This window comes from Habropoda laboriosa, unplaced genomic scaffold, assembly GCF_001263275.1.
Source record: "Habropoda laboriosa isolate 0110345459 unplaced genomic scaffold, ASM126327v1 scaffold33, whole genome shotgun sequence".
Lineage (NCBI taxonomy): Eukaryota > Metazoa > Arthropoda > Insecta > Hymenoptera > Apidae > Habropoda > Habropoda laboriosa.
In genome coordinates, this window is record NW_017100187.1 from 1,166,206 (window position 1) to 1,236,026 (window position 69,821).

The 69,821-nt window shown below is 41.8% G+C and overlaps 5 protein-coding genes across 5 annotated transcripts in view; 2 read left to right on the plus strand and 3 right to left on the minus strand.

Moving 5' to 3' along the window:
- Positions 1–2,261: 2,261 nt before the first annotated feature.
- LOC108579553 (brefeldin A-inhibited guanine nucleotide-exchange protein 3) lies at positions 2,262–14,431 on the minus strand. Its single transcript, XM_017943117.1, has 22 exons — positions 14,347–14,431; positions 13,986–14,119; positions 13,520–13,654; positions 13,285–13,450; positions 12,987–13,116; positions 12,652–12,921; positions 12,315–12,548; positions 12,018–12,245; positions 11,543–11,919; positions 11,283–11,467; positions 11,061–11,223; positions 10,679–10,987; positions 10,388–10,610; positions 10,143–10,316; positions 9,655–10,063; positions 9,372–9,584; positions 8,434–9,304; positions 8,226–8,358; positions 7,034–7,262; positions 4,325–4,551; positions 2,716–4,243; positions 2,262–2,660 (listed from the first exon to the last, which is right to left on the minus strand). Exons 1-22 carry the CDS (start codon positions 14,429–14,431, stop codon positions 2,517–2,519), a joined length of 6,567 nt encoding a protein of 2,188 aa, XP_017798606.1. The 3' UTR covers positions 2,262–2,516.
- A 759-nt stretch (positions 14,432–15,190) lies between these two features.
- On the plus strand, positions 15,191–17,986 carry LOC108579648 (probable C-mannosyltransferase DPY19L1). Its single transcript, XM_017943233.1, has 9 exons — positions 15,191–15,281; positions 15,371–15,483; positions 15,566–15,703; positions 15,786–15,854; positions 16,022–16,357; positions 16,432–17,239; positions 17,322–17,484; positions 17,567–17,695; positions 17,773–17,986. The coding sequence occupies exons 1-9, from the start codon at positions 15,191–15,193 to the stop codon at positions 17,984–17,986; spliced, it is 2,061 nt and encodes a 686-aa protein (XP_017798722.1).
- A 1,117-nt stretch (positions 17,987–19,103) lies between these two features.
- Positions 19,104–38,930, plus strand: LOC108579609. Its single transcript, XM_017943185.1, has 8 exons — positions 19,104–19,356; positions 26,826–27,050; positions 27,132–27,709; positions 33,481–33,661; positions 35,385–35,519; positions 37,248–37,731; positions 37,840–38,095; positions 38,577–38,930. The coding sequence occupies exons 2-8, from the start codon at positions 26,828–26,830 to the stop codon at positions 38,928–38,930; spliced, it is 2,211 nt and encodes a 736-aa protein (XP_017798674.1). The 5' UTR covers positions 19,104–19,356; positions 26,826–26,827.
- Positions 38,931–42,218: 3,288 nt separating this feature from the next.
- Positions 42,219–42,522, minus strand: LOC108579688. Its single transcript, XM_017943275.1, has one exon. The coding sequence runs from the start codon at positions 42,520–42,522 to the stop codon at positions 42,292–42,294; it is 231 nt and encodes a 76-aa protein (XP_017798764.1). The 3' UTR covers positions 42,219–42,291.
- A 20,797-nt stretch (positions 42,523–63,319) lies between these two features.
- Positions 63,320–69,821, minus strand: part of LOC108579625 — a 26,080-nt gene continuing 19,578 nt past the window's right edge. The window contains exon 3 of the mRNA XM_017943207.1: positions 63,320–64,178. Within this exon, the coding sequence (XP_017798696.1) occupies positions 63,550–64,178 (629 nt within the window). The 3' untranslated portion in view covers positions 63,320–63,549. The remainder of the gene's footprint in view (positions 64,179–69,821) is intronic.

Consider the following 69,821-nt stretch of genomic DNA (forward strand, 5'->3'; position numbering starts at 1 on the left):
TTTTTGCCAATGTTTCATTAGTTTCTCTGTTACTTTTAAGAATACATGGAAATATCGACTTCTTTTTCTGCGGAGATGCTATAAAATTGAAGTAAAAATATGGAACGACTTGGAAGACGACTGTGAGACTGTGCGTGGAGTTTGTTAAAAGAAACGCGCGGTGTTCCAGCGTTCGTCATGTTCCATAGGAGACAGCACGCTTTCCAGCGACTTCCTCTTCGCTGATGTTTACAACCTCGGCGAATGGGAGAGGAATAAAAGCATGGAATAAGCCGAGGCGACCGTCGCTCGTAAGCTTCCCTCTTTACGAGGATGACTCGACCGCAGACAAGACTCTCCCGCCCTTTCCTGTGCCCGTTAAAACGAACCAAAATGCGCGACGTCTCGCTGCAAATCGTCCACACCTTCGATACTTCTCGAAATCTTGGCTTAAAGCCTTCTCTCGAGGAATCGACGTTGAACGCATCTCCAGGCTCTTTGGAAGCTTGCAATTATTGAAAATTCAAACGTTTTGCAACTTTGGACATTTTTCTTTTTAAGTTTTGATAAGAATTTGTCGGAATTTTGTTTAGCGAAAAGTGTCGATCTTTTCATTTTGAAATTTGAAATTTTTTAAAATTTAGGTGGAGATGTGATCTTGTTTTCAATTTAATGCAAAAGCGTTTCACATAGGGATGGGAAGGAGTTTTATCAAATACAAGAGAAACTGGATGCAGCGTCACTTTAATTTTCTATAAGAAATATTCTGCGTCCAACATGCTCGGTCTCGCTATCGTCAATTCGCTCGTACAACTTTTATTAACTGGGTATAATCGAACGTCTCACGCTCGTTACATCTCTTACCTATCTACCGTGCTCGATTTGCACAGCTTTCGATTAAAAATACTGTCCGTTAATCGTCCTGTGTCTCTAACATAAGGGAATCGTTCAATTACTTTATTTTCTTTCTTTGGAATAAATTTCTCGTTTTCTTCTATGGCTTCAAAAGAGAAACGAAAAAGAGGACAAAACAAGACAGGGTCTACGTAGGCACGTTTTATTATCAATTAGTAATCCCTCCATATTTTCTTTTTTTTTTCTTCATTTGTTTTTGGTTTTTTGTTCACTTTAAACGACCTTTTTGACGCTTAACAGCACTTTACAACACACAGTGGAATATTATTTGAGGACAGAATGGAAAATTGCGGGAGGACTCGCGGGACAATGGCTGGGTTTTGTTTCTTCGTTTATACAACAGTCGTTAATTGTTCCTTTCTCACTCTCGTCACCTAACTTACAAACGATTATTACAAAATATATGTATAATATATATCGAAGCGACAAACGAAACTGAAGAACCATTTGACGACTAGTCGTTGGCTAAACATCGCAACGTAGAAATTAACAGTAAAATTATCTCTAACCACGTTTTGGGCCAGCTGCTGACGAGCAACTATTTACAATAAAATATTTCACTCTCCTTCTTCGTTTTCACGCCAAAAATCAGAAAGCTCTCTAACTCTTCGTAAATTCTCTTATTTCTCTTCTTTCGCTCTAGGCAAGTTTCATCTAAGTTCCAAATTCAACGTCGATAATTCTTTAACTCTTAATCACCTAACGCAAGTCTCCTTTTTTCTTGCCGTCTCCGATATCTGACTAAAAGTGACAAAAAAATTCATTGATCAACCTAAGTACGTACTTCAGAGAGTAAATCCAAGGTGAAACAGGATTCTAACGAGGAATATATCTAGATCTACTTTCTGAAGTAATTTCCAACAAGTTCCCTAGTGCGTTCTTCTCTTTTTTCTCTTTTCTACGAAAGAAACAGAAGTTTACTACGATTCCGTCGAAAATATCGAGAAATCGCTAGGCAATCTTGTGGCAGCTGACGAAAGTTCGTGACGCGTGTGCTCTGTTCGCGACGCTGGCAGGCAGAACCCATTCGACTCTGCGACTGGACCGCAAACTACAGTTAAGCGCAAAGAGCATAAAATGAGAATCGAGAGATGTGCGTGCAGAGTGGATCGTAAATAAAATCCTTGTCTCTCCGTGTCAACGCGACGGTAAACTAGGGATAGGCGAGGCCTCCTCTGTGAAAACGGGACACCGTTTCTTTCCTGTCGTTAGAAAACCGAGATTTAGACTATTGCCTGTCGTCGGCATATTTCCATCATTCTCGATCAGTCAGGAATCCTCTTGGTAAAGTTGGACAGACGATAGACGGTCCTTAATGTTCTCGATACTCTTCGATCGAAGAGCATTCGCTTGGTGAAATTGTCGTAATTCATCAGCAGTCCTGTGAAATTTCATAGTTTTCCTGGAAGCAATCTCCAGATGACAACGATCGTAGAAGCTCGTCTTTAAGATAGATTAGTGTAAAATTCGTCGTTCATTGACCCTGATCAACAGTCTGTCTTATTGAAAACGCGTGTATAGAAACATTGAAACTTCTCAGTGTCCCCGAGAAAAGAAAGGATCACAGGACTTCAGAAAGATTTGTGAAGATACATCTGTTCCCAGATGTATTGAAGCTGTTCCTAATTGCTCGTCAACCCGTACAACACCGCGATTCGATGGAAAAGAGCCGACAATCGTTGCTTGAGGACCTGGTCGACCGCATGCCTGGTGAGCATCCTGACGCCACTCACGAAAACAGGAAGCAGCGGCGTCAGTTGATCATCCTGTGAACAGTTTTCGATAAGATAAAGAATATCCTGAAAAATATTTACCACTTACCGACAGGGCCAGTGTCCAGTCCAAAACGGTGCTCAACATCTCTGCCCAAGCTTTCCTATGAGCTTCGCTGTCCTTGCACACGTTAGCCTTCCTCTGATAAGCAGATTCCTGGCTCGGTATCTCTCGAGACGCGACAAAAGACTCGTCCTCGACTTTCTTTAAAAACGGATTCGTCCTGAATCCCCTCTTGCTTCTCTCGTAATCACGCAACAATTCGTCGATATTGTCGAAAACCTTCGACGAGTCGCTCTCCTCTTTCTCCTCGATCTTCGACGAGATCCGCGGAGACAGATCGAGATCGTTCGAGGAGCTGGACGCAGTGGAAGCAGTCTTTCTCATCTCCATCACGGATCGACATCTGAAGCTGTTCGAGCTGAATCTCACGAATCTCTCGGAATCGTCGTTCTCGGTCGACTCGACGAATCTCAGGGAATTCTTTCTCATTAGCAAACAAGCGTCGCTTCTTCGTCGTTGCAGCTTCAATCTTTGGAAAGTGTTCAGCTCGTCGTAGCTGCTGTTCGTTCCCTTCATCTCCAACACGGAAGTACCGAACGAGTCGACAGACTCTGTTCTCCGGAGAGAATTAAGATTGTAGTACAGGTTATCGTGATCATTGATTATTCGAAAAGGAGCCGGAGTGATGGTGTACTTTTCGTCGATGTATCCTTCGCTGGAGGTTCCACCAGATCTGTCAGGGTACACACACTTCTCTGTGACCGATCCAATCCTGGAAGCAGGCCTGGAGTCGTCTGTTTCTGGTTCAGATTGGGGGCCAGAGTCAGTAGAATATTCCACCGCCAGGTCAGACAGTCTGAAAAGCCTTGGATCGTCTTCACACTCTACTCCAAGCTCGTCGAGTCCGCAATCGTCGTCCAAATTAGGATTGTAGTCCTCTATATCCCCTATATCTTGATTCTCCAGATCCTCGGAATCCTCGGACAGTTCCATCGGAGCTGGAGTAGCTATAGCTCTGTCGTTAATCACTTCTTTGCTCGTGATCTCTGGAAAATCGTCCGGCTGAGCTACCAGTAAGAATATCTTCCTCTCAGAGAAACTGTCCACTTTAGTGTGCCTTCCATCTTCGTCCAAAACCACGTCTACGTAGCTCTCGCAGAGTTCTTCGAACGTGGATCTCAACTGTCTGAGATATCTCGATAATTTTTGAAATTCGGGACTCTTCAGGCTCTCTCTGCCTCCGAGATTCGACGTTAAAATCATCTTCACGGTGTCCAGAGTAGCCTCCGTCTCTGCTATCTCGTGCAAACAGAGCTCGAACAGAGTGACTATCTTTATGGTCCAAGCTACTCCAGCCTGGCGATAGAGGTTCGCCGGTTGAGGAAGATTCGCCACTTTCTGAAGGATGAACTTCAGTCCAGGACGGCAGTCGAATTTCAGAGCTGTCGCGTAGGAGAGATCCAACGCTGAGAGGAAGATGTCCACGTGTTGGCTGTTCAGGTAGGACAGGTAACCAGGTGCGATGGTTTTCGGCGAAGATGGTGCAGCTGATTGTGGTATGAGATTGGACAAACTGTAATTGAAACGAGAACGACGATAGAATTTCAGTGGAATCCGTGGAACGATCGTTCACTCGCGTCGAGGAGATACCTACCTAGGGAACGACGAATCGGAGCCTTGCAAGAGAACACTGGCGATACAATGAAGAAGCATTTGGTGGACCAAGAGGCCGACCACCAGTGCTCTGAGTTGTACTCTAACGATATAAAAATCAGGATTGAGGGTGGATGCCACCGCCGGTGGATAGAGAAGGAAAACGTAGGACCTGTCGTCCGATCTTCTCAGGATATCTTCGACTCGTTGTTCCTCCAGGAGGAACACCTGAAGGCACAAGAATCTCTTCAGTCTGTTTGATAGATCGAAAATGGTGAATTGTCATCGCACGATTCTTCGTAGATCCTCGACACGTCTTGCCTTTACTATTTTCATCTGACATTTCTAATCTCGAGACTTGTTTCTTACACGTACATCTAATTCGTTTCTATGATGTGTATTCGAGAAGCTACAAAAGCAATCGTGCGTGATGGATACGAGATTCGGTGATGTCGTGACTAAAACGATGAACTGGCGCTCTCCGTTTATCTCAGTTTCTTTCTTTCTTACGATGAAAAACAAAGGTATTACGTTAAGAGAGAGAGCGGTGGTTCTAGCTCGATTCCTAACGTGATTCCGTTAATTCAGTCAGTCAGTAAACATGTGTGCATTCTACGAAAGCTGCAGCTTCTAGAATAGGTGTCGTATATCTCATCACGTACATATTATGTGACAGTGAAATTCTAGCCATGGACTCAAGCCATGGATTTTAATGGTGATACGCAAGACCGTGCCAAGTTAAGTTTAAATGATATCTCGGCCGACGACGGGGTCCTTCCTTGATCGACTTACAGATATTACTTTATTGTCGCGTGAAAAGATAACGGTGCAATTTCGCGAATATCCCGAGAAACTTTCACGAGTAAACTAATTTCCGTTCTTTATCCAACGTTCCGTAATGGAAAAAAGGACCTCGTCGAAGAGGTTCTGCAGCCTGACCTGTGCCTTCTACCAGCGAGTGCAAACATCTAAACGAGGTGATCGTTTTACCAATCGTGTCGTTCGCTCAGCTTCGACAGGCTCACTTCGATTCTTCCTTGTCCTTCGTCTCATCTTTTTTCTCGATTCTCTCGTGATCAAGGAGTTTGTTAGGGGTGCAATACACAAGAACGAACCAGCGAATGATAAAAGCATCTGTATTTGACACATTCTGCATCGAACACATATTTGGAGCGGTACAAAAATACATTAAAAACACGAGCGTGTTTGTGTGTGTGTGTGTGTGTGTGTGTGTGTGTTTGTTGACAATACGCAAATCTCGTACAAAGATTATTTCGTTGTCCTCTTTGCTCTTTTTTTTTTCCTCCATTGCAGTATCGCGCAGTGGCATAGAATTATTTTTCTTATCGTATTAAAAAAATTTTAAAACACTCTCGTTTAAAAACAACCATTCGGAGGTGAGTCCGATATGGTGGAAGGAAGTGAATTCTACGCCACCGTGTCAGCCATCAATCATCCAGATGCAAGCTCAAACACAGGTAAAGCGCACGAATCACGAGGCACGCCGATGCAAAAAAATAGAAAATCTGTGTGTATATATATATGTATATGTATAAAGAGAGAGAGAGAGAGAGAGAAGAGAGAGAGTAAAATCTATCACATTTCGCGTGAGCAAATATTCTTTGATCGAGGAACAACGTTTTAGAGGCTCCGTAAAAGGCAGAAAAGCTGCGGTTGCATTGTGTTATCCTGAGTTAATCATTTTTCCTTAGTTTTTTTATTTTTTCTCGTCTCGCGAAGAACGCGGGCTCGAAAGCAGGCCTGTCGACAACGACCACGTAACGACAGTTTTATATTCTTCGTTTCGATTACCACCATTCTGCTTCGACGATGGGACACGGGCCGCCATTCTGCGTCGACGATGGCACACGGGGCGCCATTCTGCGTCGACAATGCTTCGACGATGGGACACGGGCCACCATTCTGCTTCGACGATGGGACACGGGCCGCCATTCTGCGTCGACGATGGCACACGGGGCGCCATTCTGCGTCGACAATGCTTCGACGATGGGACACGGGCCACCATTCTGCTTCGACGATGGGACACGGGCCGCCATTCTGCGTCGACGATGGCACACAGGGCGCCATTCTGCGTCGACAATGCTTCGACGATGGGACACGGGCCGCCATTCTGCGTCGACGATGGCACACGGGGCGCCATTCTGCGTCGACAATGCTTCGACGACGGCACACGAGACAAGTCTCTGTGTCGATAATGCTTCGACGGTGGCAGCGAACGCGTTAATGCTTTAATTTACGACCTCGCTAAATCTGTTCCACCGACTATACCTGTAAATCCACGGAGAACTCACACGGTGGTCCAGTCGGTATCGTTAAGAAAGCTCGGTTTTCATGCTCGGTATGGGAAAAGAAAATCGATGTAACCAAATTGAAAGGGGGGGAGTGGGGTGTATGGCCGGGGAATAGGCGCGAATATATCGAGGCAGCCCGGAATCGTCTGGAAAAAGAGGTCCGGGTAAATATCCAGAGTGCTTGCGAGCTGCACCTACGCTCGGTCGATACTCTAAATGGGAAAACAGGAAGATACTCCCTTTTTATTTAAAACCAGAGAGACAGACACACGTGTATATACATACGTACGTGTATGCATTTATATAAGCGTATAGAAAGAGAGAGAGAGAGAGAGAGAGAGAGAGAGAGAGAGAGAGAGAAGTGTTTAGGGGGATAGAAGCGTGACGAAGGCACCTACCTGAGCGGCGAGCTGTCGTAGTCGTTCGGACTCTTCGATGGTCGCATCCCGTCGCGCGGCAACCTTGACCTGCGCGACGTCACCGTAAAAGGACTCGGATCTCGGCGAGAAAGCCATGGTCAGCTGGTGCAACTCTTGCAGGGAGTTGGAACAAGCGCGGTAACAGGCGACGCCGCAGACCTTCCATTGTTCTGGGGTGAGGAGCGGCCCGCTGCTCACCAGGACGTGCCTGTGCAGAGACATCATCGCTTCGATCAGGAGAAAATACTAGCTGCCTCCCTAGGATCTTCCTACGCAAGCCTGGACAACTCTAGGAAGCTGAGACGTACCACGAAGACAAGTGCTCCGTGATCTCTAACGAAGAGAAGCAATCAACCCTAAACTCTAGACTTCTAAACGCTCCTCTAATTTACTCCTTCAGGATCTCCTCGAGGAAAGGAAGCTAATCGGCGTCGAATTGCCATGTACAAAGCCTACACGATGTCTAAACATCCTATACGTGCATCATGCCACGGCTGAAGGAGCAGCTTCGAGCCAGTAAATAGAAGTGGGTTGCTGCTACCAGGAGTGGGTGACTCTAAGATTTCAGATCAGGATCCCGTTCGTCATTCAGTGCCAGGCTAGCTATCTGCCCGCGAACCTGTCCCGTTTTTAAAGTCCGCGCACGCCTGTACATCGATACTTCGCGATCGACCCCGGCCACGTATTGGATTACACGCGTCCATGTGTAATACACCGGTGTGCATCAATACGGAGAAAACGCGCGAAAGGATCGCGAGCTTATGGCAGAGAGAGAGAGAGAGGACAGGGGGGCTGTCGCGTGTATTACACGTTCTCCTGGTGGAGATGTGTGTGTCGCTGGCACGACGCACCGGGGGTGTCGAGTGTCGGGGGCTACCTTATCCCACCGGACAGCCTGTCAAGCTTCGTTATCATCTTACACGCACTCTACGCCCGTAACGACGATATATCTAACCTCCGACGATGGACATTCCAGCGAACCTCTGTCCTATGATTCACCCTTTCTCTCTTCTAGCTGATCCTCTTCGTCCTGGACACTTATCTATTTCGATCTTACCGAATGTAACTTCGATTCGATGGAAATCTGAGAGTGAGTCATCGATGTTGAACTAGCTAGCTGGAGCATTCTGATCTTCGAAATTGCTAGCAATTTACCAAGTTTCATACTCACCGAATACACGCACAACCCAGGCGAGCTATGCTTTCAGTGGACTGCACCACGCATTCGGCCATTACCAGCAACAGTTGTTTCAGCATCAGCGTCGTGGCTGGGAGATAGGCATCGTTCCTGACAACCTCGGGACCTGAAATCATCGGCAGTCACGAGTTAGTTCGATCTTACGAAGACTGTTTATTAGAGAGGATATATTCCAAATTACCTTGCAAGTGTGTCAAATAATCAACGACCAGATCCGTCGTAAGTCCGCAACACTGCTTAAAATTCGGCGCGAAATTGTCCCAACCCCTGAAGATCTTAGACGTCCTCCTTAACCAATTCTGTACCATAGGTAGAAGCAAATGGTTCACGCAGTACAGCCCGAAAGTTGGTCCAGGTGTATTCAAGGTGTCCCTCAACAAATGAAACAGCGTCTCCAAAGTGTGAGGCTGATAACGTTTAGGACAGATCATGGTAGCGCTGGCTAGACCCTCTATCAATATATACCAAACCCTCAAAATTCCACTGGGCTTGTCCATGCTTTGCAAAGTGGTCATGGTATGAACGTTGTCCATCAGCACGTCGTGAGGTCTCTCAGGAATGGTCTCTTGAATGGAATCGGCGTGCTTGTCGAATCTGATCAGCTCTGTGTTGGGTATGATAGGATCGACGTATTGAGGAATAGTGGAGACTTGGATCCTCTGGGCTGAATGAAAGATCGGACAGGCTGGCATGCCATACATAGAGGCCAAGATGTCGCTGCAGCTCAGCAGATACTTCAGACTCTCCACGCAGAGTCTCATTCTCCTCGATTCAGCGACGTCGATCTGCTCCTGATCGTCCTGATGACTCTCCGTGTCACCGATGCCTCTCACGTGTCTCAGAAGACAGAGAATGCAATCTAGCGCCGCGTTAGCAAAGACCAGCGTGTTGTCGGTGGAGAGAAAGACCCTGAAAACCTCGAGCAACGGCGCCGACTCGACGGAATCTGAATTACCGACCGAGGCTACACGAAGAGCGCCGAACAATGGCCGCCAACCCGATCGAATCTCGGTTCTGTTGGTCTCCACGAACTCGCAGATGCAGCTGACGATCTGGTAGGAAGGGATTTATCATATCTTTAGATAACAGGATTTTTTTGGAGGATTGAAGAGGACTCACTTGATCCTGGACGTCGCTGTCGCACAGCTCTAGGCACAGAAGGTTCTCGAAGGGCTTGAAGAGAGCTTCGTTGAAGTGAAAGTGAGGAAGTTCTATTTGCTCGTTCAACAGAGCAGCCATAGAATCGTGGATGCACTGAACTGCCTTTTTAGAGATGCCACGATCCTTGTGGCAGGCTGCCTCCATGAAATGAGGCCCTAGGATACTCCAAACCTGAGGAAGTTTTTATTCAGAACTTTTGGGAACATTTAGATTATGGGAAATGTTAGAAAGTTTGTTGTACCCTCATTATGTGGATCAAGGGACGTCCACTTTTTACGCATTTTAACATAACTTCTCCTAATCTAGCCAAAAGTAGGACGTTCATCTCGTTTTCTCTGGGTTTGCTCCTCCTCCACCAGAATCTCTTATTGTCTTTCGAACCGTCGGTGGTTTTGAACAACTGAGCTTTGCTAGCCTTGCAGAGAGCAGCTAGGAAGAGACACAGTGCTCTGAGGTTCAATTTTAGTGCCGCGTTTTCAAATAATCTGTCCACTTGCTGAGATAAGACGCAGATGATCTTTGCTGCGTAGTCTGCAGGGAGAATTCCGTTGAATTGACTGTCTGCGTTCGATTCTTGGATAATTTCTGGGATGGTGTCTGTGCTGGGATTCTGTGTGTATGGACTGGATAGGAAACTGTAGACGTCGACACTGAAACAATCAATTTCTTTGTTAATAATAGAAAATCTGATTGATCTATCGTAGATCAATTTTCTGGATAATGTTTTACCAGGTCTCTTCTTCGTCCACGATGTTGAAATTCAGCTTTAATCTGTCTTGGCTACCCTTGGCATCTCCATTTGCACCGTCTTTCTTCTCCTTCTTCTGCTGAGTCTTAGGCAACGATGGATTCTGGTTTCTTCCGAAGAAATCGTGCTCCAATTTGCTCACGTATAAACAGCACCTGTTTAGAGCGTAAAAACTGTTTATATCATACAGGAAATGTTTATCAGAGGTGTTTTAACGACGTCTTACGTGAAAACGTGAGGCCAGCAATCGCTGCCGTGGCTTCCAAGCTCCAACCCCTTTCCCAGAAGCACGTCCATGCTCAGAGCATGCGACGTGTGAATATTCGTTGCCCTGTTTTGCAATTTCAGACGCAGAACGTCCTTGGTTCTCGTGATTTTCGAGATAGACTGTTCGGTGCAGGCTGCTTTTACCAGCAGAGCAAAGATGGAACCGCAGCGATTTTGCAGACCTGCATGAAAAGAGTATAAAATAATCACATAGAGAAGAACATCCTGAAAAGATTGATTCAACACTGACCAAGAATATTGCTGAGGATTGCAGCTTTATGAAGACCTTCTAAGGACAAAACCACGGTGTCTCTGATACATCTACTGCCACCATCTCTGTTCAAGATTCCCTTATTGTTCTGCTCCTTTGGAGGATTCAATCCTGTCGTTAACACAGTCATCATACTTCCCCAGCAGCAAGTTAACACTCTTCTTGAAAGCTTGGCACCTGCTTCAGCTTCCGGCGTAGGCTCGCTTCGAGACAGCTGAGCTCTTTCCAGTCTTATGTAGTCAGACAGAAGCTGTCCACCTCTTTGGCTGCCAGGAATCCCATCGACGTCTTTCAGAAATAATTACCAATTAATATTTAGAGGTTCTACAGACCTCTGTTGAATTCTAGAATATTTATTTACCAGTCAACACGTTAATCAAAGCACTATTTTCGGTATCGTGAGGATTGTAGCCACATTTCTCGAGCAAATTGCTCGCAAGAACTTGTTGGTACAGTTCAGATAACCAGGTTGCTGAGAGATAAACCAGAACTCCGGATCCATGCACCTCTTCCACGAATTGTTCCTGAAGAATTCCACCGCTTATTGAAAGTCTCAGAGAGAGAATAATAAGATAGTTCGTACCTCACTGATGGGAACCTGTCGATTATCCTCGTGATAATAATTAATCCTGATCAGCTTCAGGTTCAACAACAAGGCAGCGTAGGTGGCTAAGTAAATTCCATCAGCATTCATTATTGTAACCAACGCACAAGAATCTGTGCTAGTATCAGTCTGCTCCTGCATCTTCTGCTGAGCTGTGAAGACCCCTGAAGATGCGACACAAGTTCTCACATCGATTAAACAATAAGTCCCTGGATATTTCGTTCGTAAAATCACCATACCTTGACAATACTCCGAAGCAAAATTCTGCAGAGCTTCGTCAACCTCTATATTGCTCCTCAAACTCAGCACCATGGGAATCAAATCGCTCTTCAGAGTCTTGACGAATTTCCTCGCGTTGTGCCTCTCCATGTCGACGTTGCACTCGTCGGCAACTTGACGACCGACGTGAAGACACTTGGGCAATTTCTCTAATCTCAGTCTCTCCCTTTCGTTCTCTATCGCGTAATCGTTGTCCTCCAAGCTGTTTTCCTCTTGAACTTCGTCGGACTCGTTCTGAGGGCCTTCGGTGTCCGTAGAGTCGCCATCTTCGGATGGTCCGTGACCGGAAGAGTCTGAATCCGAGCCAATTCCCTTCTTCATGAGCTCCAGCTGCTCTCTGAAATCAAGTTACCCATCGAATTTCTCCAAATTTATTCGCTTGGCAAAGCTAGCATCGAGGACTTGTAACCTGTCCAAGTCACAATCTAACTTCACCTGTAGGTTTTTGGCAAGCGTGCCATGCTCTGGTAGGTCAGAGGTCCTTTGTAATCGCACGACTCCAAGTCTTCGTACAGACTATTGATCACACACGTGTAGATATGATTGATAGCCTTCCCCTCGCACAATTCCTGAAGAGCGGAGAGCATCGCGACCACGCACGACACACTCGCGTGCAGCGTGCTTAATCCGCCAGTTGTCGACTCCTCGATCGAGTCCATTGCTCTGTAATTCGAATTTTTACTCAATTACAATCACCTCGAGTTGATTACTTCCACTGGAACAACCACTTACAATCTCATCAACGCCATGTCGCTTTGAATGTGACTGGACTTGTCTTCCTCCACTAGTAATGGACCGGTAAAATCAACCATTCGACTGGGACTTCTTAGAAGCTCCTTCAGAGCTTTCAGAGATTCTAATCGTTGCTGAGGTGGCGGGTATAGTAACATTCTGTGGAATACCGATTCTAGAACTGGCCTGAGAGGACCGACGCAGCCCACCAGTCTCACTAATTCCGTTCCAATGCTGTGAAAATGATCGTTGATAAATTTACACATTTTTGATCGATAAAATACAAGATTTATCTCAGGTTATGCTACACATTTAGGATTTTCATTGAAGCCTCTACCTGTAGACAGTTTTCGCCTGATGGCTATCAAAGCTCAAAGAGGTGGCCAAATATCCAGAACCCCTTCCAATTTCGTTCTCCTTTCCCTCTCTGGAGGTGAAGGTCTTGTCGACCCTCGGTGTGCCCAGAAAAGCGATCAAAGCTGGACAGAATTTCTGCCATAGGAATGCGGTGAAGTGTGCGTTCGTGTGAATCTTCTGCGGCAGCGAAGAGATCAACGTATGGAGACACTCGAGTAGAAACACGACAGTGTTACCGTTTCTGCTATTGCTGGAACAGGATTTCCTGAAGTTTAACCACGAGTGTGTCGTACGAATCTCCCTCTTTTCTCTTACTTCTGAGCTTCGTCCAATTTGCTGCAAATGTACTGAAGTATAGGGAGAGCCTCGTTGAAACACGAAACACCTCTCTCCCAGACGTTCTTGTTCTTCTTCGCGTTCTCGTCCATCTCCTGGCACTCTTCGTCTGTCGGAAACGATTCCCTAGTTTTAATTACCTTCCGACAAGCTCGGAGAAAGCGGCAAGGATAATTCGGGGATCACGGAATTCCGGAGTCACGCGAGCGTCAGATTTATTGATCAAACATTCCGTTCAACTCGACAGGATTTACAAGTGTTTCCCGATGGAAATTACCTAAGAACAAGCAGAACGATCGCAGGGTTTGGCTGGTAGCCGCCTGAGCGGCTGTCCTCACCGCTTGGTTCCCGTTTTCGAAAGCCTCGCAGCAGGTCGTGAGAATTGCGATTATCAGGCGACCGTTCATCGTCCAGTAAGAAGAGCAAGCCACTTGTAACAAAACCTGCAAACGATGCTACGTAGAATATCTTATTTTTTTTTTTGGAATTTTTGTAGGTGAATTTAGGCTCACTTTTAGCATATCCGTCTGAGTGTCGTCTGACTGCGACAGCATAGAGCTCATCGCGTGCAACATTTGCGCGGGTAGCCAGAGAGAGTCGTCCTCTGGCTCGTACGGCGACTGGAATCTGTCGTCCCTCAACATTTTCTATATTAAAAACACTCGTTTTAAGTGAAAATAAAATAATTAGACTGCGATAGGTCGCACTAGATTGAAATTTCGTAGCACTCGTGCACTCTAGGTTTCCTCATATTTTTTCATCCTACGGAGAAGTAAATTTCGAGGTACTGTTTGTTAAAAACAGGAATAACAGGGGAATCCTGCGTTCAGCGCTGTTTCAAAAACCGCAGCTGGTCGTCGGTATCTTCCGTTTTATCAGGAAGTTCCTTTCCGCGAGCGTATGCGTCACTTATGCATACGCGATACCATAGAGCCGTGGAACGTGTTAGGGAAAAGGGGATAAATGTGAAACACTCACGTGCAAACCAGACAAACCAAACGCGACGAATTTGCTTCTCTTCGTTTCCAGTGCTAGCTGAAGAGCGTGTAGACATTTTGCTCGCAGCTCGTGGGGTGGATCGCGTAGCAACCCCTGCTGCTTGTCCAGGAAGTCTGCGTAGAAACGTGAAATTTATCAATCTGATAGTATCGAATGTTTCTATTAACATCTGTTATCTCTGATAATATCGAATTAACCGAAAAGTATTCTTCTGGTTGCTTGAAATGTTACAATTGCTGAGTTAATGGTGGATGAAGTGGTGCGTGGTAAGGGTAAATTGTTCCTAGTACGAGGCAGCCAGTGTTTCACGGTAGAAAAGGGTTGAAGAAGGTGGACTTACCGTACGCTTCCTGCGCTGATTTTCGCAAATTTTGTAATTTTGCATTGCTCGATTCTCGGACGATCTGCAGCAGGAGATCCTCCATGTCACGGTGGACTAACACGCGACTGATCGATAGCGGGAGTGCCAATGCACGCTCGGGCATACGCGCGCATCCAGGGCCGTAGGAATGATTTCTCGCGAGGGAAGTTCATTTCCTTCCTCGAGAATTTACCAGACGTTAAAAGCCGCTTAATTACTCGGCTTACGGATGACAGAGCCTGCAGAAGAATACATTATGGCACAACGGTAGTATACGATGCTGATTTAAACACACAGAGTGTGAAAGAAATTAGTTTTTATTTTGAAAAAGTGTAGAGTTGTTGGTACAAGTAAGGAACGTCTTTGAGACTTTTTATAGCAGAGCTAAATTGCGCTATTTCTAGGGTGAAATTTTCTAATTTGTAACTCTTACAATTTTCGTTATTTCGCGATGGGAATTTGTACAGGTGTTCTGTGTACTTACTACTTTTTAGTTTTTCGATCGCGTGAATATTCTTGGCACTTTTCTGTCAAGCTTTTTAATCGATCCATGACTACGTCGCATCTATTTATTCGCACAATATTATTCTATAGCAATTAACATATTCTACACTTTAAAAATATGTCGCATCTATTTTTTATAGTCATTCTGTCATTTTTTCAGAGGTTTCACGTCAATTTTCACGCTCTTCTCATAACCTTATCTGTGGATATAGATTAATTATAATCAAAACAATGTTTCACACGTCAGCGGACGTTTGAAAATTCGCGGACAATTGCGCGCGCAGGTTTTCACGCGGTCCAACACAGTCCGTTTTCAAATATGGCGTCGGAACCTGACAAGAAGCGCAAGGAACCGGAGAAATTGTGCCGTACATCCATGAATTTGTACAAGTTCGCGGTGAATCTGATAGGTACAGGTCTCCTCGTGAAGGAAGAGGGCCGCTAGTTACGTGGGTTTCTCGTCGACGTTGTCATAAATTCCTTTCGTCTCTCGTGACAGGTTTGGCATTCGGCTTTTTCCATTGGTGGCATGTGTCGACGCTGTTCGAAAATGACCGGCATTTCTCGCATCTGTCCGAGATCGAGAGGGAAATGTCTTTCCGCACAGAAATGGTACGAGATACGATCGAAATCCATCATCTGACGAGATTCGCTAGTGGATAACAGGTATGTTTTTGTTTTGTCTCTCTCGCAGGGGATGTATTACTCGTACTACAAGACGATCGCGGAATCGAAAACGTTCATGGAAGGACTGAGAAAAATTAGCCACGATAACATTTCCGAGTACGGGAACGTTTTCAACGCGGCTAGAAAGTATAGCTTGTTGCCAGAGGTATTGTTTTCCAAATCTGATGGATCTTTAGGTTAGGTTACCGCTGCGTAGTAGCGAGTAAGACAGAATTAATGATTTACAGCTGGTAGCCGGATGTCTTTATCATTGCTCCAAGAGTCTGGGGATTATATCCATTGTGCAGTGCTGGCAAGTGAGCCTCCTTTATGTTAGATCTGTGTACAGAGTCAATTGTCACGTTAGGTGGTAGTTGTTTGTAGGTCTTTTGTAGAAATATGAATCTAGAAGGCTCTGTATACATTAGGAAATGTAATCTGTGTATCTATTCTTACGGAAGAACTAGAAAGAAATTACTTTCAGGTAGAAAGAGGAGAAGGTGTGCCACCGGTGACCAGCTGCGAGGGTCTGGGTGTTCCAGTTTATTTTTACTTAGAGATTGTTTGGCTTTCCACTATAGTCACAGTGGCTGTACTCTTCTATTATGCTGTGTACCTAGGAAACAGCGTGAGCAGTGGAATTATAGCTGTACTCCTATTCTTTTACAATCACAACGAGTGTACCCGTGTTCAATGGACACCACCGCTGAGAGAAACCTTTGCCTATCCTGCACTTCTCTATCAAATGTACATATTGACTGTGATTCTCAGAGAAGGCACTCTGCAAGACACTAGAAAAGTGCCTAGAAGCTTACTTCAGGTGTGTTCAGGCACTTAATTCAACACAACTGAAGTACCTCAAGTACAAGTAACAAGAAACCTTGATTCTTTCAGAAAATGGGATTGGCCACGGTGATTAGTTTATGTTGCTGGCAATTCTCCCATTTTGTGTTCACCACACAAATTATCGCATTGTTGATATTAAAATGGATGAAAATAATCTCCAAATATCTCTACAGTTTCATTTTCACCGTTCATGCTTGGTCCATAGCAATAGCGGTATTTCTAACAGACGGTACCACCTTACTAGTTTCCCTATATTCCTGCCTCCTGTTCGTAAGCAACGTCTCGTGCGACACAGAGATCTGGTCTCACACAAAACTGCAAGCACTGTTAGAAATCGTGGGAACAATTATCTGTACGAAGTACTTGAAATTATTCTTCGCATCCGAGGACGACGCCCACGTGTACAATTTACTGAAGTCTAAGTTAACCGGTTATAAGGATTTCCACACGATGTTGTACACGTGCTCGCCGGAGTTCGATTTCCTACAATACAGAAGCTACGAGGCGATCATAAAAACGTTGCTCCTCCCGTGTGCCATACTAGCTGGAATGTTGGCGGTCTATTTCTGGTACAGAAATTACAAAATCAAAGGATATCCGAGATGCATAGAGCCGGAACTGGCGTACAACGGCCTACAGACCGGTGCTTTTATCATCATGGCGGTCTTTATCATGAGGCTGAAACTGTTCATGAACCCCCATCTGTGCATAATAGCTGGCACAGTTTGCGCGAATAGGTATCTGGAGAAACTTGGCTTGAAAAGCGACTTGATGAAGACAGCGGTTATTCTTCTATTAATATCTGCGATGTCTTACCACGGGTTGGAGAGGCTGCAAGAGGAACGTAGTATCATAGGTAATTACGAAGCGCTTAGAATATACAAGTACTAAATAAACGTGTTTACGTACATTGCTTGATCTTTGATCACGATGATAAGGCGAGTACAGCAACATCGAGCAAGAAGAACTGTTCGAGTGGATCAAGAAACACACATCTAAGAACGTTGTATTCGCTGGCAAGATGTCTTTGATGGCGAATTTGATGCTCTCCACTGGAAGACCCATCGTTAACAATCCTTACTACGAGAGTAAAGAGATGAGGTGCATAATCTTACCACTACCAGGACATCGATACTCGTGTTTGTATATTAAAATATTTACCATCAGCTAGTTTATATTCCAGGGATCGAACGATGAAGGTTTACGAGATATTCAGCAGAAAGGACGTCACATCCGTGTACTTCACCCTGAGGAACTTGCAAGTTGGCTACGTCGTGCTGGAGGAACCGCTTTGCTTCGGTTTCGCGAACCTGTAATTACCAAGAGATCGATGAAAATTAACGATAAGAATATTTAACTGGCACACAAGGGAGTATTCTCTGCTTTCAGACAAGTTGGATGCCAAATGATCGACCTGTGGGACCTGGTGGACAACGGAACCGCGAAAGCTGCAGGGAAACTATCCCTATGCCCAGTATTATTCCGTGGAAACGCTTACCCTTTCAAAAGAGCCTTTGTAAATAATCGTTACGTCGTTCTGCAGCTCGATTACTCCCATTACGTCGAGCTGAAGCCAAAGACTTCCCTGCACTATCAATCCTGAGCGAGCCACCGGTGCAGATCGATCGACTGATCCTGTGACAAATCGAAGATACCTCGCGAGACTACAGAGAATAATATTTTTGCTTGAGAGAGTGAGAGAATGAAACGTTGTGTATGATACATATATATATTTTTTTTTAAACAAACAAAGGCAGCGAGGGATTGGTGTAAAACAGAAACAGCGTTGTTAGCGACAGAGTTTTAGACGTGAGATTGCGAATAAAATATTAGGATTAATTTTTACTCGAACTCTACGTTCCTACAAAAGCCCTAACTCTCCCAAGATCTCCTCTAGTCTTGCGTAGCTTTATATATAAACAAACATAGAAACGTGTGCAAAAAGCCAGACAGCCTCTTTTCGTAACTGTCGAAAGCGTCCGTAATGGAACTCTTATCTCTTCGTCTCTTTCTTTCTTTCTTTCTTTCGTTTAATGAAAGTTGGTCGAATTTCACGAGATACTTATTAGCGCGAGAAAAATGCATAGAAAAATCGAACCGCGCCGCGAAGATAGCTCCGTTATAGCAACACACACGGCACCTTCACTTCGCCGTGTAACAGATAGTATAGTCAGAGCCCAGCCTTCGCTATACTACGTTGTGCTGCTGACCCAAATGAATCCTATGGCCAGTCAGTCCCGGTCCGGGCTTCTTCGCGGCAATAGTTGCTCGCTCGATCACAGCTGGTACCGTGTGAACGGAACGTGTTTATTCCTCGACTGCTCCATGTCGAGCAACGTTACCAAATACTCGTCTCGTAAATCGTACATGTGTATCTGTAATCCGTCGTGGCCGTTGTGACGAACATTGTTAATTCGATCGAAAAGCATCGTTATCCATATTGAAACCAGGAACCTGAAGGCCCGGGTGAACATTCTAAGATCACCCCTAAACAGTGAAAGTTTTCCAATCGATCGATATACACACCTTTCGAGATAAACTGACAATTTGCTCCATTCTTTTTTTCTTTTCCTTCAGGAAAAATGGTTCAGGGTGTTTGGATTGGATGTGATTCGAAGGATCGATAGCCGGCGACGGCGGGGATTGTTTTTATCTCTATTCTCTCTTCTCTTTCGTCGAGAGAATTACCGTTTCTTTTCTTTTTTCTGTGAGAAGAGTTGATTCTTTTTGTAAAAAGAGTGAAATATCAGCTGGTGGATTTAGAAGTGATCTCCTGGTAATACGTAAGACACGAGTTGGAGCAGAAGAGAAGGAGGAGAAGGATGCAAGAGGCGGAAGCGAACACGTAGAAATCACGTTGCACCGGCTACGAGGATCCGATTGATCGAGATCGCGCGCATCCGCAGGCTCCGAATAGCGATGCGGTTGCATTCCACGGCAACGATAGTTCCGCATAATCACTGACACTCTGCAGTGAGTACCGCCCGAGTTCTATTATTCTTATTCTTTCTTGTCTCGTTCCTCGTTAACGGAGGAAATGATTTGTGGAATACCAAGGACATCTCCGCCTCGCGTCCTTGCGTCAACTTATGGACGGTGCATTAATTCGCTCAATGAGCATAACAATGTAAATGCAGTCCTCAATCGGATACGCCTGCGACCCATGCTACTGTAATTTCGAAATTACGCTCGTTCCGTTTGCGGAATTGCAATTTCCCCGTGAATTCCGAGATTCTCGTTCGCGAGGATATTGCTCTTTTACCTCTTCTGCCAATTTCACCTCGCATCAAGCGTACGACGACGCTTGAAATTAAGGGATCGTAGATTTCGTCGGAATCGCGCTTAATTTTTGCACAGTCGCTCAAAATCGAGGATGTTTTATTTCATCTGTTCGTTTTTAATTCAACCTTTGACTCCTCGCGCCTCCGCAGAAGCTAGAAAAATGTGAGAACGAGTTTTGCTTGCGGTACTAATCCCACGTAATAGCGAATCTCGTCGATTTTCTCCTAACGCTCGATCAATTAAACCTCCATCAAGCCTTGGTCCCGCAAAACCGCGAATCATTCTGCGAAAAGAAAGGATTTCATCGGTCTCCGATTAAGCTATCAAAAGCAAAGTTTCTCCGTGGAAAATACTCCTAGCTTTCGTCTATTTCGATGGTCGAAGCGTACACTGTATATCCAAACTACGGATACAGAAATGTAGAATAACATTTCCTCCAAGGAAGCTTGAATTCTGAATGAATCGATGTTGAAGATTCCTCGAGTACACGTGCACTTACACTTAGGTGAACGTTTTCTCGAGACTGTCTCCTGTTTTCAAACAAGAATCATTTTCTCTTCTCTACTTGTATTCTCATCGAAAATACAACGATTTATCGTTACGTTCTTACTTTTATCTCGTCGTTCATCCTCCGTCTAATTTGTAGGCTTAAGTGAAATCGCGTGTAAGTTCGTCGATTCGTTCAGAAAATAAGCTTCCTAGGGGGAAAAATGTCGCTGTACGGTTTCGCCTGATCTCTTCGTCTAAATTCATCCCTTTTGCGCGTGACACCCTGTAGAAGCACGTAGACCGAGAGAATAAAGTGGATAGGAAGCGAGTAGAATCGTGGAACGGCGAAATAGCCGTTCGTTCCCTGACCTCGAAAGCACGCGGAACATAGACAGCGCGGTTGCGTTCGAGGAGGAATTTGGCACGCACCGCGGTCGAGCGCGAAAAAAAGTATCGATGCACTGGAAGCCGTACAGAGAGGCCGGCCTAAATCTCACGGAGACGATCGTGCCGGTACGTTGAACCGATAAATGTTTCTGTCGGTGTGTTTGCCTCGATGCAAAACCGGCCGCGCCTAATCTCTCTACGACGAAGAAGACGAAGACGACCAAGACGACGACGGTTCGACGGCCAGGCTAGAGTCTGTCGGTTGGTTATACTTTCTCGCCGGTATTCGTAACCCACTTTTCAGTCTCGATGCAGTCACCCCGTGTACCGGTGCCAACATCTCGAATTAGAAGGGTCTAATTCGCTAGAATTATCTTGGAACAGACGATGCGAAGTTCTGGATGGATCTTGTTACGTGATCTTATGATTCATGCGTATTTTTGTCAACTTTCGGTGATTTAGAGGGTTATTGGGAGACGTTGGATTAACGGTACCGACGATTTTCGAGAAATTTTGGGCATTGTTTTCTGCTACTTCTTTTTCTCCCTTAGTCACGGTTTTTTGACTTTCTGCGACTTAGAGATTCAGAGATTTATCGAGAGACGTTAAATTACCGATAACGACGATTTTCGTAAAGTTTGAGTACAATTGTTGAGCTTTTACTTTTTTTCCATTCTTAGCTAAGTTTTGTTAACTTTGTGCGATTCAGAGATTTATTAAGAGACCTTAGATCACCGATAGCGACGATTTTTCGTGAAATTTTGAGCATAGTTGAATTAGAAAATATTTGACGAGTGTTTTCTTTTACTTTTTTTTCACTCTTAGGCACGTTTTGTCAACTTTGCGCGACTTAGAGATCTAGAGATTTATCAGGAGACGTTAGAATTCCGATAACGACGATTTTCGCGAAATTTTGAGTATAGTTGTCGAATCAGACAACTATATTACTTCCTTTTCATCCTTGGAAAATTGGTGACTGGAATCAAAGGACTTTGGACGTTTTCCAAAGGATGACACAATTTGGTGATCGGAAAATGTCGAATATCTTCGGATATCTGCGCGTATCAATTGCGTGGTGTCTTTTTTTAGTATACTACAGGGAATAAATATAGAAAAGTCACGAGGCGCAATTTACAAATTTAATCTCATCAGTTTCGTTCCACATCCACCTTACACTCCCTCATCCCTTTAATTCACCAACGAAGGGTTAACCCTTCCCAAACGAAAGTTCCAAATTCCTCCCGCTCCCTCGATCTTCATTTCAATTCAATCACCGTTCAGAGAAATTCTCGAACAACCAGTTTCCACTGGAATCGGCAAACTAAGAAGCGGAAGTGTCTCGATGTCGATCGACATTTTACCTTCCTCTTCTCTTCCTCCTCGTCGCGTATGAAAATTCTCTAGCGAGTACACACACGTATCGTGTGCATAACCATCGTGTGAAACAGCTTCAAGGTGGAGGCCGTAGAGTCCTTCCTTCTACCCGGCTGAAAGGAGACATTCCTTCCGCGAAGATAAAGAGACGCGTGTTGTAGGCAGACAGAGTACGAAAGAGTGGGCGACAGAGTTTCACATGACCGAGTTAGAGACATCCAGTTTCGCCGGGGCCACGGTTCCCCGTGACACCAGATATCGTTTCCACGTAGGCCGGTTGATTGCTCGACAGAGAGAAGCCCCTAATTGGCCAGAGGTCACAATCATGAAACGTAATTTCATCCCACTAGAGGTAATCGCGGGAATTGTCGTTCCCTTGGCTTCGCGGATAACGCGCGTGTGATACTTCGAACGGCTACCGATAAATTGCACTTGTTTTTTAACTTTCCAATGTGGAAAGATCGTTTGTACGAATTTGTGTCGTTAGGGAACTGCGGATGTTCGTGATGTAATGGAGAGTTTCGTAGGAAATGGGTAATAAAGGGAAGACCTGATTTGGTTTTACGATTTTAACCCTAGTGCATTCTTCTGTTCCTGCGCTTAATGTCTTTGGGTCAAAATAGACCCGAGGAACCTAGACAATGAACTTTTAGTACACTGTTAAGAGAACATAAATTTTATAACGGTAAAAGTTCTTTAAAAAATAAAGTGATGGGTTAAAAAATTAGAATACTGTAACTTAATTCAATAAAAAAAAGAATTTCTCCCTAGAGTTCCAACAAAGACTTATTATTTTGTTTCCAATAGAAAATCTCAGGGAGCTCTAAGTCGCAGGGATCCAAAAACTGCATTAGGGTTTTCATTATTTTCTTTTTCTTTTGAAGAATACTGTAATCTAATTCGATAAGAAAAATAAAGCTCCTAAAAATACTCATTACTTTATTTCCAATAGAAGACAATTCTAGAGTTCGTTGATACTAAAATCTCAGGCAGCTCTAAGTCTCTCGAAAGAGAAACGAAAATGATTTTTTATCACGCGGCTACTCGCTGCGCAAGAGTTATTTTAAAACTCGCGTGGCCTCTCCTGATCGAAAGGAGAAATTATACGATATACTTGAAGCTCGATAAAAGAAAAAAAAATAGTTGCTCTCGTGGCGAGAATTTTGTTTTGTTAGAAACAGGGTCAGACTTTGCGGAATGGTCTCTTCCTCGATGATCTCACGTGGCTTCACGGCGACAAGTATACTTTTTTCCTCTTTTTCTGACCCGTGGCGTCTCTCGTAATCCATGGACCCTAACACCGGTTAGAAACGTGTTCCTCTATATGTGTGCCGCGATACACGTGATTAGAACCAGGCGTATACGCGCTCCGGTAGAACGGTTTTCTTTTTAGAAAACACTTCGCCGAGGAAACGTTCGAATTTTTCGAGAGGTATAAGAGGCTGTAAACTAGGCGTTTTATAAACTCACATTTTTCTCTCTTCTTCTATTTTTTCAGTGGAACGTAGGAATTTTTTGGGGAGAGCGTTATCGTAAAATACCGGCGAAAGAATTCTGGAGTGCTTCTAGATTTGGAAAATTTGTCCAAAGATATTTTCTTCTTTTTTTCTTTTTTTGTGGACGAGGGTAGATTAAAGATATTTTCTTCTTTTTTTCTTTTTTTGTGGACGAGGGTAGATTAAAGATATTTTCTTCTTTTTTTGTGGATGAAGATAGCTTAAAGATATTTTGTTCTTCTTTTTTGTGGATGAAGATAGCTTAAAGATATTTTGTTCTTCTTTTTTGTGAACAAAGGTAGATTAAAGATATTTCGTTCTTCTCTTTTTTCTTTTTTTTGGGGACGAAGGTAGCTTAAAGATATTTTGTTCTTCTCTTCTTTCTTTTTTTGTGTGGATTAATGCAGCTTAAAGATATTTTGTTCTTTTTTTTGTGGATGAAGATAGCTTAAAAATATTTTGTTCTCTTTTTTGTGAACAAAGGTAGATTAAAGATATTTCGTTCTTCTCTTCTTTCTTCTTTTTGGAGACGAAGGTAGCTTAAAGATATTTTGTTCTTCTTTTTGGGGACGAAGGTAGCTTAAAGATATTTTGTTCTTCTCTTTTGTGAACAAAGGTAGATTAAAGATATTTCGTTCTTCTCTTCTTTCTTCTTTTTGGGGACGAAGGTAGCTTAAAGATATTTCGTTCTTTTTTTTTGTGGACGAAGATAGCTTAAAGATACTTTGTTTTTTTCTCTGGACAAAGGTAGCTCAAAGATACTTTGTTCTTGTTTTTCTGGACGAAGGTAGCTTAAAGATATTTCGTTCTTCTTTTCTTTCTTTTTTTCGTGGATTAATGTAGCTCAAAGATATTTCGTTCTTTCTTCTTTTTTATGGACGAAGGTAGCTGTCGAAATTCCTGCGAAAGTAAATTCTTTTTATGAAATTACCATACAGCAGCGCGTGTACTTTCTTCGCGTAACCTACTTCCGGCAGAAACGGCAGGAAGAATGACGTTCACATCGGGCTAAAGAGTCGAGCATAATAGAGACAAGATCTTCAGACTGGTTTCTTGGAACGACATTGTTATCAGAGGAAGGAAAATTAACCTGGTTTCCAGTTGCTTTTCTATACGCTCAATTGAATTTCACACGAAACACCGTTTGTCCATTAAAATTCACAAAAAGAAAAAGAACATTTACTATACAAACCTAACCTACAGACATTTCCACTTACAAATGTCCAGATAAAATAATCGTAAAAAATTCCTTCCGACGAAAATTTCCATATTTTATCGTCCAATTAAAATAGGTAAGAAATATTTCGACGCATTCCAAGTAGGATGTTACGTACCTAACATAAAATGAACATTTCAGTCACGTTTCGCCGAGCAAAATGATTTAAACGATTGTTGTTCTTACGCCAAATGAAATTCTTCCCTCTTCTATCTATCAATCAACCTGGAATCTCTTCACCGAGCAATTTCTTTCCGGCGTAAATTCACTCTGAGGTCGCCGACGGTTTCTAAAAATGAATAAAGAAAGATCGCGATGAAGAAATCGAAAACACCAGTTTACTTTCTCGTGGTCCTTATCTGTACACGTGTATCGAGGATGAAAGAAATTGATAAATATATTATATCTTCGATCTTGCTGCACTTCCGAGTCTGGCCAGTTTGCGAACGCCTCGTTCCTTCCATACTTTCACGCGTAACCAACGAACCCGAGCTAAGAATTTTCAGCTTCTACGGATAGAACGTTTCGTTTCCCGTCGTGGAAACTCATTCGAATATTTAAGAGTCGAATGTTTGATATTAGAAGGCGGTAAACTTTGAGATTTCTCTCTCTCGATGGAAATTGCCGGCTGAGGGGAACCGGTGCAATAATCGTTCGCGTTCGCTTGCGTAACTCTGATCGAATGAACTCAGATGTGGAGAGGTAGAACTTTGGAGAAATACACTCGATTAATTTTGGTTATTATTGTTGAAAATTGGGGATTTTTTAGTGTAATAAATTTGAACATTAATGCTTCACTGAAACTTGATTTCTTAATTTATTTCCAGTGTTAAAATATCATAAGAAAATCCTCGAGCAAAACTTTACTTTGCGCTATTTTATTTTTAATCTGGCGAAATTTTTAAGCTATTAAAAGTCTCTTTCTCTATTTTTCGGAACGAGTTTCATTTTCAGAACAAAGAGGAATTGATAGAAGCAATTGCGAGCGGGTATCGAAATAAAAGTAGAAATTCGCATAAATTACGCGCGGTACCAAGGATAAAAACTTGAACAGCTCTGTTGCGAAAAAGTTGGAAAACGTATATACGATTGATCGAGAGATATTTCGTCGTTTTTAAATTCGCGTTGCTCAATACGCCTCTAATTGAACACCGCTTTACCCTAAGAAGCGGAAAGTATCGAAAAATCAGCTCTCGCGACGAAAATTGAAACAGAGCCACGGGTAAAACAGCTGTTCCTCGGTGTTCACATGTTCGACTCAGATCCAATAATAAATTAGTCCACGGTCTGCACGCGGAATAGAAAGTTTACAGAGCGGTTGGCGCGGCGAAAGACGGCGATCAGAAGCGGAGAAACCGTGTCTGAAACGCGCGCACAACGAGGAAGAAAAATCGCGAGGGCATGTCTCTGTAAAAAAAAGAAAAAGGAAAAAAGAGTGTCCTCCTGGTTCGCGTTGTCATTTCACGTGAAACCAGCCACGACGCTTCCTCCTTCCCGCTGTAATCACTCCGTTGATTAACAATCATTCCCGCGATCCTTCCTCGAGCCACGAGGATGTAATAATTCGACGCGTACGACGCTAATTGCCACGAGCTTTCATCGAGATTAAGGCATTACCACTCTCACTGACGGGAGAGAGAGAAGCCTGCTCTTCTGAAGCGCAGAAGAGGAAACGAGACACACAATTCGAACCGTAATTTCCCTCGCGTTTCCTTCTCTCTTTCTCTCCTCTATTCTTCGATCCTCCCCGTGTGTCACTTTCTTCCGACCAGAAAGACGCGAGCATCGTCCTCACGGTTGATCTCTTTTTCTCTCTCTTCTCGTCTCCGTCTGACCGGGGAAAACTGGGACAGATCGAGCGTACTTTTAATGAATAGTCGCTCGCCTCGGTTCGTTTTATCCGCTCGTAAAGTTGGTTCCGTTTCTGGCCTGGCTCTCCCCGGGAGAGGAGATCGAGACGGACGATTAGCGCGAAATTACACGGCGTGAAGGATTTAATTGGACGAATTCAAGTGATTCCGTTTCGATCTTCTTCTCTCGAGCAAAGTTCGAAGAAAAAGATTCCATCACGCTTTCCCTCCGACTGTTTCCATCGAAACAGAAGTTTCAACCGTGTATTTTAACTTCTCTTTCAATTACACGTTGTTAAAAAACTTTATACCGTTTATTCACGTCAGGATCAATGTGTTTCTTTACAGAGATGCGAAGCGAGGTAGGAGAATGGCTGCCCACCTGTGTAGGTTCACCGATATGCATCCTGCTGTTGTCCTGGTCGCTTCTGATCTATCAGAATCAACCTTCCTCGGCGAAAAGGAGGATCGACGTGTTCACGGTAGCCATTCTCGCGGAAAGTCTCGTTCACCAGCTCGGACTGCTGTTCTACGCCATTCTCACGCTGATTCAACCGATTAACCACTTCGGAGGTAACGAAAGAAACGCGATCGACGAACTGCCTCCATCGAAGAAGATCAATTTTACGAATTCCATCGTTCCTCGGTTCACAGAATTCTGCTCGGGCCTAGTCTGGATACTCAACTCCTCCAGCATCCTCCAGGAGCTAACCTTGACCTCGATCTCCATCTTCACAGCGATCAGCACCAGAGAAGAGGGCCTGAATCTCACCAAGAGTCATCTCAAGTATCATTTGGTCAGTCTGAGCGTGATCAGTGCCTGTGTCGGAGTCACCGGTGTACTAAACTTCGAACCAGATCTCTGTGTTTTCCTGGCTCAAGAGATATCGCTGAAATACGGGATCTTCGTGAACGCTTTACGATGTCTTCTGGTACTCACGTCCGTCATCAGCCTGCTTATGGCTGTGTTTCGAAGGGCGTGTCGCACACCTAAGGCGGAATTGTTGAAGTCGGTGTCCGATCTGTCGGAGACGAGCTCGAAGAATTCTTCAGGTGCGTTCGAGTGTCATCCTCAGCATTGGGATCCGTCGAGTGGATCGTGCACAAGTGGATCCACCAACAGCAGAGCTTGTTTGAGGAAGAAGAAGGTGCAGGTTGACGAGGCCAGCGGAAGGCCTACGATCTACAGTATACTCTTCGTCTGCTACTTCTTCCAGTATCTACCGATTCTGGTAAATATTTCGATTCGACGATTCAAGTAACACGTTCAAGCCTGTAGACTGTCGATTAGTAAGAGGGTTATTTCGTAATACCGACGAAATTGCAACGGATCGACGAACCGCGACGACAATGTAACACACAGGGACCGAAAGTCTAATTTATTCCCGATTATCTTTCACGCGCGATTAACAATTACACAGCTAGCTCTCTAATTCAATTCGTTCACTAAATTAACTCGCTAAATTGCTGTCTAATTACTTCCATTGATTTACCCGATACACTTTTCCATACTTTTTCTTCGTGTTCGTTGGATCGAACCCGCGTGTAGCAAGTGTGGTACCCTTGAAAACCGGAACCTAGCTCGAGTTCCCGTCCTCCGGAAGTGAACGAGTCACCGGTTGCATTCTTTTTCTCCTACACCGGAATTCCGTCCGTGGACGGGAAAGTTTGCGTTTGAAAAATCGAGGCGAACAAACGAGAATTATTGATATAAATATACAGAGTGTCTCGATTAACGTGTAAATTACTTCCGCTGCTGTTGAGAGTAAGAAAATGAAATTAATAAAAGTTTCAGATCACGCGTGTAAGTACTTGATATTTCGTCGAATCGTACTCGTGTACGAATTAGGTAGAAGAGGGACAATTTGGACGTTGGAAAGTGTGATCCTAATACGGGCGACGACCTCGTTGTCAAACTCGATTAAAATTCAATCGATGGCGAGAGAAACTCCCCTGACCTTCCTCGTTAATATTTATAATCGACTCTGTGACGTACTCCCGTATATTATCGCCGCTACACGCCGTCGTCGAATTAGGTTGCCCGAGCACGCCAGGCATCGAAGTCTCCAGGCCATTCATGGCGTTCTGCGCCGTATCCACGAAGAATTCAACCAACGCGCTAAATCAGTTTCATCAATCTCTCTTTCGTGCCACCGAGAGATTCGATCATAATCTTCTAAAAGCACGTTGCACCGATAGACGACCCCATTTTTCTCCAATGTTTTTATTCCCCCCGCTGAATAACGAAGTTACTTGGAAGATAATGATTCAGCTATGAATAAAGATATCCTTTCGTCTCGATTTCTACGCTAATTCCACCAACGCTCGATGCGTTTTTACTTTTCTCTCTCTCTCGATCTTGTTTATATCGCGCTGTCGCGAAAATTCTCCGTTCTCGAACCCGATTTGCAATTCAGACGAGAAATTTTCACGAACACGAAATACGTGTCACGAGAGTTTACACGGGGAACTCTCTCTGAAAAGAAGCGAGCGTAAAAGCGTTATGCCAGACGGAGGAAATACTCGTTTATCACGATGACCAGACGATGTTCAGACCTTGGAGATTCTGTGTAACTGTGCCTGGTAATGTAACGTTTTTATTTTTTTTTTTCTCGTTGCTCGCGTTGCACTTTCCTTTCGACACCCCGCGCGCAAAGGCAAATCGCTGTCAACCGAGTCGACCTCGATCAACGAGAAAGCCGAGATACCGCGAAGGAGGCTTGAAATCACTCGAATTCTAGGCGACGCGGACACCGTGACGCCTCGCGTTCTCCATCGTGCTACAATTAAACGCTCGTTCGGGATTCAGCGCGGGTATTCGTGTGCTCGAAATTGATTGGAGAAACTCTGCTGCTGGTGTTTCGTTGAAAAAGCAGACACGGAAAATGGTGGTACACGGTGGGAGAGAGAAAGAGCAGGGAGCTGGAAGGAGAGAAAAGATAATAGAGGAGAGACGCGCCCCTCGTTGTGGAATCGCGCGAACCGGAGCGGTGCGATTGTGCAGCACGCGTGCAACTCTGCTGCTCGTTACGTATTAAATATACGCCGCGTGCCGAAAGTACTGCACAGCCGTATTCTTCGGGCGATTCGGAGCAGAAAATCTGTTGCCGGGGATTGCGCCGCGGCTGTAATTGCGGGGATAACGAAGCCCGAGGACTGGGGGCGTGATCAGTTGGAAAAGAGCCTTTCTTTTCTTCTTTCACTTCGTGACAGAGGGACGTTGCGGAGGAGACTGGGGTATCTTGCTGGAAATGAGGGGAATTTTGGGATAGAAAGTTGAAGGGTTGGAAAATTATTCAGGTTTGCACTTGGTACCGTAATCGAATTTACAAGATTCGATCTACTTCCTCCAGAAGAAAGTTATTCAGAAAAACAAGTGTATCTTTTGGGACAATCTCGACACATGAAAGTTTAAAGGTTTGAACGAATCATCAACTTTCGTGTGTTTAGATCGTGATAGATTAAAAGACACACTTGTCTCTCTGAATTATTTTTTTTTTTTTGGAGGAAGTAGATCGAAACTTGCAAATTTGATTAAAAAATATCGAAAGATGTTACGGTACCAAGTGTAAATGTGACAGGAAGAAATCTACTCTTCCAGCGGTTACTTGAACTTTACGATAGAATTTTGTAAAGGAAAACAAGTTAACCGGCGTATTGCATAATCGATGCTCACAATGCAATCATTTATTCAACAATCCTCCACGTTTCGAGCACAAAGTAACACTCTAAAATGATTATTACCGTTTTAACGATACTCCATAGAGGATTAAATCCACTCGGCAAGTTGTTAGAAAGTATAAAATTAGAAATTACTGGGAAGAGTATCCACCATCTGCGAAAGAGACAGCAGAATACATCGTTGATCCATTTTCTCGATTTTTCTTTCCTGTGATCGTCACGCGAAGAACATCTTCGAGAAGTGAAATTTCGAAATTCTTGCCCGTTCGTATGTATGTGTATACTATATAGAAAATAGTTTCACTGTGTTGATAGAACGATATTTATGTACGTCTTTTTCGAAGTTTCCCTTTCCTCGCGCACGCATGCACGTCACGTTCTGTATTCTCTAATTAAGGGTATGCTTAGTTTTCGATTTCATATCGCGGTCGCACCCGTTACGCGCAGAATTAAAAACCACGGTAATCAACGAGCCCCCCTCGCCTTCTATCTCCTCTAGTGACCACGCGTAATTCCATGTAAATCCAGTCCGGCACGCCGCCGCCGCGATTTCCCAAGCGGCTAGAAACCTTTTCTTGCGTCGATCCTGTCATTAACTTCTGCACTGGCCGAGGGATACGAAATACGCGTGCTGAACTTTCATTGTTGCGCAACAACCGTCGCGATTTCTTGACGCTTTTTGCAAGCTGTCGAGATCTTGTTCTGCTGAACTTTTCCAGGGAAATGTCACGCGAGAGCAGAAGTTTCGCGGATCTAGAGATATTCGGATACTCGAGTTTTTTCGTGCCTTACTTTACTCGATTTGGAAGTTTGGAGCAAACGTGACTTGAGATGGAAAATTTTTCTGAATTGTAGATATTTGAATCTTGGAAAGATCCCGCAAATTTTTCAGGAATATTTGAATATTCGTTTCTTCTCGTATTTTACTTTACCCGATTTGTAAGTTTGGAGCGAATGGAACTTGAGATAAAACATTTTTTCCAGATTTGTGGATATTTGAATATCCGATTCTTTTCGTATTTTACTTTACTCGATTTGTAAGTTTGGAGCGAATGGAAGTTGAGATTGAAAATTTTTCTGCTTTGTGGATATTTGAATTTTTCAAAGATTCTTCAATTTTTTTTAGAAATATTTGAATATTCGATTCTTTTCGTAATTTACTTTACTCGATTTGTAAGTTTGGAGCGAATGGAAGTTGAGATTGAAAATTTTTCTGCTTTGTGGATATTTGAATTTTTCAACGATTCTTCAATTTTTTTTAGAAATATTTAAATATTCGTTTCTTCTCGTATTTTACTTTACTCGATTTGTAAGTTTGGAGCGAATGGAAGTTGAGATTGAAAATTTTTCTGCTTTGTGGATATTTGAATTTTTCAAAGATTCTTCAATTTTTTTTAGAAATATTTGAATATTCGATTCTTTTCGTAATTTACTTTACTCGATTTGTAAGTTTGGAGCGAATGGAAGTTGAGATTGAAAATTTTTCTGCTTTGTGGATATTTGAATTTTTCAACGATTCTTCAATTTTTTTTAGAAATATTTAAATATTCGTTTCTTCTCGTATTTTACTTTACTCGATTTGTAAGTTTGGAGCGAATGGAAGTTGAGATTGAAAATTTTTCAGGTTTATGGATACCTATTTGAATTTTTGAAAGATTCTTCAAATTTTTCAGGAATTCTTTTCGTATCTTACTTCACCCAATTTCTAACTTTCGATAAAAAAATGTTGAGGTTTGTGGACGTTTAAATTTTTCAAAGGTTCTTCGATCTTTTTGGGAGGATTTTGAATTATTCAGTTGCGAATTGAAGGATCGTGGGAAATTTTGTGAATTTTAATTTTTGTAACGTAACACGCAGTGGTTGGAACTTTGAAACAGAAAGTTTCAGGAAGTTCGTACCGAATTCTTGGTTATTTTCAAACGCAATTAAATCCTCAATTGAATCAAGAAATAGGGCATTTCGCGGAGGAATGTAATTCTGTTTCTTCTCCGCGCGTTTATTGCTACGCGCGAAAAACGCGCGGCGCGTTTTTGAAAGCGCGACCGAGCGTGGTTTTCACTGCGAAATTTTCTGCTGTCGGCTCGTTAAAATCGAAAGTATCAGCTGTTGGCCACGTAAGTGACCACGTCGCGTTTCCCTCGTTCGCTCCCTCTGAACTTCCCCTATGTTTACGCGTTCTTCTCACCGGTATTATATATCACGATCGTGAAAAATAGAGGAGCGCGCACGCGTCGCTTAGTTTATCGACGCGTTCAGCATCGAATAATTAGCGACATGCGATGCAGCTGCATTCCGCCTGGCGAAATCTCATTCCTGACACGATTTCTCGTGGAAATCATCGATCGAGGGAGTCACGGATCTTCAGTGTCCTGGGAAAAATTTCTCGAGATTGTACATGACGATAGAGACCTTGAAACTATTCCAACGGAGGTATGTGGAGTAGTAGAAATTATACCGCGATGGAAAAGCGTATGACAGAATAGAGGAAGAAATCGGAGAAGATTAATTTATCTCGCTTCGCCAATTTTAAATTCCATTCAACCTCGAATTCGTCAATGAAATTTCAATGGTTTGAGACGTGGCTTAATTAATTTTAATTTGTCTCATTTTGTCAATTTTAAATTTCTTTCAACCTCGAATTCGTCAATGAAATTTCAATGGTTTGAGACGTGGCTTAATTAATTTTAATTTGTCTCATTTTGTCAATTTTAAATTTCTTTCAACCTCGAATTCGTCAGTGAAATTTTAATTGTTTGAGACGTGGCTTAATTTATATTAATTTGTCTCGCTTTATCAATTTTAAATTCCCTTTATCCTCAAATTCGTCAATGAAATTTCAATGGTTTGAGACGTGGCTTAATTGATTTTAATTTGACTCATTTTGTCAATTTTAAGTTTCTTTCAACCTCGAATTCGTCAATGAAATTTTAATGTTTGAGACGTGGCTTAATTTATATTAATATTTTAAGTTCCTCTCACCCTCAAATCCGTCAATGAAATTTCAAGGTTTCGAGACTTTGAAACAATCCAAAATTAAACTAAAAATTCGCCGAACTAATATAAGATTAAATAAGCTACCCCCAAATGAGCCACTCAGAAGCCAAAATGATCAACTCCACATTTTCATATTCTTCTAATTTTCCAATAGTATCGAAACACCCGCTTATGCGCCTAATTTTCCATAAGTAACACAAATTTAATAAACCGTATTTGATAGAATTAGTCACTTTGTCTTCTAAGTGGTTCACGTATTCAAAAAAAAAATGTGAAAAATGAACGAACCATCGGGAGTAACAGAGAACAATCTTCTGCCCCTTCTCAGGTCATGTCCATCAAGCCAACTCTCCTCCGGGATTTCTGCACGCCCCAAAATCTAGCTACATGGCTGCCACTGGTAAAGGATACCCTGTTACCAGTGTTCCTGGCGTTGTTCGACAAAATGTTCTGCCGTTACGTGGCTAAAGTGTACACGAAACAGGATCACGCGAGGAGATTGTCACACGGTAGGTAGTTCCGACACTTTACTCGAAGATACGGATGATAACTCGTTCGTTCGAGGAGAATCTCGTCGATTAACGAATGGAAAAAATGCGACACGTTGACCCGTGTTACACTCTCGCGTGGGAAACGAACAGCAGACACATCAGACGTGTAATCGTCAAGGAGAAACATCAGTTATGCGACAAGCCGCGATCTCGCAATCATCGTAACCGCATACCGTGCGGTTAATTTCTCTTTTACTCGCGTGATTTATTTTTACCCTTTTTCCCTCCCCGTTGCAACCTTCGAGTTTACGAGCCTCGATAGCGCGGCTTTTACATTGCTTGTAACTTGATTAAACGACAGGCTTGTCTTGGGTTTCTGTCGAAAATCAACGGTGAGGCTTTTCGTTAAATTTGAGAATTGCTGATCGATCTTCGTCGACGCGAGTTTCGATGTCTCGATTAGGTGCATCGTGAACGCGTTTCCTTCACGAGGAAATGAGTAACTGTTCATTTTTCTTTTAGAAATTGTGAATGCACAATTGCATCGATTCGCTATTAACCGTTGATATTCATGAGAAAAATTTCTATTCTATAAGTTCGTGTGGAATTTTGTACTTCCCTATATTGTCTCCCCGTTTCTCAATTTCTTCCCACTTGTACTCTATTGCTCTACAAATTTTTTTAGACTTTCGCAATTAAAATATTTTTTCTTTTCGCCACGAATTTGCGCGATAAATGATATCGAATTTTATACTTTTCCACTCTTCCCTTTTTTATACCGTCAATACAAAACTTTTTTAATTTTTCCTAATTAAGATATCTTTCCCCTAAGTCGCGAATTTACGCGTTAAATGATATCAAATTTTACACTTTTCCACTCTTCCCATTTTTTATGCTACTGCTATAAAATTTCTTCAATTTTTCCTAATTAATGTACTTTTCCACTCTTCCCTTTTTCATGTAATTGCTATAAATTTTTTTTTATTTTTCATAATTAAAATTTTGTTCCTCTAAGTCACGAATTCACGCGTTAAATGATATCAAACTTTATACTTTTCCACTCTTCCCTTTTTTATGCCGTCAATATAAAGCTTCTTTAATTTTTCCTAATTAAGATACTTTTCCCCTAAGTCGCGAATTTACGCGTTGAACGATATCAAATTTTACACTTTTTCACTCTTCCCATTTTTACGCTATTGCTATCAAATTTTTCAAATATTTCATATTTAAAATATTGCTCACGAATTTACGCGATAAACGATATCAAATTTTACACTTTTCCACGCTTCCCATTTTTTATGCTACTGCTATCAAATTTTTTTTTATTTCTCATAATTAAAATTTTGTTCCTCTAAGTCACGAATTGACGCGTTAAATGATATAAAACTTCATACTTTTCCACTCTTCCCTTTTTTATGCCGTCAATATAAAATTTCTTTAATTTTTCCCCTAAGTCACGAATTCACGCGTCAAATAATATCAAACTTTATACTTTTCCACTCTTCCCTTTTTCAAGCCAGCCCCCTAATTCCCCTAACTCGCGAACTTACGCGTAAGAAGATAGTCTCATTCCCCGGATGATTTATCGAAGAGAGTAAGCGCGCGATGCAACGGTACAATACAAGTTTCACGGTGCGTTCTCTATTCGAAGGGAATTTTCGCAACGACCGAGGAGAAATTGCTCGCCCGTTTCTAGACGATTTCACGTAAAACAAAAATATCTGTTACGCTTCCCTTGCAGGCGGCATCGACGGCAAGTTTCGCCACTTCGAGCAGGACGCCGAGTACAAGCTGCAGTTGAACCTGAATCACGGTCTGAAGTTCCCCTTGACTAACGGAAGCCTCTACGGCCGGTTGCACAATCACCAGAACAGAGGCGAGTATACTAATTTCTCGACGCGTTTCTTTCATCTCCTCTTCATCCTTATTTTTTCTTTCCCCCTTCAACGCCACTTTCACGACGCGTGTACCACACTTTTACTTTATTTATCGGTGGCTAATTAACGAACGGCTGGATTGTATGGTAATAAAAGGATATCTAATTAACTCGGTGTACACTGAAATACCTCGTCGAGCGTACGTACTCGCCTCGTCTATTTATAGGAACGTGTACAGTGGTTTTGCGAACAATGGAGACGTTGTTACAACACTGATTGTTTTGCGAAAATTCCTGAATACCGGCGTTCATCGGAACACGTTATTTCCGAAGGATACACCTTAACACTAGCTTTTGCGGACACTTCTTACCCTCGTCCGTCCCTCGTGCCAATTTGACAATTTCTATATTTAATAAAAGAATTTACAAAATTAATTATTCACCTTTTCGTTTAATTGATTTGTCACCATTGTGCCAAATCGACACCGAGGGACCTATTAAGATGCGAAACTGAGGGACGGATGAGGGTTAAAAAACAGCTTATTTTATTTAAAGACAACATATTACACGCTGTTAACTTAGAAACGAAACTACTTGATATTGTGTATTTATACGAAATTTGTAATAAGTATAAGTGGTAGGAGAGAAATGTAATTTTCCTTGTGAATTTGGAAATGCGTGAAAATGACGCGTAAACCTAGTGTTTCAACTGACAAGGGGAAAAGAAGTTTCCTATCCGTGGATTTTCTAAAGAGGTCATTTCGTTAGGTACTTCGCGACCGAGCTCGCTCTGAATTTTTGATCACGACCCGGTTAACACGCGCTAGGAATTTCGTGGGACGATAATCTTCCGCCGATAGAAAGTGGCGAAGTGTGCCGTTTCCCTTCGCGAACGATACCACGGAGTAGCTTGAATTATGGGCCACTGTTCAAGTAGAAAATCGATATCCTCCGTCGCGTAATCTGTGATTTCACCACGCATGATGTCGCGTGTGTCCTTCAAAGTGGACAGCTTTGCTTGTCAAAGTGGACAATACCTTGATTACTTTACTTACAAACCTACCTGTCGTTCGTAACGAAGAACGTTCTCCTTTAAATTCTTCTGAAAATCAATTTTGCAACTCTTTACTCCTTGAATCCCTCTGAAAATCAATTTTGCAACTCTTATCTAGCTTCTCAGCTTTCTTCTCACGGATTAAAAATCTCTTTACTCCTTAAATCCTTCTGAAAATCAATTTTACAACTCTTTACTCCTTGAATTCCTCTGAAAATCAATTTTACAACTCTTTACTCCTTGAATTCCTCTGAAAATCAATTTTGCAACTCTTATCTAGCTTCTCAGCTTTCTTTTTACCGATTAAAAATCTCTAGCTCTTTAAATCCCTCTGAAAATCCATTTTACAACTCTTTACTCCTTGAATCCCTCTGAAAATCAATTTTCCAACCCTTCCCTAGCTCCTCAGCTTTCTTCTCACGGATTAAAAATCTCTTTACTCCTTAGATTCCTTTGAAAATGAATTTTGCAACCCTTCCCTACCTCCTCAACTTTCTTCTCACGGATTAAAAATCTCTTTACCTCTTTAAATCCTTCTGAAAATCAATTTTCTGTCTCTTTACTCCTTAAATCACTCCGAGAATCAATTTTCCAACCCTTCCCTAGCTCCTCAGCTTCCTTCTCTCTAATTAAAAATTCACGAATTAAAAATTCACAATAAAATCACTTTACAGGGAAGACTGGTACCATCACAATGGGAATACAACACTATCCAAGAACGCAGTCCCTGAACGAAGATGGCAACTACGTTTCCCTGCCAGCAGAGCTCTCTTCATTCACGAGTTCCACGTTCGAACCGCGTCAGAACATCGACGCAGTCGATTCCGCCAAGAAACCCACCGTAGATCAACAAAACAAACGTCCAAGACCTAACGAAACTTTCCAAGAGCTAGCTGTGAATCGTCGAAAGATAGGAAGCACCGACGTGTTCGGTCAGAACATGGAGAATCTCGTCCAGCTCGAGGATCCGTCGTGCAAGCGAAAATTCACGAAGAGCTTGGACGAGATTCGCGAGGAAACGCCGAGAAGACACGCGAGAAGCGTGCTCGGCCTGGAGAATTTGATCACAGGTTTGGATAGCAATCTGCAGGAACAGCCACGATGTCCTAGAGTCGCTCTGCGTAGGAACCAGAGCTTCGATCACGCTAGATGCCAATCGTGAGCAAAATAGATTGTGTTATTATCGAGGATTCGAGGATCTTGCACGAGGTTCGAGTAGTCGATTATCGTTGCATCGATAGTGATCGAGGTGGACGTGGTTTACAGGTACCATCGACCGATACTCGACTCGAGGACGTACGATTTGAAGAAGCAAGAGCAGAGGAAGGAGGTACAGAGCGAGGAGAGACGGGAGAACCAGGAGGAGGGAGACGGATACGAGACATCGGACGACGAGAGCTGCGATCTGGAGAACGGCGACTTCGACACGATGAGCTCTTGCAGAAGTCGCAGCAGAAGCTGCTGCTCGGTGACCACCGTGGCCAACGATGATTTCGAATACTTTCAACGTAAGGGAACTAAGGTAACATTCGTGGCACCCTTTCATACTCGCTAGAGTCTTTTGTAGTTTAGCGTCTTCTCGATTTTTTTTCTTACCTTTCGTTCGATTCGTAGACGCATCGTCGTATTCGTACGCTTTACTTGTAAATTGCCTGCAATAGAAAACACCGAGTAAATATGAAGCGTAGGAAAATTCGACTTTTATTTAAAAAAAATATCGATACATTCTCCGTTGTCTTCGACGACATTTCTCCGTCTTCCGGAAGATACGCGAATTCCACCGCGTTGAAAACGGCGTGAACAGCTCGAAGATCGCGAGGATATCTGAATTTGTAGATAATTTCAATCGAACTTCCTCCTACACCTGATATTTACGATCGTCGGATCGGTAGATCGATGAAGAAAGGCGCGAAGAGAGCACAGGAATTACTCCATCGAGGACATGATTGGCCTTTCAGCTATGTTTGCGTAATGGTGGATCGTGAGAACGCGCTGTTTTACAGGTGGAGCTGCTGCCCTCGAAGAGAGCCGGCGAGGTAAAGGTCAGCATGCGATCTTTCACGCCGAGGATCATCGAGAACGCGACGGACGAGGAGAGGAGGAAGAATCCGATCGACACGAAGCCGATCATACAGTCGTATCACTTGAAGAAAAAACGAATTGGTCCAGGTTACTCGATGAACGATCTCGACAAGTTAACCTCAGAGCGGAAATTGCCGGATTTGTCGATCGACAGCCTGAAGAGTATATTAAGGAGCACGGATGTCAGTTACCTGGACAACGGGGACATTTGCAGGCACGACATTGGCGGGTCCGTGCCGGATTTTAAGAAGATTTTCATCACCGAATTCATATGAGATGCGAACGATGAGAATTTGCAATTCTTGTTTGCTTTGTTGTTCTTTTTTTCTTTTTTTTTTTCTTTTTTTTTTTCTTTTTTTTGGAAAAGAAATTAGGTCCAGGCCGATAAAGATGATTCCTTCTTTCTGCTAGAAGGGTAGGATCGAATCGCTGTGCTTTTCCTTTTTGTTTCGACGTTAGAATGACGGAAGGTATTGTACAAAGTGTTCATTGTATAAATAAGAAGCTAGGCTGAAGCTTGTACAGAGAAGAAACTAACGCATAGGAGATTTGGTACAAGAAGCAATGGAAAGACTGTACAAAGTGTTCTTTCGCAATAAAACGTTCTTTCTTCTAGGTAACATTACACACGGATTTATACTTGTTTCTCTCTGACAAGATTGTATAGAGTCCTTTCTTCTTCTTCTTCTTTTTCGTACTGTATATACAAAGTTTATTCCGTTCGATTCTTGGGTGAAATCTACCGCGCCCGTGATCTAGAAAATTGAATCGAATTGGAAAGTTCGCAAGAGCGTAATCGGTCTCTGGTTAAAGAAGCTGTTAATTAATTCGATCCTCAGCTTCGCATTTTCTTCGTCGTTTTCTTTGTCAATTTTCTCCAAGTCTCGACGACGGTCTAACAACGTTGAATAAAACTTCGATCGAAGAAGCTGAACCGGCGAAAGGGGCGGCAAAGATTAGCTCGAACCGGTAAATCCTTGTTTAAACAGAACGATACATTACGCCGCCTCATCTGTCCATAAATCACGAGCCGGTTGACGTAATAAGTTATGAGTCTGGGATCGAAATTGCAGTGGAACTGAGTTACGATCCGCGTAAACGCGAGACCTCTAAACAGGAATGCGAACGGTGTAAAATATGTTGTAAAATGTCTGCTCCTATTGTTTCCACGGTTACGTAAATGTGAGCATTTTAGAAAACCGCGTTCTTACGTTTACGGTACATTGTATGGAGATCGTTTCTCTTCTTCCTCTCCTCTTTTTTTTTTTTTTTTTTTTTTTTTTTTTTATTTTTTTTAAATTACTATTTAATTCATTAAATATACACTCGTCCTGATTAATTCCCTCGTGAAAAACGAAGTGTGATTCTTCTTTATTAAGGGGGTCTTTTAGTGTGACGGCCGTTTTTGCTAATTTATTACAGAAGTACTTGTCCTTGAAGAATCATGGCAAATTTCTTTTGTTGAAAAATAGTTAAATACGGCTGCTGTGGATCACGTCAAACGAGCATGAAAAAAAGGTCCTGCTTTCCAATTGATTCTTGTTTAGTATGCGTGTCGCTATGGTCGGTAGTAGAATAAAAGAAAGATATTGAAAATTGAAAAAATGGCGGCACTTTGAATACGAAGTATCGATTTTTTCGACTTTTCTTCGTCTTTCAGAGGCTCTAAATATCAGAAAAATGTATATTTTGGCATAATTCTTCTACCGACCATAGCCGCACATGTTCTGAAGACATGTGCAAAATTTGAGTTGGATTGGTTCAGTAGTTTTAGAAAGCATGGTTCCGAGAAAAACGCGTTTATAATTTTGAGCACAATTTACATTCTCCCTTGATGTGTCACACTAAACGAGCTATAACTTCGTCATTTTATTAAATACAACTATAAAACTTCAGGAGTACATTCTTAAAGAGTTGTACTTTCGGTATATGCAAAGAAATAAAAATCGATTTTTTGAAACCGTCACACTAGAAGACCCCCTTAACCCTAGAGCGGTCTTCGGGTCTTTTTTGACCCACCGCCTTTTTATATTTTTAGTCATAATTTTTTGAAACCGCCACACTAGAAGACCCCCTTAACCCTAGAACGGTCTTCGGGTCTTTTTTGACCCACCGCCTTTTTATATTTTTAGTCATTTTTGCTGTTGTCAAGTTTACGTTCCTTAACATTGCTTTAAACGTTTATTGTCTAGGTTCGTATGTCGCGTTGGAAGCAAAAATTATTACACATAAGGTCTTAGGTCCTTTTTCACCCAAAAGTCAAAGCGAACACCGCTCTAGGGTTAAGCCCTTTGACTCGAACGTTTAGTAATAACATTAACGATAACACTGTACTCGTAGAATAAATTATTCAGCCGTCAAAGAGTTGAAATAGAAAAAAAGAAAATTAATTCGTTAATGTAAATCGTGATATTGAAATGATCACGCATAGATCGAGTTTGTCGTAAAGAAAAATATTTATTCGTTTGTTCTGTTACAAAAAAAAAAAAAATATGAGTCGCGATAAAAATCGCCGATAAATATTCCTCGCTTATAAACTAGCGATCGAATCTCCTCGTAAATGAAACTGTATAATTATAACTACGTATCACGTGCACCGAGAGTATATTATCGAGTATGTTGGTAGCTTTTTTCCTTCCCCTCGGCGGAACACGCGAGGAGAAAGAGCTCGTTGCATGGAGATTACGTGCACGCCCTCCGATAGGCCCTAATCGTCGCTTAATTATCTAATTAAATTGTATGCTGCGTTTTATTACGCTCGCGTTGACTAGCAATACACGGTTTGGCATCGTTAATCGTATCTCTAATTATGCTCGTCAGTGGCGTAGAAACTGGTTGTCGTCCCTCGTCTCTCCTCTTCCTCGTCCTTCTATCTCGAGGAGTACGATAAAGGAAACGTACGAATTACGCGATAACATCTGTGAACTGGCGGAATGTGGCTGATTAGACGAGAAGGAAAAACGAGCTGTCAGAAACGTCGATCGAATTCGTTTTTTACAAGTGTCACGATCGTGTAATACGAAATGTCGGAATTCTAATCACGAGTCGATCAGTCGAGACTGTTGAAAAATTCCGCGATCTGATAGATCTTTGAACGCGTGTGTAGGTGTTCCCTCGATTACTTGTAAGATATCTAATGTACGGTAACCGCAGATATGGTTAGAGAGTGTTTAGGGGATGTTTGTGCAGTTATGAAATTTAAAAGAAAAATCTGCCAAATACACGGGAGAGTAACGTTACAATCTTACCGAACTGCATTTATGGTACAATTGTCTGTAGATTAGCGTTGCTCGGTGGTTGTATCTGGAGAAATTGTACGGTAACTCTACGGGTATTTTAATATGTTACAATTGCATAAACATCCGCAGTCTAAAGATAACACATCTAACGAGTGACTAATTAATGCACCGTCACGTAACGTTGCAATTGCTGACAGAGAGCGTTGAAACGTGTTAATCAGCATTTGTGAGTGACCAGTTGAGTAATTTCTATCTTGGTTCTACGCCACTGTGCGTGTGTATGTATATATCTACTTATACATATATAAATAGGAATTCGCTGGCTTTGGTAAAAAGAAATGAAGTGATTGCAAAGGTGGATCAACGTGGTAGGATTGATCAATGGTGAAAGAGATCATCAGTGGCTCGCGTAGACGAGATCGTTTCCACGAAAGATTGCTTCGATCATCGACTTCCGGTTGAACTTTCCGCCCCTGGACTCGACGATCGCCACCAGTTGCTGATATCGCTTCCAGGCGGTCACCGAGGCCGCTTCCCCTTCCGGTGCGTTCTTAATCTTCTGGTACACGTCCGTGCTCCTGACCGCAGCCTCGGAAGTCTGACAGACGTTCTCTGTATCCGGTATCATCTGAAATTTTTATGCAAACTTTTTTTTCACTTATTTTATGTTTTATATTTTGAAAAATGTGACTTTGGCGCGGAATTATTATTCAGACCTTGATTCGGGGGATCAGTTTCTTATTTATGTGTCTTTGGCAGCGAAGAGTGTTGATTTATGCACAATTATTTTTTACTCATTTTTATATTTGTTTACATTATCATAGGTGTGCTTAACTTAATTTAAATTTTGAAAAACGTTACTTTGGCGGGGAATTATCATTGAGACCTCGGCTCGAGGGATCAATTTTTTACTTATGTGTTTTTGAAAATAGAGGGTGGTGATTTGTAAAAAATTATTTTTCACTCATTTTTATATTTGTTTACATTATCATAGGTGTGCTTAACTTAATTTAAATTTTGAAAAACGTTACTTTGGCGGGGAATTATCACTGAGACCTCGGCTCGAAGGATCAATTTTTTACTTATGTGTTTTTGAAAATAGAGAGTGGTGATTTGTAAAAAATTATTTTTCACTCATTTTTATATTTGTTTACATTATCATAGGTGTGCTTAACGTAATTTAAATTTTGAAAAACGTTACTTTGGCGGGGAATTATCACTGAGACCTCGGCTCGAGGGATCAATTTTTTACTTATGTGTTTTTGAAAGCGAAGGGTGTTGATTTATATTTCTTTAATACCGAGGATCTCTGGAATTTTCATTTTCCCTTTGTACAAGGAGGATTTAAACTAAATAAATTTGAATTTTCGCAATTGCGAAAACAAGAGAACGAAGATTACCGCGTTAGTTTTGTCGGAGTTAAACATCGCTACAATCCTCCTGAAAGACGCTTAATTCCGCAAAGTCGCTCGATAACGTTCAAAACATTCAGCGGAAAATGCATCCGTGATTAAACGTTGCTAAAAGTGCAAGGCACCCCCGTTTTCTCCTTCGTTCTTTGTCTTCATTGAAGGTTCCATTTTTAAGAGAGTAGAGAGAGCGTCCCCTTCTTTAAACCATTCGTGAAAGCTCGCTGAGCTCCATTTGCTAAATTGTGCAAGCTCTTCGTCCTCCCCTGGCAATTGTACCATCACCAGAGAAAAGAAGGGAAAACTAAATCCATCCGGTCTTGTTCCTTTCCATCTCGACTCCAATTAAAATTCACTTTTATTCACGAAACACCAATCCGCCAATTGTGTTTGTCTCTCGAATTTAACCGGTTAATCCAAGAAAATCCTTGCCTATTCTCTCGCCTCCATTCTCCTTCGTACCACTGCCGTTCTTTTTTCTCTAAGAACAACCTGAGACACGTTGTAATTCCACCTTAAATCGATCGCTGTTTTTCTCGTTCGACACTGAACACTTTAATGTTTGTGCAGAAAAGATATGATATCTCTTGAACAAGTGGCTGAATATTTATATCGTTAAAAATGGTCGCAAGCACAATGTAAAATTTTCCGTTTCACAAGAATTATTTTATTTGATTTCGTAAAAGTGCGTGTTTCTACAAAACTCGTAAATATTGCGGCGCTTTAAGCCAAGTTACCAACAAAATAGCCGGCGCTTTATGCGCCTTTAAGCTTTAAGTTCCGCGTCCAGGCGTTTTTCAGCAAGTGTCGTTACCATTTTGCCAAATACGTAAAAATGATATATTTTTCAGCTGAGAATTTATTTATTCTGACTGTTTCAGAGGTCGGCAAGTTCCCGCCAAGCATTCTTAAAGTGCCCGTCACTGTGCCAGATATTTCTACAAAATCGTTTCAAAAGATGATCGCGCGTAAGATGAACCAATAGAATGTTGTATTAATAAATTCATTTAAAATACACATGTATCGAATGTACAATACTGTTTCGAAGATTTTAAGTTAAAAATGAAACTCAACCTTCGGAGTTATAAATATAAATCTTAATTTCCTACTTTTTAGGTAAATGATTTTTTTCTGCAAATTACTTTAAGGCGAATTGCCCTTTATCGCAAGCCAGCCATTCGGTGTGCCCTTTTTAATCAAAAGGTTGCCGACCTCTGCTATACAACAAACAGGTAACTTCATCGATGTTGAACATATCCAAGAATTCCTGCATATAAAGAGAATTTAAAGAGAGTTTTGCTCTGGTATACCAGGTACGATCTCTGTAATTTCACTGTAGAACAAACCAGTAACTTTATCAATACCGTGGGGCCCCGGACTTACGTAGTAATTGGTTCCAGAGTGGGCGACGTAAGTCGAAAAAGACGTACATAAGTCGGGGTACACAATACATATGTATGTATGCAAACATATACATATATACTTCACCGGCCAAAAGTTTGGAATCACCGAGCATTGCAATTTTCACAAAAATGTCCAGAAAAGAGTCAGCGACTTTGAGAATTTTTTTATCGTTCGAATCAATCGATATGAGATAAATTGATAAATGTAGAATTGAGATAAACTTCAAGTCTATAAAAACTTAGCAGCAGGTTTAACCCTTTGCAATCGAGTGGCGACTGAGAAGCGACATTAATTGTCACTTGGTAAATAACGAATCAAGACAGAGAACAGATCTATGGGCCTCCGTGAATTTGTTCACCATAGTGAAATAGAGAATACACTGAATATTTAAATAAAATCGCACAGTTTATTTCTGCGTTAGTTTGAAAAAATTTCAAAGAAGATCACCTCCAAGTGCAAAGGGTTAATATTGACGAAAGGTGATTCCAAACTTTTGGCCGGTAGTGTACATGTATTTATCAAGGGGTTACGTTTTCTTTGAAATTTATAAAAATGATAGAAGGGATCACATTTAAAGTTTCGAGTAACTTCTGGATCGTGACACGTGGATCGTGAAATATCGGTTAAAAACAATTGGGAGGACGCAACTCGTGGCCCTACTGTATCGAAAATACCCAAGAATTGTTGCCAAGAAACGAGAGGGTTCAGGTATGTACCGAAAATGGTACACGTGTCGCGCAACGCGTATGAAAGAGAATTTTGCTCCGGTGATACCGAGTCCGACCTCTGTGATTTCACTGGACGAGGTGGTAGAAAAGCAACTGTTTAATCAGCAGGCCTCGATCTGCTTTTGCCACGTTTGTGCCTACGATTGACCGATGTTTGTAGGACGCCGTGTATACACGTGTAACACAAGCCTAAAGGCAACCCCCCTCGAAATCAATACTCGGCATTACACTGTTACTAAGGATTCCCATCCCCCATCGCCAGATTCACCACCCTCGGTGCCAGCCAGCGGGTTCAATGGCCAAAATACGGGGCTAAAGCGGGCCGCGTTACACTTTGGATAGCTAGCAAACGGCACACGCTCGCCTCGATTGTGTCCCAAACTCCCTCCCTCTCACCCCAAACCAACCCCCTTTTCATCTATTTTTCCAGCATTCACACGGCACGAGTCGATTGCGCGGAAAACGCTGAAAGCGAATTGCTTTATCTGCACGCTCAACAGTCGCAGCTTTTTTTTTTAAACAGCGTTTCGATGTTTTTTTTTCCACGGAGTAGAGTAGAGAGGTTATTTGGTTGGAGAACAGAGAGAGAGAGATTTCTGTTTGTTCGATCTTTTGCTGTATTTCGGGGTTTTTTTTGTTTTGGTTCGCAATTTTGACGTTTGTCTGGATTGTCGAAGAGGAATTATTTTCCACAATTAATTTTGGCGGGAGAAGGGAAGGAGAGAGATCAAGGTTGAGAAGATTTTTAATCGGTTTTTTTTTTAGGATTGTTTCGTTTTAAATGACGAAGACTTTCCTCGAGAATTCTATCACACTGATTTGTGATATCTTGATGAAATTAATTTTGAGAAGAGAATGCAAGGAGAAGAGGGATCAAGCTTGAGGGGATGCTTAATTTCATTTCGTTTTAAATGGCGAAGACTTTCCTCGAGAATTCTATCACACTGATTTGTGATATCCTGGTGAAATTAGTTTTGAGAAGAGAATGCAAGAAGAAGAGGGATCCAGCTTGAAAAGATTCTTTAACTTCATTTCGGTTTAAATGGCGAAGACTTTCCTCGTGAAATCTATCACACTGATTTGTGATATCCTGGTGAAATTAGTTTTGAGAAGAGAATGCAAAAAGAAGAGGGATCTAGCTTGAGAAGAATCCTAATTTCCTTTCGTTTTAAATGGCGAAGACTTTCCTTGTGAAATCTATCATACTGATTTATCATATCGTGATGAAATTAATTTTGAGAAGAGGGATCAAGCTTGAGAAGATTCTTAATTTCATTTCGGTATAAAAAGCAAAGACATTCCTCGTGAAATCACCGATTTGTGATGTCGTGATGAAATTAATTTTGACGAGAGAATGCAAGGAGAAGAGAGATCAAACTTGAGAAGATTCTTAATCGTTTTTTTTTTTTTTTTAATACGATTATTCTACTTTAAATGGCAAAGATGGAAAAATGAAATTGGTCACACTGATCTGTGATATCGCGATGAAATTAATTTTGAGAAGAGAATGCAAAAAGAAGAGGGATCAAGCTTGAGAAGATTCTTAACTTTGTTTATGTACGATTCTTTCATTTCAAACGAAATGAATTTTGAGAAGAGGACAATCGTTTATTTTTCCGTGCACGATTCTTTCGTTGGAAATGACAAAGACGTAAGAATTTGATAGTTGGAAGAAGTAGCTGTTTTATACCGGAAATATTGACAGTTTTCATCCAGCCGGTCAATAAGAGCGAACAATAATTCGGACGAGCTCGTAACGCGGGAATTGCCGCTTTTATAGCTGGAAAAAAGTTTACCCGAGCTCGCTCCTCTATTTACGTTGGAGAAGTTTAAGCTACGGGAGGAAGAGTTCCCGAAAGACTTCGGGGCAGCCACTTGAACTTTTTCCGCTTCCGTTCCTCCGGCAACGATAAACATTTATCTTCTTCGAAAATTCGCAGACGTGAACGAGCTTAAGTTCTTCTATTTTCGACGAGTTTCGCCGTGTTATTACTAAGCTTGACGACCGTGGAACAAACTACCAATGGGACATTGATTGCGAGAATTTCTTTTCCAACGACTTTTGTCTGACGTTAAAGTTTAGAACGGTTTCACTGTGTAATAGCGAGTGTTAATTGGAGTAGAGAATAAATGCAAACTGGCATTTACAGGAAATTCAACTTGGAGGTTTCGTTGCAATAATTGAACATGTTGAAACGAATCTTCGAGGAGTAGTGAATTTTATTAATTTATATTTTTAGTAAACTTTTTACTTGGAAATTTCGTTGCGATAATTGAACATTTAAATGCATTTCACACGAATATTTGAAGAGTAGTAGAATTTATTAATTTATATATATAGAAAATGAAATTTCTGTTTCGAAATTTGATTGCAATAATTGACCATTTGAATGCATTTTATAGAAAATAAATCTTGCAGGTGTAGTAAAATTTATTAATCGATATATTTAGTAAACTTTACCGAAGTTTCCATTTCTGAATTAGTGGAGTCCCGTTTAACCGAGATTATCCGAGGTGCTTTGAACTTAAATAAAATGAAAAAATTACATTATTTTTTAGGATCGACCGGTGTTTATAAATCGTGCAATAGAATCGTAAAAAACATTTTCGTATTAACTATTTAATAAATAGTTAATTAAACCTAAATACATGTACAATTTTACATTATCAAAATGTTTTTTATGATTTTCTTGCGCGACTTATGAACACCCATCGATCCTTCCCTGTTATCCCAGTTTTTGATTATTCGAGGTAGGCTCGATCCACCTCTACCGTACTTCATAAAAACCGAATCTTCGGAAAACAGTAAAATGAAATAATTGATGTATTCCGGAAAGTTTCAAGTTTGATTCATACTGCCCTAATTGAGACGAAAATGTCAAAGAATTGTACAAATCTCACGTCCACAACTGCTTCAACCCACGATACACTAATACAGCATCGCAGAAATTTACTATTTTTACCGAACGAAAAATCTTATTCGACAGATTAAACAGCAGTCTCTCAGAGACGTTGAAGTTTCGCTGGCAAAATGTAGACCGAAGATCGGAGATTTACCTCGTTTATCGGCGTCCTCCGTCTCTGTCCCTTCTTTCCTCGCGTTGATCCAGTTAAGGAACGGGTTAAGGTCGTTTCTCACGGGTCTCCTCTCGATGGAATCGTATCGGGGAAATCGGAGACGGTTCGATGGAACGCCGCGAAAGCGGATTCGGAGCACAGAGCACGGTCCAAGAGTAACTGAAGAAGGCCAACGAACGGCGGCCATCAGCTGGTTTCCCGATTACTATGCCCCCTCCTCGGGCCCATGGAACCCACATGTGCCGACCATATGGGGGGGAAAAAGTTATTGGAGGGCTCGGGAGAACCACGTAGTAGAGGCCACCTCTTTCGTTTTGCACCCTCCAGTCTGTCCCCCGTGTCGAGCCCTAGCTTCCGGTCTCTGTTCGCGTGCCAACGATTTTTAAACCTCTGACAATTTACCCTACTGAATATTTCACCACCACCCCCTCGTTTCCTCTTGTTTCTTCCCCTTGCGTTTCCGGGTTAATTAATTGTACTTGAAATTTCGTTAAATTTCATTTCGCCAATTTTTCTGCCCGTCGAGGAGAAATAGTGAAATTTGGAATTTTGTAGATCAATTTTAAGTGACATGATTTTTGTACGGCAGTGACTGAGTGAAATAGATCGCTCTGAGTTTTCTATCTATCATCGAAGAATATTGAAATTTGTACCTTTGGTTAATTAATTAAACTTGAAATTTGGTTGAATTTGATTTCACCAATTTTTTACTTTCGTAGATCAATTTTATCTGTGACATGACTTTTGTACAGCAGTGACTGAATTTTTCCATCTATCATCGAAAAATATTGAAATTTGCATCTCTCCTAGATCAATTAACCCTTTCACTGTGACATAACATTTACATACCACTGACTGAGTGAGAAATTCAGTAATTTCGACAGTTATTCCACAGAATGTATAGTCTGACTAATAAACATGCTTCAATCTGTGAAATCTTCGGATATGACAAAAATTACCGAGCAAGTTTATTCGATAACCGTCAGGTGAGATTAATTCACAGAACGAGTCGTAAAATTAATATATTTGGCAAGAAATCTCATCTGTACGAAGTTGTGTGTATACCCTAGGCTACGAAGTTTGCCAGCTGTTTGCTTAGCGGGTGTTCTATTTCTTGGCAACGTAATCCGCCTTCCCGTATTTTGATCGATGGTAATTTTTGCTTAAAAGGATCGAGGCTCGCTCTGTTGTTCGTTACGTAACGAACACAATGGAGATTCAGGTCGATGCGTTTTAGAAACGTATGCAACGTAGAACCCAGCAACTTCTTAGGATAGATATTCGCTGGTTTATTCAAGTAGACACACTTGCGGGGGCTCTTTAATTAATATGCCATACTGAATATTACTGCCTTTAATTAAACTGTCTGTAGACCTCGCTGTCTCTCTCTCTCTCTCTTTATCGCTGTGTCTACGCGTTGCTGTAGGTGCACGTGAATGCAGTTATGCAAGCGAGTTATCGACAAATCGACGTTAATTGCCATCTGGTTTAACCCGGTGACAGGACGAGGAATACTTGGAATCATGTGGACGATCGAATGACACGTGCCTTTCCTACATTTTTTGTATGGAAGAGATTAAACGTGATATCTGAGGAATTTCGAATTTGCATAATTCCAAGGTGTTTGTTTTTTTTTGCGTACAATACGTGCAACTTGGCAAACTTGGAGTGATTTCGTTTCTCTTACGTTCGAAACGAGGAATTTGAGGAATATCAGTCTTTCAAAATTTCCAGAGATTTCTTTCCTCTTACGTTCATAAATCTGAGAAATATTAATCTTTCAAAATTTCGAGTGACTTCGTTCCTCTTAAGTTCAAAATGAAGAATCTGAGAAATGTCGAGCTTCCGAAATTTCGAGTGATTTCTTTCCCCTTGCGTTCGATACGTGGAACTTGGCAAATGTGAAACTTCCAAAATTTCGAGTGATGTCATGCCTCTTAAGTTCGAAATGGGGAATCTGAGAAATATTAGTCTTTCAAAATTTCGAGTGATGTCATGCCTCTTAAGTTCGAAATGGGGAATCCGAGAAATATTAATCTTTCAAAATTTCGAGTGACTTCATTTCTCTTACATTCAAAATGAGAAATCTGAGAAATGTCGAGTGATTTCTTTCCTCTTGCGTTCGATACGTGGAATTTGGCAAATGTGAAACTTCCAAAATTTGAGTGATTTCATGCCTCTTAAGTTCGAAATGGGGAATCTGAGAAATATTAATCTTTCAAAATTTCGAGTGATGTCATGCCTCTTAAGTTCGAAATGGGGAATCCGAGAAATATTAATCTTTCAAAATTTCGAGTGACTTCATTTCTCTTACATTCAAAATGAGAAATCTAAGAAATGTCGAGTGATTTCTTTCCTCTTGCGTTCGATACGTGGAATTTGTGCAAATGTCAAACTTCCAAAATTTCGAGTGACTTCATGCCTCTTAAGTTCGAAATGGGGAAACTGAGAAATATTAATCTTTCAAAATTTCGAGTGATGTCATGCCTCTTAAGTTCGAAATGAGGAATCTGAGAAATGTCGAGTGATTTCTTTCCTCTTGCATTCGATACGTGGAACTTGGCAAATGTGAAACTTCCAAAATTTCGAGTGACTTCATGCCTCTTAAGTTCGAAATGGGGAATCTGAGAAATGTCGAGTGATTTCTTTCCTCTTGCATTCGATACGTGGAACTTGGCAAATGTGAAACTTCCAAAATTTCGAGTGACTTCATGCCTCTTAAGTTCGAAATGGGGAATCTGAGAAATGTCGAGTGATTTCTTTCCTCTTGCATTCGATACGTGGAACTTGGCAAATGTGAAACTTCCAAAATTTCGAGTGACTTCATGCCTCTTAAGTTCGAAATGGGGAATCTGAGAAATGTCGAGTGATTTCTTTCCTCTTGCATTCGATACGTGGAACTTGGCAAATGTGAAACTTCCAAAATTTCGAGTGACTTCATGCCTCTTAAGTTCGAAATGGGGAATCTGAGAAATGTCGAGTGATTTCTTTCCTCTTGCATTCGATACGTGGAACTTGGCAAATGTGAAACTTCCAAAATTTCGAGTGACTTCATGCCTCTTAAGTTCGAAATGGGGAATCTGAGAAATGTCGAGTGATTTCTTTCCTCTTGCATTCGATACGTGGAACTTGGCAAATGTGAAACTTCCAAAATTTCGAGTGACTTCATGCCTCTTAAGTTCGAAATGGGGAATCTGAGAAATGTCGAGTGATTTCTTTCCTCTTGCATTCGATACGTGGAACTTGGCAAATGTGAAACTTCCAAAATTTCGAGTGACTTCATGCCTCTTAAGTTCGAAATGGGGAATCTGAGAAATGTCGAGTGATTTCTTTCCTCTTGCATTCGATACGTGGAACTTGGCAAATGTGAAACTTCCAAAATTTCGAGTGACTTCATGCCTCTTAAGTTCGAAATGGGGAATCTGAGAAATGTCGAGTGATTTCTTTCCTCTTGCATTCGATACGTGGAACTTGGCAAATGTGAAACTTCCAAAATTTCGAGTGACTTCATGCCTCTTAAGTTCGAAATGGGGAATCTGAGAAATGTCGAGTGATTTCTTTCCTCTTGCATTCGATACGTGGAACTTGGCAAATGTGAAACTTCCAAAATTTCGAGTGACTTCATGCCTCTTAAGTTCGAAATGGGGAATCTGAGAAATGTCGAGTGATTTCTTTCCTCTTGCATTCGATACGTGGAACTTGGCAAATGTGAAACTTCCAAAATTTCGAGTGACTTCATGCCTCTTAAGTTCGAAATGGGGAATCTGAGAAATGTCGAGTGATTTCTTTCCTCTTGCATTCGATACGTGGAACTTGGCAAATGTGAAACTTCCAAAATTTCGAGTGACTTCATGCCTCTTAAGTTCGAAATGGGGAATCTGAGAAATGTCGAGTGATTTCTTTCCTCTTGCATTCGATACGTGGAACTTGGCAAATGTGAAACTTCCAAAATTTCGAGTGACTTCATGCCTCTTAAGTTCGAAATGGGGAATCTGAGAAATGTCGAGTGATTTCTTTCCTCTTGCATTCGATACGTGGAACTTGGCAAATGTGAAACTTCCAAAATTTCGAGTGACTTCATGCCTCTTAAGTTCGAAATGGGGAATCTGAGAAATGTCGAGTGATTTCTTTCCTCTTGCATTCGATACGTGGAACTTGGCAAATGTGAAACTTCCAAAATTTCGAGTGACTTCATGCCTCTTAAGTTCGAAATGGGGAATCTGAGAAATGTCGAGTGATTTCTTTCCTCTTGCATTCGATACGTGGAACTTGGCAAATGTGAAACTTCCAAAATTTCGAGTGACTTCATGCCTCTTAAGTTCGAAATGGGGAATCTGAGAAATGTCGAGTGATTTCTTTCCTCTTGCATTCGATACGTGGAACTTGGCAAATGTGAAACTTCCAAAATTTCGAGTGACTTCATGCCTCTTAAGTTCGAAATGGGGAATCTGAGAAATGTCGAGTGATTTCTTTCCTCTTGCATTCGATACGTGGAACTTGGCAAATGTGAAACTTCCAAAATTTCGAGTGACTTCATGCCTCTTAAGTTCGAAATGGGGAATCTGAGAAATGTCGAGTGATTTCTTTCCTCTTGCATTCGATACGTGGAACTTGGCAAATGTGAAACTTCCAAAATTTCGAGTGACTTCATGCCTCTTAAGTTCGAAATGGGGAATCTGAGAAATATTAATCTTTCAAAATTTCGAGTGATGTCATGCCTCTTAAGTTCGAAATGGGGAATCCGAGAAATATTAATCTTTCAAAATTTCGAGAGATTTCATTTCTCTTACATTCAAAATGAGAAATCTGAGAAATATTAATCTTTCAAAATTTCGAGTGACTTCGTTCCTCTTAAGTTCGAAATGAGGAATCTGAGAAACATTAATCTTCCAAAATTTCGAGAGATTTCATTTCTCTTACATTCAAAATGAGAAATCTGAGAAATGTCGAGTGATTTCTTTCCTCTTGCGTTCGATACGTGGAACTTGGCAAATGTGAAACTTCCAAAATTTCGAGTGATGTCATGCCTCTTAAGTTCGAAATGAGGAATCTGAGAAATGTCGAGTGATTTCTTTCCTCTTGCGTTCGATACGTGGAACTTGTGCAAATGTCAAACTTCCAAAATTTCGAGTGACTTCATGCCTCTTAAGTTCGAAATGGGAAATCTGAGAAATATCAAACTTCCAAAATTTCGAGTAACTTCATTCCTCTTTCGTTCCAAACGAGAAATCTGAGAAACATCACACTTCCAAAATTAAGAAGAATTTATTCTCGTTAAACGTCCAAATCTCCGTCGACAAATCTCAGTTTCACCGTGAGAACAGTCATTTGCAAGTGTCGTCGCACAGATTCCCTTCGCTCAATAGTTTGGCAGAGCAACAGCAATTTTTCCATTAGCGTCGAAACGGTACGTTCATTCCATTATGATTAGAGACGCGAGATTGGCGTTGAAAATGAGTCTATTTAGCCGGATCCGTCTGCATTCCGCGATGTCCACGATATTGTCATGGGGGCTGCTGGCAGGCCATTGTGGAACGTCGAGGGAATCGAGTAAATTGGCTGAATTGCCACGTCCGAGAATCGTGGCACGTCGATGCAGACGCGAGATAGAATCACTCGAATTACAGCATAGAATAGTTTGGCCAGAGACGTCGCTGTTTCCATGCACAATGCGCCCGGATCTTCCATCTCTCTCCCTGTCTCTCCCTCGCTCTGTGAATTTCTCTGAAAATTAATTGCCTCCGTCTTTCCTTCCCAAAGACACTGAATCACTCCAACTTCGCGCAGCCGTGAAAATGGAATTTCTATCGATTCAAATGGTTCTCCATAAATCTTGGCGAAATATCATGAAACTCTGCGTTACTCGGGGAAAAGTTCTGAGATAGCATGAAAATGTTGGAGAAACACAGAGTCCTCTGTATATATACACGTATATATGTACGTGTACGCCGACAATAAAAGTCTCTCTCGCGGCCATAACTACGAAAGTGAAAAGTTTCGTACGGCGACAGATGGTTCCAACATGTGCAGCGAGTTGCAAGATATTAAAAAAAGTTGGACGTTCCCGTTGCCGCGATTAAAAAACAAAAGAGGATGAAAGAACTGGTGTGAATTATCACGTGTGCCACTCTGAAATTATTTTTCTCTACTACCGTTCGTTTACAGTGCCGAATGAATACTTTTCAAGACAAGTTTCACATTTCTCCAAGTTTTTCCAAATTAATTGTTTAAGATTGTGTTAGAAGTTTGGGTCGTTTCTCCGGCGATCTTTTCAAAGGAGGCACACGGAAGATAATGCGGATGGCGCAGGGTAGAAAATTGATTTCACCCGAAATCATCGAATTCCCAGCTGCTTCTATTCTTTAATGGCCAATCGGCGCGTGCAGTATAAAGGCACACGACACCACTCTTACAGCTGCCGGAAGTATACATCTGCCGGCCTCTAGTAACCGTGCCATGGTGTGTTTGGCCCACCTTTCCACCATGGAAATACTTCTCAATTGTTTCACAATTATTCCTTCGAAAGAACATTTTTACGCCTCTCTCGAATAAAATTCACACAGTTTAACGAGAATTTCGCAAGATCGTTGTAATACGCGATAAAAAGAAAAGGAAGAAGAAAATAGAGATTGTTTTTTGGAAAATGAGAAACATCTGCCAGGAAACAGCGATCATTGATTAGGGCCCAGGCTCGTGCCGAACACCTTGTCTTCTCCGCGAGGTGAAAGGCACCGAAAATTTCGAACAAAGGATCTGTTCAATGCCTGCTCTGTAGAATTTACAAGAAACCCACGTTCCGAAGATGGCGAGGATAAACATCGAATATTTGAATAATTATCCTTAATCTCATCGGGAATAATTACGCTTCGTTAAGTCTGGTGTATGGAAGAGAAACCGATTGGATATCGCATAAAAGTGGTTCTCCAATTGATCTTGAAAAGAACGCTGGTACCCGGTTCTTGAATTTAATTAACACGTTGCAAGGATAGATCGAGAGGGCGACAGATTCGTTTCTCCAAGGGAATCTCCTTAAATCTTTGTACATTTCTTTTTTTTAAATAGAAGGAAAGATTTATCTGAGGCTAACTAGAAGGGAGTTTTTCGTTTTTCTGCTTTTCTCTCGCGTTTCATACTAACCGTGTTTATCTTGTTCCAGGTGGCAGGGAGACGAAGAGGACCCTCCCAGGAAGATAAATGGTCGCAATTGTCTACGGGCGTTTTGCGGTGAAAAACGGGATGCATCCTAAACAGACAAGCTGAACTATCCACCGGTGCATTTGTAAAATTGTTTTCGCCACTCTGAAACATATTACTTTCACGATTGTTCGTACATTGACAACAGGAGGGATGAAATTACGTTTCCTGGGGATTGGTACAGTTTTCGCGGCTTACGATTTACCATGTGTTTTGCAATTTTTTGAATATTAAGATTGCTACGATATATTTTTCAATTCTTCACAGAAAATTTTCTTTCTTGAGTATTAAGATTGTAAAAATATTACTCTGAATTCTCCAAAAAAAGAAGGATCAATCGAGCTTTAACTGCAATGCTGAGGAATATCGTTCTAAATTCTCAACGAAAAAGAATTATCAATCGAGCTTTAACTGCAATGCTGAGGAAAGCAAATGTCACAGCTTGCAACCTACGATATATTTTTCAGTTCTTCACAGAAAATTTGCTTTCTTGAGTATTAAGATTGTAAAAATATTACTCTGAATTCTCCAAAAAAAGAAGGATCAATCGAGCTTTAACTGCAATGCTGAGGAAAGCAAATGTCACAGCTTGCAACCTACGATATATTTTTCAGTTCTTCACAGAAAATTTGCTTTCTTGAGTATTAAGATTGTAAAAATATTACTCTGAATTCTCCAAAAAAAGAAGGATCAATCGAGCTTTAACTGCAATGCTGAGGAAAGCAAATGTCACAGCTTGCAACCTACGATATATTTTTCAATTCTTCACAGAAAATTTTCTTTCTTGAACATTAAGATTGTAAAAATATCGTTCTAAATTCTCAACAAGAAAGAATTATTAATCAAACTTTGATTGCAATGTTTTTCGAATCTCAAAATTGCAGTATGGAAATCCCAAAAATACTACTCTAAATCGTCACCAAAAGGAAGTTACCAATCGCCCTACAAAAAGGATCAATTTTTTCTGTTATCATTCGTGGGAACGGTATCCAAAGAATCCAAAAAAACCGGGCTTGCTCCATTTCACGCACCGAAACCCCGTTGGAACTTTGGCGTTCCAACGTATCCCGACACTTTACACCGAAAATGACTAAGTTGAAGGAAGGCGAAAAAAAAAAGAAAAAAGTGAAACAGTAACGATGGAATCCTTGTCCCACGAATATATCGGTGTCTCGATTTCTTTCCAATCGAACTCACCCGAGGAATTCGCTTCGAACGAAATCCTCTCTCTCTCCTCAACCCTTTCTCGTATTCTCACCCCCGCAGCTGACGATGAAACACGGGGATACCACCTGACGGTTTCGAGGGAACAGCTGTTCCCTCCCCTTCCTTCCAACCACCCCCTCCCAACGCTGGCCCGTACGGCTCGGTCGAAAAAATCGAAACGATTTCGCCGGAGGAACGAACACCCGGCAGGATGTTCCATCGGGGATGATTAGAGATCGTCGACGTAGTTAACGCGGAATTAAAGGGGCACTTCGTTGTCTCAGAGAAGAGAAATTGATGTTTTCTTTTTTGGCTTAATCGATTGGTAACTTAGTTGTCGAGCTTAGTTTGGAAGTAAACGAAGGCGAACGAGTAGCTTTACTTTGGGATCGTTGAAAATAAACGAAGGCGAATGATAAAGCTTTACTTTGGGAACGCTGGAAGCAAACGAAGGCGAACGAGTAGCTTTAGGTGCGCGGTATATGCCACTGAAATGTGGAGAAGCTTTGATTTTCGTTTGGTCATTTAAAGCAGGAGATTATCTTAGGAGAATCGACTATTTTTTCAACTTAATCGGTAACTTAGGTGTCCAGCTTGCTTTAGAAATAAACGAAGGCAAACGATAAAGTTTTACTGTGGGAACGCTGGAAGTAAACGAAGGCGAATGAGTGGCTTTGAGATAAAAATGAGATAAATCTTCGATTTTCATTTGGTGATTTACATAAAGATTTCACTTAGGAGAGTCTATTCTTCTTTCACCTCGATCGATCGGTAACCCAAGTATCGAGCTTACTTTGGCAAATGAGTAGCTTTAGGTGCGTGGAATAAGCCAGCCAAAAATGAAAAGGCTTCACTTATCATTTGGCGATTTAAAAAAGGAGCTCACTTGGGAGACTTGCGCGATTAAAAGCTACAAATAAAATAGAAATTACACTCGAAGAAGACAGCTTCAAATTCGAATGTACAACAGCAACCAGAGTAAGAAGATAGATCGAAGAAGTTTTTATAGAAAGATCCATCCCCGATTCATATTCACCGAGGCACATTTCACCAGGATAAGATCTATAAGCTAGGAAACTGAACGTCGAATTGCAGGTCAGGTGGAATGCTGACATTACACGAGATTCAGCGTGTTGGAACGATAGCGGAAAGTTCCAAGAGTGAGTTAGTTCACAGAGTTTCGATCAAGATTTCAAGTTCGAATGGTAGTTCGGAATAGATTGTCCCTGTGGAATTTAAGGCTTCGAGATACCAAGGGATATTTCTCTCTCTCTCAAGAAGAAACACATAGACGCCCAATTACAAGGAATCACATTCCAAGATAATATCGTTCCAAGTCTGCCGTGTATCCAGAACAAGTGTTTCATCCGTTAACACTAAAACTGCCACAACGACCGGTTTCACTGTTTCATTTCGAAATTCCTACTAAACGTTACGTTTCTTTTTCGAAACGATGTCGTGCTTTTGCAGCAATAACTAAAGAATTTTACTTCTTCTTCTACCTCGAAACAAAATCATCGAAGGAATTACGTGAAAATTGTTCCCGCTCTAAACTTCTCGATTCGAAATTCCAATTAAAGAGATTAAGGCACTCCGACAATCTTATCAATGTAAAAATCCACGTTGAAGTTGAGCTTTCTACCTCGAGACAAAATCATCGATGGAATTACACGAAAGTTACGTCAAAGTTGACAGAAATGAAAATTATCGCCATTTTTCCAATTCGAAAGTTCGTGATTCGGAACTCGAATTAAAAAGCAAAAATACACTCCGGCAATCTCATCGACGTAAAAATCCACGTTGAGGTTCGATTAGAATCGCGCAAGGATCGGAACGAGCCGACAAAGTTCCACGATCGCTAATTACCCTCGATCGAGCTAGATCGTTAGGCAGGACAACGTCGCGGATGATCCAGTGGCGGCACGAAGGCGCATAGATTCCCTTGGTAACAGCAGCCTCGACTTATTTTCGCCGGACGAACGTCGAAGACAACAAAAGTACCTCGACGGAGCAGATGCATGGCATGTGCTACGAACCGACACCAGATGCCCCATTGGCGTAGAGATCCCATGGCAGCCGGGCCACGATAAAGCCCATGGGATCCTTTTCAACCTGGTCGCGTGCCAGATAGCTTCCTGCGGGTTCACGTAGAGGATCCTCGATTCTCTCCCACAGATTCTCCTCTCGATAGACTTCTTCCGTCACGGTCAACCTGGAGTGTCGCATTCTTCGACGGGAACAGCTGAAGCGACAAATAACCTGGAAAGAAATCATCTTTCTTCTTCTTCTTCTCGTGGAACATCCAAGGAATTTCTTTCTTTTTTCTATCGGGACAATCAATTTTCTCGTTGTGTTTTAATTAACTTAGCGCTCGTTTATTTACTGGTCAATGTTATCTACAATGATTTATTGTAAAAGTAACAATAGTCGTGTGTATAAGTTAAAACGATATATCATACATATTTACAAAGATGGCTGCTTGATCCTGTGTCGACTGTCGTGAACACGACGTCCGCCGAATTCTCTCAAGAATTGATTTTGAACGTGTAGAGAAGAGGGTAGGTGAACGTCGTGTGATTCACGAGGATCGACGATCGCGACAGAAAAATTCTCTTTGATTGATTTCTTTTTTTTTTACTGGGTTTGCCAACGATTCACGATCAAAGGATCGAGCGTCGATCTAGAATCGTTAGGCTCCCTGTTCGATATATCCAATGTCGACGTTGAACGCTTGTTCCATCGTATACCAGGATTAGGTACTCGCCGTTTTAAGGATCTAGAATTACTTATCTAATCACGATTCGTTTGTAATACTTCTTTGTCTTTTCTTTCTTCCCCGTCGCTTCGTCGACGACACTGGATCCAAAAATGTTCTCGTATACAATTTTCCCCGTTTCACCAATTCTTCGAACGTTGCACCGCGTTCTTGTATTTTCTGAAGTAGGTTTCTCTCTCTGTTTCAAGATAGTTGAATGGTTTTAGAACAGGGATGGAAGATCTTTCGAAGTTCGATTGAAAACGGAGGCACTTGGTAACGGCAATGAAACGAAATGGAATGCAACGCTCGAACAATCTCAGTCTCTCTGATATCCAAATTCTCACGCACTTACGATAAAATAGTCTACAAGTTCGTCCTAGGAGTATTTTAGGTTTCAACGTATGTTGCGAATCGTGCACACTTTTCTGGTGCAACGTGCGTCTTCTCCCCGCCATTTCAACCCTCTCGTTACTCTGAAATAAATTAACGACGGAGTATTCGTGCGAAATTTCGCGTTAATTCTCGTTCGCTCCGTTAACGATTAATTTCCCTCTTGCGAAGGGTCGAAGAGCGAGGGGAACGTCGCACGGTAAAAATCTGCAGGCTTCGCAGAACACTTCGTTTATTTATTTATTTACTCTTTTTTTTTTGACACTGATCCGAGAAAACTCGTTCACGGTTCATATCGATCCAGCGTATGAACCCTTTCGTAATATCGTATTGACATCGTTATATTGACACTCGTTTCCCACGGAGCGAATCTAACGTCCAATGGAATCGAAAGCGTGCGAGAATTTCCTCTTAGCCTAACAACGCGATTAATCGTACAATAAATAATGAGTAATCTAAAGGAAGAGGAAAGAGGGAGAAAGAAAAAGGAAGGGGGAAAAACGATAATGCTAGTAAGAGCTATACTAACGACGATACATGGACAAACGAGTACAAAAAAGTTGTGGTATAAAAAAAAAAGAAGGGCGGCTCGTTTCAGGAAAGAGTTAAGAAATTAATTTTGGTGGTTGAACGCCATTGGATGTTAAGTTCGTCCTCCTTCTGCCACGGCAGCTCTTGTATCATTGTAGGAACCTGAACAATCGTGGATCTATAGATCTCGCGATCTTCTTTTCTTATTCGTTTCTTAGCCAAAGAATGGAAATTTTCGGTGACAGAGCCTAGTAAAAGTAATGGAATCTTCACTTCGTCGACGGTGAATTCTCGACCCTCTGAATATCTCGTATTTAGAATATTCTTCGTTAATTTATTCCTCGATTTTTCCGAAGAAATGAAACATTTTCCTATCGTGACACTTCCCCTAAGAATAGTTTCGTTCGATAGAAATCATTGTTTTTCTAGCGATAGTAATGGAAGTATCGAATCACGATTGAATCGTTCGATACCTCCAACACTTGTCTGAAAGAAACGATCAAAGGGCCGATTATTCACTCCCGTCGAAGCGTGTGCGAGGATCCTTGCGTGGAACCGCGCGAAAACTCGCGGTGAAAAGTTGCCCGGAACGAAGCCACAGCCACATACTCCGGAAAAAATCAACGGAGAAGTTCTAATCCGCTTCGCGAACGGGTGCTCTTCTCTTCTCTCGTGAAAGCGCGTCGTTCGCTTTAACAAACACACGGTGAATGCATCTTAATCTGAATGGAGAAAGAGATTCTCTCCTCTTTAACGCGAGAGGAACTTGTGCTTGCTTGCGCAAGATCGTCACGGGATTGTTGGACGATCGCGGAGCTTCAGTCGAGATGATTGAAAAGTGAATGTGGGACAGGGGCTTGGAGCAGAGCCATTCATTCGAATTCATAATGTCTTCGATGTGGAGGAGGATTTCGAGGATTTTCTCGCGAGTCTCTTCTTTTAACACTCTGGTGGAAATTCTCGTTGTAAGAACCACGAAAATTACTCCTTATTTGGTTGAGAACACATTGACAGGCGGTTTGAAATTTTTCATTGGGAAGGAAGTCGTGCTCGTCGCACCTTAAGGAGACTTGGAACAGTCGAACTGTTTACTCGAATTAAGAGAATATTCGGAGATCGAACCATTTACTCGAATGAACAGAATATTCCAAGATCGAATCATCCATTTACTCGAATTAATAGAATATTCAGTGATCGAACTATCCATTTACTCGAATTAATAGAATATCCAAAGATTGAACCATTTACTCGAATTAATAGAATATTCAGTGATCGAACCATCTATTTACTCGAATTAATAGAATATCCAAAGATTGAACTGTCCATTTACTCGAATTAATAGAATATCCAAAGATCGAATTGTTTACTCGAATTAATAGAATATCCAAAGATTGAACCGTTTACTCGAATTAATAAAATATCCAAAGATCGAACCGTTTACTCGAATTAATAGAATATCCAAAGATTGAACCGTTTACTCGAATTAATAAAATATCCAAAGATTGAACTATCCATTTACTCGAATTAATAGAATATCCAAAGATTGAACCATTTACTCGAATTAATAGAATATTCAGTGATCGAACTATCCATTTACTCGAATTAATAGAATATCCAAAGATTGAACTATCCATTTACTCGAATTAATAGAATATCCAAAGATCGAATTGTTTACTCGAATTAATAGAATATCCAAAAATTGAACCATTTACTCGAATTAATAAAATATCCAAAGATCGAACCGTTTACTCGAATTAATAGAATATTCAAAAATCGAACCAGCAATTTACTCGAATTAATAAAATATCCAAAGATCGAACCGTTTACTCGAATTAATAGAATATTCAAAGATTGAACCATTTACTCGAATTAATAAAATATCCAAAGATCGAACCGTTTACTCGAATTAACAGAATATTCAAAAATCGAACCACCAATTTACTCGAATTAACAGAATATCCAAATTCCCTTTAAACCTACCAATAAACGCCACCTGTCTGTCAAAGTGTCGAAAATCACTTGGAAACCTGTTCCTCGATAAAAGTTCACCCTAAAATCCTACTAGACCGTCTTCGCTAACACTTCCTCTGCTCTCTGATTCACCAAATATCCAAAGATCGAATTGTTTACGCGAATTAATAGAATATCCAAAGATTGAACCGTTTACTCGAATTAATAAAATATCCAAAGATCGAACCGTTTACTCGAATTAATAGAATATTCAGCGATGGAACCATCCATTTACTCGAATTAATAAAATATCCAAAGATCGAACCATTTACTCGAATTAATAGAATATCCAAATATCGAACCGTATACTCGAATTAATAGAATATCCAAAGATTGAAATATTTGCTCGAATTAATAGAATATTCAGTGATGGAACCATCCATTTACTCGAATTAATAGAATATCCAAAGATTGAACCATCCATTTACTCGAATTAATAGAATATTCAAAGATTGAACCATTTACTCGAATTAATAAAATATCCAAAGATCGAACCGTTTACTCGAATTAATAGAATATTCAAAAATCGAACCAGCAATTTACTCGAATTAATAAAATATCCAAATATCGAACCATTTACTCGAATTAATAAAATATCCAAAGATCGAACCGTTTACTCGAATTAACAGAATATTCAAAAATCGAACCACCAATTTACTCGAATTAACAGAATATCCAAATTCCCTTTAAACCTACCAATAAACGCCACCTGTCTGTCAAAGTGTCGAAAATCACTTGGAAACCTGTTCCTCGATAAAAGTTCACCCTAAAATCCTACTAGACCGTCTTCGCTAACACTTCCTCTGCTCTCTGATTCACCCCTCGACGTAGCAAGCTCCGACACAGGAAACACCCTCCGGCCCGAATCGAAACGTGTAGGTGATCGGAGGCAAAAAGGGGGCCGTCGTTAAAAAAATACCGTCTCCGTGGATAAAAATCGACATGGTTTACGCGGTGTACTGAGCGAAGGTTCGTTCCCTTTGTAGCTCCAGATGGTCCTTCATGGCGAGGACCGTGGGATGATGAGGCGGCAGACCTTCGTCCTCTACGAGATATCTAAGGGCTTCCGTGGCGCAGGCGTCCCACCCGGCGTTCCAGGACCCTGGAACTTGCTCGCGGCGGCTGTTTCCCACCTCTGCCTCTTGATCCATCCACAGCCGACCCTCTAAACGCTGGTACGACTCGAAAATATCATCCTGTTTCCCGTACGAGCGTGACGTGTCCTGTCTGTGACGTTTATCACCGAGACTGTCGCGATAACAGCTTGTCCCTTTGATGTTCTGCTCCTGAAGGCAACTATGTTCCAGGTAACCAGTCTCCGTCGTGGCAATCTGATGATCTCTGCTGGTAGAAAGCCTCGTCGACGTGGTCTGCTTCTGATGATGGGATTGCTTCAACTCCTTGGCCAAAGAGGCGGCCAGCTGATGGAGTAATCTGTTGTTCTCTGTCTCGTCTTCTTCTTCCTCCTCCTCGTCCTCCAGCTCGTCTAGCTCTACTCCCTCGTCTTCGGATGAGGACAACAGGTCCTCGTGGTCCTCGTCCACGCCCAGCAACGTCAGTAACCTCTCCGCGGCATCTGCGCATACGGAGCAATGGATTTTTTTTCGTTTTCTGTCACGATCACGTTACGAGGGTTCAACGGATTAATTTTGAGGGTGAGTCTTTTTTTTTTTGGTAAAATGTGGGGCTTGTGGAAGTGGAGATACATTGTCATTGGTTGTTATCAGCGAGTTAGCCTAGTCTTACAATTTTTTTTTAACAATTGGAGGGTTGCACGCTGTAATATTTTAAGTATAATTTGTTACTGATACTGGAGCGATCTTATCACTCCAAAAGGGAGAAGAGGGAATCAAAAAAATAAAGTTTACCATTACAAAGATGCTTCGAAAAGGGTTGCATTATGTACGGCAATTAATCGAAGGGAAAAAATGTGTGAAACGCTGTTGAAATTGAAAAGAGGGATCGAAAGAGTGAAGTCACTCCCTTAAATCACTTATGCAAAAGCAACACCGGCAGGCAAACAAATTCTGCGAGCCGGGGTGAAACGAGATCCATGGCCGAATGAAAAGAGAGGCGTATAAATGAAGCGGAATGCGTGAAAAGCCGTGGAACTCGATTCAACTGGCCACTGGTGGCCGATAAAAGCGAGATACTCGCGAAAGAATCAAAGAGGATCGCCGACCGGAATCAGTCTCGACTCGGTGGCCCGGTTTTGCTCTCGTTCCTGTGGGAATTCTGTACCATGAGCCTCCCATGGGAACTACCTGTCGCTACCCACCCCATCATCCGTTCCTGCGAATCATCGAATTTCGCACGAGCCTTCTTTCTCCTCTCGTTTCACTGTTATCGTTGTGGTAGTGGTGTGTGTGTGTATGTAGAGGAGACCCTCTGGCTCGTACACCCCAATGAGAACCATCGTGGAGGGGACAGACGTCAGGTAGGGCCAGTTCCTGGGCTTACCTGTTCCTGGGAACGACGCAAATATCGTCCACGCGGGGGTTGTTCAATTAAATAACAGAATTTCAAGGGGGAGCTGGAGATAACAATAGACGACGCTGTTCTACCTAATTCGCTATTTAACAATCGATTTTTTTGCACGTTATATTTTGGTAACTTTTTTTCTTGAGAGTGATACTTTTTTTTATTTTAGTAAGGAGATTACTGTGCATCCGATTTTAAAAATTAATATTGCGAAACTTTGCGAATTTTAAGTTTAAGGGGGAAATTTGGGATTAATTGGAATTTAGGTTTTAGTAGTGATTTCTTGAAAATTAATATTGCGAAACTTTGCGAATTTTAAGTTTAAGAGGGAAATTTGGGATTAATTGGAATTTAGGTTTTAGTAGTGATTTCTTGAAAATTAATATTGCGAAACTTTGCGAATTTTAAGTTTAAGAGGGAAATTTGGGATTAATTGGAATTTAGGATTTAGTAGTGATTTCTTGAAAATTAATATTGCGAAACTTTGCGAATTTTAAGTTTAAGAGGGAAATTTGGGATCAATTGGTATTTAGGTTTTAGTAGTGATTTCTTGAAAATTAACATATTCGGCATAATTCGCTATTTCAAAATCAATACTTTTTGCACATAATTTTGCATATTATATTTTCCTAACTTTTCTTTCGCGAGTGATTTTTTTCACTTCAGTAAGGATATTACAACGCCTCATTTTTAATAGTAATTTCTCAAAAATTGACATTCTCAAACTTCGCAAACTTGAAATTTAAGGGTGAAACTCGGGATTAATTAGAATCTCGTTTTCAACAGCAATTTCTCAAAAATTACCATTCTCGAACCTCGCGAACTTCAAACTTACGGGAGGAAACTTGGGACTAATTACAATTAATTGAGACGTACAATTAATTACAACCACCGTGAATTTGTGGTCGCGACAATAACGAAAGAATCGGTGAATATTCTTTGAGAAAGTTTTAATGGAAAGTCGTGGTCCGAAGGTAGGGAGAAGCTGTGAGAAAAGGTTGGGTTAAAAAAAAAAAAAGGAAGGCTTTATCTGGTTCCTGGGAACCGAGATACGTATCAACCTATAAAATGTCGAATTAAAAGCTCCCCGTAATATGTAGTACCTACCGCCGCCCCGGTTGAAGATTAAACAAGTTTTGGAACTGTTAGTTTTCGTGGGATGAGAAGCAGGAGGATCGAATAAGGAAGTCTGTTCTCGTTATGAATTATGTAACAACATGTTGGCGTTCGTTGTGTAGTTGGAAAGCAGAATTTCCGTCCATTTATGGAAATAGCATTTGTACCAATGTATCGTATTTTCTTTTCCACGATGAAACAGATATTATATACCTACACCGCGAGCTTTTGACAAATGTTACAAACGAAAACCGAGAGATATCCTTGCTAAAGTTGAATCTTCAGAATTAACCACATTACTCCAGTAAAATCTGATAAACAAAATTAATCAACGACCGAAAGAAAATCGTTGAATTTTCTCGAACGTTACTCCCCGAAGATTGAATAAATGAATAGATCGAAATCTGAATTCGCATAAATTGGATCAAAGCTCTGTCTCACGAAACAGGACGATCTTTTTAGGGTGTCCCATACACCAGTCTCTCCCTCTTTCCTTTTCTCCCATCGACACCAGAGGAACACGACGTTAACCTGGACCAATAGAGAACGAGTTCATTGTTTTTTCCCTTGGGAGGACAACCCCTCAGGACGTGGACGCCGGACGTTCCCACAGGGATAGCCAGATTTAAATGTCTCCTTTCTATGGCCTCTCTCTCTCTCTCCGTGGCAGGGAGAGGCCGTAGATTGAGTTAGGTTAGTCAACGATTTAAAGGGCTGCTCTATGTGTCTATATCCCACGGATACGATCTAGAAACAATCTCCGGGCTGTAACGAGAGCTTGCAATTTTTTGACACTTCACCCCTTGAGGAACAATAGACGAGCCAAGAAAGAAATGATTTTCCAAACAGAAAGCTCCCTTGTCCGACGGAATTTTATAGGAAGAAAATTACTGTAACAGAAAGGACGAAATCAGGAACGACGTCTTTTCTCTGAAGATTACACGAAGACCGTTGGGAAGAAATGTTTCTCGCGAAACGATCGAATTTATCAGGCGAACCGGGGAACTTCCATCGTTCGTGGAAATTTATAGATCGTAAATCCTGATGGAATTCGATCGACACGCTCTTTCTATTATTCGTGAAGCACGTTGGCAAGGGGCGAAATTGCGTGGAATTTTCGTCGGAAGATTGAAATTCCTAGGGTTTGTAAGCGAGCGAAGAAGCGTTCCGGCATTAGCATATAAAATTCATATTTCAAAAAGGGGTCAGTGGATACGAACGGCCGTAAGCGGAAAGTTATTTTCCCGGTGTATACCATAGCGTACACACCGCCGCAAGAGGCTTCCCGCCGCTTTGTGATTAATGGTAACGACCTACAAAACTTTAATGAATCTTATAAATGGACTTTGAAACAGTCGAGAGAGAGAGAGAGAGAGAGAGGGAGGGAGTCGTTATCTGTTGTCACGATGTTGTCCCGAGAACCGCTTTAATTCCCGCCATGAAGCTTTTAACGAGCCTGAGAAGTGCAATCGAGTCTGCTCGAGAATTTATCTGGCTGTTTATTCGGGGGAAATTGCACACGTTAGGAAAACTTCGAGTTTACTAGAATCGACGTGTTCCTTGTTCACGGAGAATTTTGCAAGATCTATCGAAACGAAGTTGAAGATTTGCCTTGGAGGTAGAGAGAGAAAAAATTCGAATAACTCCTGATGGCGGGAAGGAGGACTTGGCGATCATTGAAATTCCCAGGCTAGCCTCGAGAAGGGGAGAAGAAGGTTGTTGACAGAAAAGGCAACGAGGAACCTTCCCCCGTTGTGCCGTAAAATAAAAATTTCCTGGGATTTCTGCGCATCCTACGGAAGGAGCAGGTATGCTTTGGAAAAGGGATGGAGAAATGTTGTCTGACCGGCGTGAAAGCGACAGAATTTCCCATATTCCGAGGGAAACTCGGTTACCCTTGTTTCCCTCTGACAAAAGGGTCGATGTGTAAACCGCTCCTCCTCTCTCTCTCTCTCGAAGAGGAACATACGGATGTGGTTATTTACGCGACGACGTTCGTATAACTTGGCAGCGGATCGAGAATTGTATAAATAAGTTTGATCACGGTGGGAGGTGTTTAATAATAATCATATGAGATTGATAGAACAGAGGCGTAAATAGCTCTTGGTTAATCGTTCCGCTGAAATTCAAGCCAACTCTGAATATATACATCCATAGACAGCATTTAACCCGTTGTACACGAGAGATCTACACTCTGTCCAATTTAAGAATAACCTCGCTTCGCGCATGAGACGTTCCTAAGGCAGGCATACGTTTGTCTCCGTCTTACCCTCTGCTACGCTCTCTGTCTATGCGCAGAACGGACGAGAATCGGTCCGAGAGCGAGGTTATTCTTAACTTGGACAGAGTATACAGTATATTATACTTTGTATTACACACGAAGTGAATTTCAATTCACTTTTTACTAAAAAAAAAAAATGAAGGAGAATTTAAGTGTCCCCATTAAAAGGGAACATCACTTGCGATGCAAACCGCGAAGAAGCAGTAACCATTCGAGCCAATTAAAGACACTTGCAAAGCGAGCCCGAATGGGACTTGAATCACAGTGGCCGTCGAGCGTACAAATTATCGATCGAGGTAAATCGTCCGGTGGTACCGGTGAAAGCAATTAAAAGCCATCTTCGATTCTCCGATAGTAAAAAAAGAAAAGGAGAAGAAGGCAGAAGAGTAAAACTTGGACAGCGAAGCCGAAGAGCGAGTGATCGGTACGTGGTTTGGTTTGAAAGGGTACGTTGTACGTATTGCGTGACCAAAAGGCTTCGAATCGCCCATTCGAAGGTGAAACACAGGGCGAGCCTGGTGGACCGGGTAATTAGGAGCGATTACGGGACGCGTTTAAGTGGACACCGTGGATCGCGGAAGGGGAAGAGCCGTGCTCGTTGATTATAAAGTGGCAAACCGGGGGTATACTTTGTCCTGGAGTCATCGCGCCAGCCCAAAGGACGTAATTACACGGGTCCTGGACCACGGACGATTTCGCCTCTGTCTTCCCTTCTCGCGCCGTAGGATCTCCTCTCCTCGCCGAGGCGTCCAAGAAATTGCCCCTTTCTTCCACGCGCTTCCCAGGGACTTGGACTCTCTTCGACCCTCGGCCTGAGAACACGGAAGCTGCCTTTTTGGCAACCTCGTCGTTACTGCTCCAGCTCCTCTTTTGTACACCTCTCGCACACCTCTCTCGGTTTCTTTCAACTTTTTTTTCTCTCCTGCTCCGGGAAATTGTACAGATTCACCTGTGTGCTCTGATTGTGCCTCACGACTCGAGCAATCCTTTTTTTCACACGAAGACGTAATAAGGTGGAGGAAATTTATTCAAGACGTATCTTCGAAAATTCCACGTTTTTTTCTCTGTGTCACGCGTTTCCAGCCACCGATAAGACGATGTTACAGCTTCCTCTCCGTCCCCCTTGGAGGAATAATCGAAGGAATTGCAAAGTGAACGAGGCACGGACACGAAAACCTTTTTAACGATACGCTCGTAACGCGCTACCTGCGCGCGGAGCGGTTTCTCTATGGCGCGGTAGCACAAAGTGAAAGGCCGTGACAAAGAGTTTTCTTTTGCGGCTGTAAATAATTATTCCGTCTCGGGGATATTAGTAGCAATAGGAGTAGGGAAAATATTCCC

Excerpts from the sequence above, each read along its gene's own strand:
- LOC108579688 (XM_017943275.1), bottom strand. The coding sequence starts at position 42,522 with ATGATACCGGATACAGAGAACGTCTGTCAGACTTCCGAGGCTGCGGTC.
- LOC108579648 (XM_017943233.1), top strand. The coding sequence starts at position 15,191 with ATGGCGTCGGAACCTGACAAGAAGCGCAAGGAACCGGAGAAATTGTGC. Across the intron at positions 16,358-16,431 it reads TGCCTAGAAGCTTACTTCAG|AAAATGGGATTGGCCACGGT; the intron begins GTGTGTTCAGGC and ends TGATTCTTTCAG. Across the intron at positions 17,240-17,321 it reads AGAGGAACGTAGTATCATAG|GCGAGTACAGCAACATCGAG; the intron begins GTAATTACGAAG and ends CACGATGATAAG.
- LOC108579609 (XM_017943185.1), top strand. The coding sequence starts at position 26,828 with ATGCGAAGCGAGGTAGGAGAATGGCTGCCCACCTGTGTAGGTTCACCG. Across the intron at positions 33,662-35,384 it reads CGCGAGGAGATTGTCACACG|GCGGCATCGACGGCAAGTTT; the intron begins GTAGGTAGTTCC and ends CTTCCCTTGCAG. Across the intron at positions 35,520-37,247 it reads GCACAATCACCAGAACAGAG|GGAAGACTGGTACCATCACA; the intron begins GCGAGTATACTA and ends ATCACTTTACAG.
- LOC108579553 (XM_017943117.1), bottom strand. The coding sequence starts at position 14,431 with ATGGAGGATCTCCTGCTGCAGATCGTCCGAGAATCGAGCAATGCAAAA. Across the intron at positions 7,263-8,225 it reads CTGGGTTGTGCGTGTATTCG|GCACGTCCTGGTGAGCAGCG; the intron begins GTGAGTATGAAA and ends GTCTCTGCACAG. Across the intron at positions 2,661-2,715 it reads ACTGGACACTGGCCCTGTCG|GATGATCAACTGACGCCGCT; the intron begins GTAAGTGGTAAA and ends AACTGTTCACAG.